We start from the raw sequence: 72,089 nt of genomic DNA on the forward strand, positions 1-72,089 counted from the left end.
GTTTTCTCTGTAAAACTTCACTTTGATGGCTCTTTGGACCGATACAAAGCTCGCCTTATAGCTCTGGGTAACAAGCAGGAATATGGGGTTGATTATGAGGAAACATTTGCTCTTGTTGCCAAAATGACCACGGTTCGAACCATCTTAGCTATTGCCGCTTCACAATCGTGGCAACTGCATCAAATGGATGTGAAGAACGCCTTTCTTCATGGTGATCTCCAAGAGGAGATTTACATGAAGCTCCCCTCTAGTATGACTACTTCTTCTTCTCATGATATTTGTAAGCTACGACGTTCTCTGTATGGGCTCAAGCAGGCGCCCCGGGCTTGGTTTGAGAAGTTTCGCAGTACAATTCTGTCGTTCAGTTTTACACAAAGTTAGTATGATTCTTCTCTCTTCTTCCACACATCTGCGTCGGGTATAGTCATTCTCTTGGTTTATGTGGATGATATTATCATTACTGGCACTGACTGTGGTTTGATTACTAAGCTTCAGCAACTGTTACATGCAACTTTCCATATGAAAGATCTTAGCCAGCTCACATACTTCTTAGGATTGGAAGTTCATCATCAGGCCAGTGGTATTTTCGTGAACCAGCATAAGTACATTCAAGATATTATCACTTTGGCGGGTTTGGAGGACACTTCTTCTGTTGATACTCCTATGGAGGTCAATGTCAAATACAGGAAAGATGAAGGGGACCTTTTGAATGATCCTACTCTCTATCGGCGCCTGGTTGGGAGTCTTATCTACTTAACCACTACTCGACCTGATATCTCCTATGCTGTTCATCAGGTTAGTCAGTTTATGTCTTCTCCTTGGCATCTTCATCTTGTTGCCGTTCGATGCATCATCCGCTATCTTCGAGGTTCACCTACTCATGGGTTATTCTTTCCTACCGGCTCCTCACTTCAACTTGTTGCCTATAGTGATGCTGATTGGGTTGGGTGTCCAGATACACATCGATCTACTACGGGTTGGTGTATGTTTTTAGGTGATGCCTTAATTTCTTGGAGATGCAAGAAACAAGATCATGTGTCTAAATCCTCTACTGAGGCAGAGTATCGTGCTATGTCTACTGGTTGTTCTGAAATTGTATGGCTACGCGGTCTTCTTAAGGAGCTTGGGTTTCCTCAGACTACTTCTACCCCTCTTCATGCTGATAACACTAGTGCTATTTAGATTGCCACCAATCCCGTTTTCCATGAACGCCCAAGCACATTGAGGTTGATTGTCATTCTATTCAAGACACCTTGAAAAGTCGGGTGATATCTCTTCCTCACATCTCTTCTGATTTCCAAGTGGCTGATGTCTTCACCAAAGCTATGACTCGACAACGGCATCAATTTCTTGTTGGCAAATTGTTGCTAGTTGACTTATCAGCATCAATTTGAGGGGGAATGTTACCGTATACAATTTTAGATGCTGTATAGATTAATATTAGCTATTAGCTATATAGATTATGTTACCATATATAGATGCTTATTTTTAGGAATCAATTAGACTCCGTGTATAGCACGTACCTTTGTGTATAGATGGAATGAACGACAATGAAGGGAGGATTCTGAGAGAATCATTTTTCAGAAAAGGGCTCTTGGTTTCTCTTGGTTTTCTGAGTATTTTGACACCCACATGCCGACCGTGACACGTTCTCAAGCAAACCATGAACTAGAAAAGTTACGTACCATCATGGAAGCACAACTAGCTGCAACTAAGGAAAAGTTGAAGATGGTGTTAAGCGCCATGGAGAATCTGAAGAAGGAAAACAAAGATTTGAAGTGACAGAACTTAGAGCTCAACGATGCAACCATGCCCAGCCATAGCGAGCAAGGTGAAAGAGAAGCGCATAGTAAAGAAGAACCAAACATGGAGGATACAGAGAAGAAGAAGATGCATGACGAATTGCAAAACCTTACTAGAAAGTATGAAGAAATGGTAAAGAAGATGGGAGGATCTTCCTCAGTGGAACAGTTGTTGAGCCAAACCGACTTGCCATATAGTATAGAGATCATGATCACACCACTTCCACTGAAGTTCAAAGTGCCACAGATAGAGGCATACAACGGGTCCAAGGACCCAATAGATCACTTGGTGAACTTCAAAGCACATATCACACTCCCCAACTTCCCTTTACCCTAAAGGGAATGGCAAGAGGATGGTTCTCTAACTCTCTGACCGAGATCAATTGACAATTTTGAGGAACTAGCCAAGCAGTTTTTAACACAATTCATGCCTAGTAAAAGATGTCGGCGCCAACGATGTACCTTTTAACAATTAAACAGAGAGAGGAGGAGGACCTAAAAACATACCTCACCCACTTTAATAAAGAGAGGTTAACGATTGATGATCAAGACGAGAAGATCACTCTAGCCACTCTTTTGGACAGAATCTGGCTGCGTTGCCCCTTCATGGCTGAGTTGGCCAGAAAGATTCCATCTACTCTAAGGAAGTTCATGGATGGGGCAAACGACTTCGTTAATGCTGAAGATCCAAAGCAAGCCCTCACAGATTCGAGAAAAGGGGAGCATAAGGCAGAACGCGAAAAGCCAACGTAGGTGAGAAGAGATCTACACTGAATCAGCAGGACAAAAGATGAGAAAGGCGACCAAAGTACAACAACATATTGGTATATATCAATATGAATGTACAAGAAAATGAGAAGCTAGACAGAGAGCATCACTGGTCTAAAACTAGCAATCATTATTGTAAATATCAACAGATGAATTCTCATTGGACAGAAGATTGCACGATCATGAAGAATAGAGTCACTGAACTGGCGAACACATGAGAATTAGAGCGAATGGTCTCAGAATGCTTGAAGCCTAAGTAGAGATACTAGCCAAGGAACAATTCACGAAGGAGTAACAGCCCCAACATGCGGCGACTGCATTAAGAAAATACTCACTGTAATGATAGAGGTTGGGCGCCCCCAAATAATGATAGAGATAGGGACAGGGCGCCATAGGGGAAATTAGGACCATAACAGGTGGATTCACTGGAGGTGGTGTCTCCTCGTCCAGCCAAAAGGCACACGCACAAAGAGCAAGGTATGAAAAAGTTTATGTGGCAGACAAGTCCCCTAAATACCAAAAGCTTAGCACCCCAACAACCATATCTTTCAGGGAAGAGCGAAGTTCAAACAGGAATCAAAATGAAGTCAAAGCCTTCATTGAGAACTTACCTGGACTTTTACAACTCTTATGAGTGTCGAACCCTTGCTTAGGATGCTTAAGTAAAATAAAAATAACAAATAACCTTGTATGTGTCTTCTAAATGCATAAAGATCCTTGTTGACGAGGCCGCTCCAGTTAGGGACATGCTCTAAACAAATATTATACGTGCCTAAGGACCCTTGTTGAGGAGGCTTTTGTAGAGGTCAAATCAGTAGCCTAAAATTTAGACTCGAGATAAAACTAAAAACCAGTCTAAGAGATAAGGCTAAGAAAAGATAAGGAAAAACACTCAGACTCATAAAAGGAAATATGCCCAGACTCCTAAAAGGAAAAGGTTTCAGAAGGCAAGTTGGACTCAATCACTCTAAAGAAATAGATCTCTATCTAAGGAGGAAATGCCTACAAATCTGACAAACACTCCATAGACTCTCCACAGAAGCTCCTTACGCCAAACTTCACCACACATAATAACTCCAAAGGATCTTCCTTAAATTTGTCCATTATATTGAGAGGTATGTGAGACCATGAGAGATTGTAAAATCACCCATTATAGTAGATTTTGCTCCCAACAACCTATGGACGTAGGCTTTTATGCCGATCCACATAAATCTCTGTGTCTCTCTTTATTTATTCTTGTTTGTTTATTTTCTATAATTTTATGGATAAACTTGTAAAGCACAATATTGATGCCCAAACCATCATCCTGGGCCTGGGATAATTCTTTCTCCCTTTCGACCTGTTCTACAAATTAATGTATTAACAATTGGCACCGTCTGTGGGATAGATTTCTTATTCTTTGCGTCGGAAAGGGAAAGAGGATGATTACTCGACTCACAAGATCGTCTCCAACAAGCCAGACAAGATTCCTCTCAAATTAACTTTTTGCTTGTTATTTTTATTTCAATAATACCATCACTGCAAATACAAGGAAAAGAAAAAAGCATGTGCAAATATACAGAGTGTGCCACGCATGTGGGACTTGCACTATAAAAGGGAAACAATTACCATGCACATAAAGCACATTACACAAGTGCACAGTGGGCACGTGAATGATGGGTGCACATCACCGTGAGCTCAATGACCCTTGCGACGGGCAGTGTAGCAAGGCTAGTTGCCCAATCATAGAACCAGACGGAACCAATGGGAACTTTCCTAACTATTTCTCATTGATGTAAGCTCAGAAACAACCTGGAAACTTCCCACCAGCAACCCATGGGCGAAGTGAAGTTGCCAAGAGCCACCACATGGCTGCCGGCACTTTCTGTTTCCAACGAAGTGCTTCCTGCCCAATAGTATGCCTAGATTCGACGAACAAGGACAAGCAAACGACTCATGCGTAATACATTCTACGAGCAGCTCTACTCATGACAACTCGCTAGCCAGCGAGGCCTTTAGTGATCACCATACGACTGGCCAACTGCCTCTGTCACCAGTGCAGTGGTCCACTACCCCGATAGCTCCGCCCACCGTGGCACTCCCCACTCACGACATGCCCAGGTCAGCCAACTGTGAACGGAATAGAGGTAAGTAGCCAACCCACGTGGGATTGGCATTGACGAAGGCAACACAGGCACCAACAATCTTGCCATCAGAGGGGAAGGAAATTTTCGGTAGACATTCTTCCACTGGTGGGCTTGTACATAAGTTGGGAAGCTCCTCACCACAGCTCAACAACCCACCAGCATCTCGCCACACTCATGGCGGGCAATATCCCACCTTTGCTCGACCAACAAGCAGCTCACACGACGGGCAACAACTCACCAACATCTTACTGCCCTCCTGGCAGTCAAACTCCTGCCAGCCTCACCCAATGCAACATCTTGCCACACCATAAAAGGTTGTGCCCACCACTCAACACTCCTACAACACCATGACTAGTACGTATCAAATAAGGCTACATGTCACTCGTCGCTCCCCTAGCCTTGTGATGGGCAACAAGTTCCTTGCCCCACCACATGCCTAAGAAATTAGCTCGCCACCTTTTGACAACCAACACATCTAGGCAGACATGAGCACACACAGAATGCCTGCTCGTTGCCTTTGTGGCAAGCAACGAATTCCTTGTAATAGGTAGACAGTGAGTTCCTCACTTGGTCACAAAACAAAGCAAGCTCACCCTCGAGAAGCAATGAGTCCAACAAGTTCACCTCAGATGGGTAACCATGGGCGAGCATGGGACTTACCCACAGTTGCCTTTCTCTTTCCATGCATGGCCATGGTCAGGAGTACATTCCAGGTTTGCTAACAATTGTGAACACTTGGACAAAAAGCACATGCAAAGTAAGGAGGACATGCGAATAGGAAAATCTAAAAAAAAAATAAAAAAATCAAATATGAACAACTTTCACCACACAAAAATCGATCGGCATCAAACAATTTCAATCAAGGAAGACTTGAAAGAAACAGCTAAATCACTCTAGTTTGTCTCTCCCAAATTTGCTATTTTAATTTTATTTTTACTAAAAAATTTGGTTTTTGTAGATTTTTTTCCACCGAAACTCCTCAAGGTTCCACAAGAATCAGAGTGACTACTCGAACAAAATGGAATACTGCGTATGAAGCCCCTCTCGGGCATCTTAATTTGTTTTCATTATAATAGATTGCTTAGTATCACAAGCACCCTAAGCCTTCATGATGCTTTAGCAAAATAGCTTAGGTTCACAAATCTCAAACTTGTAATTGGTATTACACAAACCTATTTAGTTTTTTTGTAAAAACCTCTCAGAATTGGCAAACTCTATCTCCCGCCATAATAGTGCGGTTGAACTCAACCTCCTGCCACAACAGTGCGGGTGAGCCTCCCTCAAACACCAAAAGCGAGCCCAAAAACTCACGGTGAAATGAGCATGGAGATCAAAACACCCCATGACCCTCCTTAAACCACCAAAATCGAGTCCAAAAACTCATGGTGGAATGGGCATGGAGGTCAAAAGACCCCATGAGCCTCTTTAAACCAATATAGTCGAGTCTACAAACTCGTGTTGGAATGGGTGGGGAGGTCAAAAGACCCCAAGACCCCCCTTAAATCACCAAATTCGAGTAGGTCAAGAAACTCCATGACCCCCCTTAAACCACTAAAGTCGAGCACAAAAACTCGCAGTAGAATGGGTGTGGAGGTCAAAAGACCCCACGACTCCCCTTAATCCACCAAAATAAAGTCTAAAGACTCACGGTGACGAAATGGGTGCACAAGTCAAAAGACCTTGCAAACCCCTAAACACCAAAGTCTAGTCCAATGACTCATGGTGAAAAGGGCACAAAGGTCACAATTGCGACCCTTGCCATCAAAATAGGCAGGAAAGGTTAGGGACCACCCGACCTTTCTCTGACAAGCCAACATTCGGGAAAAGTTAAGGACCGCTTGACTTCCCAGGTGCCTAACAAGTGGGCAACTCTCTAGCCTGCTCGACCACTCTTACCTGGACAGCAATACAAGCACAGCATCTTCTCCAGCAAATGCTGAGTGTGTACGCTCGTGCCACAACCACCGCCAGTGGGTTACTTTCAGGAATTAGCCACTAAGCTCCACAACTGCCTTGCGTGGATTTCCTTTAGGAATGATTCGACTTGCTCAGCAATCACCTGATGTGGATTCAAGGAGTCGACAAGCTTCATGACCACTTAAGCACGGGTTACTATAAACAAACTCCAACGTCAACCCCAAAATGGGAACATCAAACAACGATTTACACCAAAAGGCAAAAAATTCACTACTACCAACAATAGTAAAAAAATGATCACAAAAATACAGCCAAAAATCAATCTTGGAATGCACTGTTCGCCGACAATAAACAATCTCTCAAATAAATATCCACATAAATAAACAAAGCTCCATGCTCTCCCTTGATGCAGTCGAGTACATCTCCCACCAAAGCAGAGCTCCGCACTCACTACAACCCGTGGACATAGGCTTTTATGCCAAACCACTTAAATCCTTGTAACTTTTTTTTTTTATCTATTCTTATTTGCTTATTTGCTATTACTTTATGGATAAATGCAAAGAGCACTGTATTGTGGACGAACAGGAACTAAGGTGGGCATGGGGGACCAAACCTGGAAGCCGCATGACGAACCCACGACGCACTTGGAGAGATTTGAGTGCCAGACCCGTCCCAGCTAGAAGACCCATCGTAGACGATGGACATCAAGGGCCTCAGTGGTAGACCGAGCCCTGCAAGAGCATATGAAGAGTGCCATCTATGGGATCTTCTCCATAGAATCGTGTACTTCGCATGCCGTGGTCCCAAACTACACTGAAAGAGGAGAGTAAGAACGAGGCAATGGAGGTGAGACTTGCAGAAATGGAAAAGATGATAAAGAAGCTCACAAAAGAAACTGGAACGCTCAGGTAGGAGAATGCAGCGCTAAGAATGACCAACAAAGAGCTGGTTAGAGGAGGAGAACCTAGCGGTAATGAGCACGGTGAGTCAAGGCGTAACCCAATAAGCACCGCAGCAGACAAAGAGAGGTGCAAGATCTCGAGCTCCAAGAGCTGGGGGATAAATATGTAGAGATAGCCAAGCAAATGGGAACGACGTCCATCGTGGACCAACTGCTCGTCAGCACCGATCTGCCATATAGAGCAAGAGTCATGGTGGTGCCCTTCCCACCCAAGTTCAAAGTCCCTCAGATAGAGGTATATGATGGATCCAAGGATCCGTTGGAACACCTAGAAACATTCAAAGCCCATATGACCTTGCACGAATTCCCAGGGGAGATTTTCTTTCGAGCCTTCCCTTTGATCTTAGAGGGAGCCGAGCGGACCTGGTTCGAATCCCTACCGCCCGAGACCATAGGGAGCTTCGATAAGCTGGCCTAATTGTTCATAACGCAGTTCATGGTGAGCTTGAAGAGGTGGCACCCGGTTGCTTACCTCCTCACGATTAAACAGCGAGACGACGAGAGCCTGAAGTCATACCTCTCCTAGTTTAATCAAGAATGTATGACCACTGATGACCAAGACTAGAAGATAACCTCAGTAGCCCTCCTAGGGGGAATCTGGCCTAGGAACCCATTCACGATTGAGATAGGGTGAGGGACCCCCACCATACTAAGGGAATTTATGGACTGGGCGAATGTATTCATTAACGATGAAGATACCCTCGAGGCCCTGACAGCCCCACGACAATCCAAGAAGAAGAAAGCTGATCAAAAGGCGGCTGGGCAAAGAGGAGGCCACAGCCGTGAAGGGGGGAAAAGAGGGGCCCCAGACGTGAAGAGAAAAGGAGACGCCTCAGCCTGACCACATGGGGGACCCTGTGCTCACTTGAGTTTAGCAGTGAAGAGGGAACAAAAATCGAGCCCATGGAAAGAGCTGGTCCGCAGCAAGGTGGGTCGCCAGTACTATAAGTACCGTATGAACGATCGACACAACGTTGAGGATAGCTATGCCCCGCAAAGGAGAAAGGAGGAGGACCTATGGGGCCAGAGGCAATAGTCAGAGGATCGGCAAGACAATCAAGGGGATGGGTGTCTAAACCCCTGATGAGGGACAAGCCCAAGCAGTCGTGGAACGAGGAGGAAAGCTCAAAGGAGCCCGCACCACAGGAGCCCCCTGAGAGCAGATGGACCAATCGGGGAGATCCACACGATTGTTGGAGGATATGCAAATGGAGGCACCACCTCGTTGACCTAGAGGGCACACGCTCGAAAAGCACGTTACGAGGAGGTGTTCACCATCGAGAGAGCTCCAGCTAGGTCCCAGCGACACTCTGAGGGCACCACCATAACCTTCAGCAAGAAGGATGAAGAAGGCATACATCACCTGCATCACGATGCACTAGTGGTAACGATGCAGGTTGTGAACTTTACGACTAAGAGGATCCTAGCTGATAATGGGAGTTTGGCAAACATCCTGTTCTAGGAAGCCTTCATTAGAAGGAGGATCAGCCCTAACTAACTATGTACAACCAATAGGGGTCATCACTCTATCTGTCTTAGCTGGGAAGGCCCCCAAAACCCCTGCAACCATGACCGCTTTCTTGATGGCCAAGGCACCCTCCTCGTACAATGCAATATTGGGGCATCCCACCTTGAATAGCTTGAGAATGATGACCTCCACCTATCACCCCAAAATGATGTTCCCCACCAACTTGGGAGTGATAAAGGTTCGTGGCGAGCAAGTCCTAGCTCGATAGTGCTACGCTCGGGAGTTGAGACACGAGATCAAGATGGTTGCGACTGTGGGAGAAGCCAGAGAAATGGTTTGGAAGCCTTTACCTCCTGACTTGGCCGAATGGGTAGAAGAGGTTCACGACAAGAAGGCCCTTTGGTAGGCCGAGCCAAACGAGCCCTTGGAGTTGGTTTTTGTTGACCGATAGAGACCTGAGTGGACTATCCAAGTCAAGACCAAGCTAGACTCAGAGTTGAGACAGGCCTTGAAACGTCTTCTACTTGAGCACCAAGACGTATTCTCTTCGAGCCACAAGTAGATGCCCGAGACAGATAACTCAATCAATGAGCACCAGCTTGGTGTCAACCCAGCGGCCCGAAAAGTCAAACAAACATGCCTGAGCTTCTGCACCGAGAAGTATGTGGTGATAGCGGAGAAGGAAGACCGTCTCCTAGCAGTAGGATTCATTCACAAGGTTCACTACCCAAAATGGCTCTCCAATGTGGTCTTGGTGAAGAAGGCCAAAAGAAAGTGGAGGATGTGTGTCAACTTCACCGACCTTAATAAAGCTTGACCGAAGGATAGTTTTCCATTGCCACGCATTGACCTGATTGTGGATTCCACGGTGGGACACCCCCTCCTCAGCGTATAGACACCTATTTCATATACAACCAAATTAGGATGAGCCTTGATGACAAAGAGAAAAAGGCGTTGGTCGCGGATCGAGGATACTGCTACAAAGCCATGTCGTTGAGCCTCAAGAATGCAAGTGCCACATACGAGCCGTTGGTTAACCAAATGTTCAAGCAACAAATTGGCAGAAACATGGAAGTATACGTGAATGACCTATTGATGAAGAGCAAGAAGCATGAGCAGCATCTGGCAGACCTTCATGAAGCCTTCTCAGTCCTCTGACAATACCAGATGAAGGTCAGCCCAGTAAAGTGCGCGTTCGGGGTGGACTCCAGAAAGTTCTTGGGATTCATGGTCTCCGAGAAAGGGATTGAGGTGAACTCTAAAAAGGTTGAAGCAATAGTGGGGATGCTCTCCCCCCGCAACCTCCACGAAGTCTAAAGGCTGGCCGGCCGAGTAGCAACCCTAAACTGCTTCATTGCCTGCTCAACTGACCAATGCCTTCTCTTCTTCAAGGTTCTAAGAAAGGCCTAAGAATTGGATGCGATCTATGAAGAGGCTTTCGCCAACCTAAAGAAGTACCTGGGCCATCCCTCACTCCTCAGCCAAACAAAGCCAGGTGAAGACTTAACCGTGTACCTAGTTGTGTCCCCACATGCTGTATCTGTCGTACTAGTTTGAAACTTAGAAGAAGGACAGAGGCCCGTCTACTACAAGAGTCAGGCCTTCTATGGAGCTAAAACTAGGTACCTGTGGACGAAAATGTTGGTTTTCGTGCTGGTCATCATAGTGAGAAGGCTGAGGCCTTACAATCCCACCCCCAAGTACTCACTAACCTACCCCTTAAAAAATCATGCAAAATCTCGATACCTAGGGTTGACTTGCTAAGTGGGCAATTGAGCTCAACGAGTTTGACATTGATTATCGGCCCGTGTCATAATCAAAGGACAAGTACTAGCGGACTTCATTGCAGAATTCATTGGCTTCCCAAAAGAAGTCTCGATCACACCCCTAGGAAAGCCCTGGCAAGTCTATGTAGATGGCTCGTCTTGCCGGGCTAGCAGGGGTTTGGGGGTGCACATAGTAACCGAACACAAAGAGAAGCACAATTACGTGGTCAAGTTAGCCTTCAAAGCAACCAAAAACAAGGCTGAGTATGAAGCACTCCTAGCCAAGATGTCAGTTGCTCGGCTACTGGGAGCCAAGGAAATAAAAAGTAAGGGCAGACTCCCAAGTTGTCGTCAGCCAGGTACTGGAACAGTTTACCACGAAAGGAGAAAGGCTCAAAAAGTATCTCCAACTCGTCTACAATGAGCACAACTGCTCCCGCTACTTCTGCATCCAACAAATCCCGAGATGGGAGAATTAGAAGGTGGATTGGCTAGCAAAGGCCGCCTCTGGGCAAAGGAACTCCCCCTTCCGAACACACCATGATTAGAACAGTCGATACTCCATCCGTCGGGGTTGGGGTATCTATCACCACCCCAGTGCCCCTCGAGTGAGTTGCGAACATCAAAGAATTCTTGCAGGAGGGCAGACTACAAAGCAACCCAGAAGAAGTAAGCAAGGTCAGGAACAGGGTAGCTCAGTTCACCTTGCAAGAAGGGATTATGTACAAGAAAACCCCTTCTCAGGTGCCTCTCGCTAGACGAAGTGCAGTACATGCTAGCAAAAATCCAAGAAGGAATCTGTAGGAGCCACTCAAGGGTCACCTGAGTTGGATACTACTAGCCCAATTCCCTTAGGAATGCCGAAGACTTCACGAGGAAATGCCCAAAGTGTCACGAACACAAGCCAGTGCCGTACTACCCCCCAAAAGAGATAACATCAGTCACTACCAGTGGCCTCTCATCTAGTGGGGTCTGGATCTGATTGACCCGTTCACAGCAGCCAGAGGAGGGGCCAAGTTCATGGTCGTGGAGGTCGACTACTTCACAAAGTGGGTTGAAGCAGAGGTAGTCGTAGGCATCACCTCCAGGGTCGTCATGAAGTTCCTGTGGAAATCGATAGTCTGCAGATTCGACATCTCCCAAGGCTTTATATCGAACAACGGCAAATAGTTTGATTGTTCACACTACCAGGAATGGTGCACAAAGCTTGGGATCAAAGTAAAATACTCCTCCTTAGGACACCCATAGGCCAACGGCCAAGCTGAGGCGACCAACAAAACTCTCCTCTCCACCCTCAAGAAGAAGCGCAAGGCACACAAAGCGGCATGGGCCGAGGAGCTCCCGGGCGTGCTATGGGCATACGGGATGACTGTCTGGACCCCCACCAGAGAAATGCTCTTCGCCCTCACTTATGGGAGCAAAGTAATAATTCCCATGGAAGTCGAAATGCCTACATTTCGTGTTCAGCACTTCAACCTAAGTGCCAACAATGAAAGGCTAGCATAAGGATTGGGTCTCCTAGAAGAGAGGAGGGAAAAGGTGGCAATAGGGATGGTAAGCAATAAGCAAAAGGTAGAAGAGTACTTCAACAAGTGGGTCAAGCCGCGCTCCTTCAGAGTGGGTGACTTGGTGTTGAAACAAATCGGAGTGACTACCCAGGAAGAAGGGAAGTTGGAACAGCGATGGGTAAGTCCATATGTGGTAACCACGGTGAACCGACCCAGCTCCTACAGTCTCAAGGACAGTCAAGGAGTCAAGCTCCCCTACCCATGGAAGGCCGAGCACATGAAGAAATACTTTGTGTAAGGGTGAAGAGCAACAACTTGCATGTAAGTTGTAAACTTATGAATAAGAGTGTCCAAATGTTTGCCTCGAACTCTCTGTCGTCCAAATTTGGAACCAACAAAACCGAGCCCCTATACTTGCAATGAAGTCGAATCCCTAGACTCACTACGAGGTAAGGCCAAGTCTCTGGACTCGCTGACCCCTCGTTCAACGAAGCCAATTCCCTAGACTCATAAAGAAGTCGAGTCCTTAGACTCGTTGTAGGGTAAGGCCAAGTCTCTGGACTCTTCAACCTCCTATTCAATGAAGCCAAGTCCCCAGACTCACAACGAAGTCGAGTTCCTAGACTCTTTGCTGGGTAAGGCCAAGTCTTTGAACTCGTCGACCCCCTATTCAATAAAGCCGAGTCCCTAAACTCGCTGTAGGGTAAGGCCAAGTCTCTGGACTCACCGACCCCCCGTTCAACGAAGCCCAGTCCCTAAACTTACTGTGAGGTAAGGTCAAGTCTCTGGACTCGCCAACCCCTAGTTCAACAAAACTAACTCCTTAGACTCACCGCTTAGTTGGGCCCGGGTGCTAACCCCTAGCTCTTGTCAAAACTTTGTGACCAAGGCCCCAACCCAAAGCAAAAAATGGGGGAAGAAAGAGCAAAGAGTAAGGTATAAGTAGCTAGAATAAAGGAACTTTCATTATATTTGTGCACAATGTGTGTTCTTTACAAAGTACAAAGACAAAAGAAATTTGTATAGGAAATTCTACAAAAGTAAGGGAGGGTCAGAGCTCGTCACTGAGAAGGCAAAGGAGGAGGATCGCCTAGGGGGAATGGGGGATATCCCAACTTCCTAAAGTTCTTGACATAGGCCTACACTTGGAAGTCTGGGGGAAGGGAAGTCAAGTCAAATCTCTGTAGATCCAGCCCGAGGTGCACCAGTAGATGTTCATGTAGTAGTTCGAGGCCTTTTCGGTAGCCATAAACCCAAGCAGCGTCCCGAATGGCATTGGAGTTCACAATCCAAGACCTAATCTCCTTAGAATGCTGGGCAATGTCATCCAAGCTTGACCTCAGACTCGTAGTTTTGAGATCCTGGGCCATGATGTCGAGGTTCTTCTCATTCACCTTTTGCAACAGATCACCAACCCACTATTTGGTTTGCCACAGTTGCTCCCTTAGGTGCTGGGCCTTCTGGGTAACTTTGAAGTGCTTGGACAGCAGCCTCGTTTACTACCCAGCAATCAAAGCCTGATCTCGTCGGAGCTTCTACAGCTCCGTCTAGGTTGACTCCAGCTCCGCCTCCCAGGTGACCAAGTCTCACTCGACCTCAACTCGAGCCTCCCCGAGACGTTTGCAGTGTGACACCCACCAACGGTTGTTTTTGTCAGCCTCGAGCAGCACCTTCTTCTTCTACTTGCGCCATTTAGCATCTGCCTCCAGGCGCCGGTTCCACTTCCGCATGTTCTCCACCTTGTCAATTAATCCCTGGCACTCGGTGGAGAGAGCCTCATTCTGCTGGATCACTTGCTTCAACTTGTAGTGCCTGTAGCGGACTAACGTCGCAAGCTCTCGGTTGGCGTCCCCCAACTCCTCGCCGCCAACTGGTCAGCGGCCTACAAAAAAAAAACAGAGAGAGAACACTTAGGCAAAGGAGGAAAAGGACATAGTAGGATGAGTAGGGTGTGGAAAAGCATACTAGAGCAAAGATGGGTCACAACCTCTAGGTCGTCTGCTTAGTGGCTACGACTAGGGCCTTGCCAAGATCTAAAGTAGGGGCTTTGCTCCCCCTAGCCCCAAAGAAAGAGGAAAGGGCCACGACTCCCAGCTGCAATGAGGGGTTTACCCCCCCTTCCCCCACTTTGGCTTCCCTCTCCTTAGAAGCATGCCTGTCTTGCCCATGGGAGGCACCAAAAGATCCTGCCTCAGAGTCTCAAGAGTGGTCATCATCGCTCAACTCAATGATGGAATCGGAGTTCTAGGGATCTTCGGCTCGGCCTCCATCACTCTACACGGTGAAAGAAGATGGGGGAGGGACTACCTTAGCACTAGGGAAGGTGAACTCAACAACTTCCTCCTAATCCCCGACCCTAGTAACGAGCGGGGAAGTGTCAAGAAGGGTCTTTTGCCCTTCCCCGTGGCCTTCAACCATAGCGGTTGGAGAGGCACCTGGGGAGGTTTCTTCTTCTTCTTCTTTTGCTTAGCTTCTGGCCTTGGAGATGGTTGGGGAAGCCTCAAGGGAGGCAACCTGCTCTTCTTCTAGGCCCCCGGTCTCTGAGGTAGTCCTAATAGCCTTGCGAGCAGACTCCTCTCTTAGAGTGTCTTCAAAAGACACAAACAACTCGACATCGCCAGCCCTGGGAGGAGCAGGGTGTGCGAAGGAACTAAAGAAGGCAGCCTGGAAGTTACCTTCATCTTCTTCTTCCAAGAAAGTGAACAATGGCTCAACAAAGGTGGTGCAGGGGCTTGCCGAAAAGGAGGGCCCTGCGATGGAGCACAACCAGCTTGGGAACGATGTCGTTCTTCCCCAAGTTGAAGGAATTGGGATCTTCTATTGTCCTTGTCCCCAACTCCCGCTATCCTTGTTCGCAAACTGCCTGGTCCCTGGAGACACCCCTCTACTGCTGGTTGTGACGCACCTTCAGTTGCTTTCCCTTGCTATCAGAGGAACTTGAAGCTCACTTCCGACCCTAGGGTGACGGGATCTTGCCCAAGAAGTCCCAGCCAATCACATACAAGTGATTGGGCACGGACAAGTAATCCCAAATATTCTTGTCAGAGAGGGCCAGGTCAGTTTGTGACTCTACAAAATAGGCCCTCGCCCAAGCTATCACAGTTTCTAGCATCGTCTTTTCGGTTCACTCAAAGGTCCAAGCTTTGCAAGGAAGTGAGAAACCCCCAGACTGCCTGAACAAGGTATTCCTGGTGGACCACCTCCCTCTCGGGGTATTCCCAATTCAAGCCCGGCACAAAAAGAATTTACGAGAGTAATCCTTAACAGTCGAATGGCATTACTCAAGCGCGGAGATCTTTCGACTGGCGGTTCAAGCATGGAAACTGCATATGCTCCCTGACAACTGGATGCCAGGAGTCGCCATGCATTAGGGTGGAGTTAAGCCGGGGCCAACCCCAGATAGTTGAGAACTTCAAAAATAGGATGGCAGAATGGGAGGCATAGGCCGTTCGTGAACATCAAGGGATATAAGGCCACTTGGGACACCATTCTGTCAGAGGCTACCACATGTTCCAGAACTTCTAGATTAACGAAGTGTGGGATGTTGTATTTGGTGCAGAAAACTCAAAGGTCTGCACCAGTGACCAGTGAATTCCAGCACTTTCCTGTGAAGCAGGGAGGAAGGGATTCTAAAGAAGCTTTTGGGGCCATGGGATCACGAGAAGGAGAGGGGCATTGACTATAGGAAGGGCGAAGAAGGAAGAGAGGGAAAGGGCACGACGGCAGGAGAAAGGGTTGAGGAGGGTTGATGGCGAGACAAAGCTTCAGCAGTTGAGTAAAGTGCATAAAGAGAGTGAGAACAAGAAATGGGGAATGGGAAGGCCTTAGATAGTCAAGAGAATGCCGAAAACTAAGCAACACTAACAGGGATGATGCCAACGAAAAGGCTCGGGAATCCCAACTGGTGCGATCGGCATGGATGGCAGCCGTCGTGTCAGGCGTGTGGGAAACATGGACTAATGAGCTTCCCAGTACGTGAGAGGGAGCACAATCGGCTTGTCCAATCAGTCATTGAGAAATGGGAGAGCCGTAGGAGCCGAGAAGACAAACACTTATTGGGTGGAGACAGGTGGCCTTGGGAACTCAACCAATGAGAGACAATGCAGAAGTAGGAATAAAGGCTCGGGGGGCGACCCCAACCGTTGGAAGTCCAAAGGCTCCCCTGCCCCACCCCAAAAAGCAATGATTGGTCGTGGGGCATGTACTTGAAGAAGTAGGGTGAGGCACATTGAATCCCCACCATATAGCTATGGTAGGAATTCATGGGGAGGCCCTCCCAAGAGGGGCCTAGGCCCAACAAGATGAGACTACGGGAGGCGAGAAGGCCCCAAGCCCATCCGGCAGGAACTAAGGTGGGCCAGGGGGCTCGAACCTGGAAGTTGTGTGACTAACCCACGACACACCTGGAGAGATTAGAGTGCCAAGCCTGTCCCCGCTGGAAGGCCCATTGCTGACAATGAACATCAAGGACCTCGATGGCAGATCGAGCCTTGCAAGAGCGTACGGAGACCATTGTCTTCCTAGAGCACCAACAGCAAGGCGTGTTCAGAAGCAGGCGTGCTTGGCCAGCAACATGCCGCATTAAATGCATGTCAGAGGCCAGAACATGCAATGGTGCACTGCCTCGGCCTAACACCCTACCATAATAGGAGATTGGTGATAGGTCTGACTTGAATATGACCTGACACCCTAAGATCCCCCTCAATAACCATTTCCAAGCCAAGTATAAATACTCCGATCTCACCCAGGGGGATCTCTCTGATTTTCTTCTCCTACTTGACTCTCTTAACTTTTCTCCATCACACGATACCTTCAACTGACTTTAACATCAGAGGGTCCCTAGACTACACTAGGGCCCACTTTCTTCCTCCTTTGCAGATCTGTCAAGTTGGGCTTCTGTGGAATTGTCTAGGCCGTGAAACACGACATCAAGAGGCGCCTGAATCATAATCATGGATTGGGAATAATTCTTTCTTCCCTTCCTATCATAATCAAGGGCTTACCCTTATAGGGGTCTATTAGGAAAGGAAGTCGGATGCTCACGATTTTTTAACAACAAATATATAGGTCACACGAGAATTAAATTGAGGTGGTCTATTTTCACCAAAACCCATTATTTATTATTAAGTCTAATTTTATATGGATCTAAATATGAAAATCCCATGAGCGGCCACGATGTGGTCTATTTGACTTTAGATATTATAATGTTCTTACTTTTCCTGAACAGTATAGGATATCCTCCGTCCAGGATCTCACAAGTTTGCTTCTCGTGCCTTTTGACTACAATTAGTTTTAGGCCGATAAGGATATCAGTTTGGACCAGAAAGTTTCGGTTAGTTTTTTCTGTTCAGTTCGATGGAAAGACCGGTTGATTTCGGTCTTCTCTTTACAAAAATTTTTTATTCTCGGTCACGGGAAAGAGTTTTTTCACCTCGAATCAAACTGGACCAAACAAATATAATACATATATTTTAAAAAAAATTTATATATTATTTTATATAATAATTATGTAATTTTATGTAATCTATAACTATTGACAATATAAAATGTTAAATATGCAATTACTAATATGATATCAATTAACTAATGTATGATGTCAATTAACTAATTTATCAATATTAACTAATTACTAATATCTACATCTAATTAAAGTTATTTGATAATTTTTTTGTAAAATATCTAAATTATTAGATAAATCATCATTTGGTATTGGGTTGGACCAAACCAACCGGTTCTGGTACGATCCAGTCCAAATGGGAGTTCAACTGATTCAAGATGGGAAAATTCTAGATCAAAGGGGTTTGGTCTAGTCCAAAAACCCTCTATAAATAGATTGGACAGGACCGAATTCACCCATAGCCACCCCTAGCCACTTTGTCTTGGTTCCTTGCGTTTGTGAGTCTCTATTTTAAGTTGCAACTAGTTTAGGGAGGATGCTATTGCTACGGTATAGTTTTGCTTCCTACGTGTAGGTTAGTAGGCCACGATGTCATACATTTATGGTAACGAAAAGCTATCGCCTATAATGTCGAGATTATAATGATCATGTCATTCATAGGAAGCCATGGACCATTTCTTTGGGCCAAGGCGCCTAAGATGAATCAAGTTATTGGTCTCAGAGCCTCAAAACTTGTCCTCCACCAGCCTCCCTCTGCGGAACATGCTGTCTAACTGGAGGAGATCGTGGCCTAAAAGGATTTCTGGCCCAAAACTTGTCATGATGTCACTAAAACCGTCAATGATATCAGGATTTCGAAACAAAGGGCATATTGCATTTATTCCGTTTACAGGCATATATAAAATTGAGTAATGGGCTCACCACGTCATTGTCATTAGCTTGCTCCCTTGGGTGGGTTGGTGAAGTGCCGCACCTTGTTGACACGTACGATTCTACTTTTTGAGTTTTTTATTATTATTATTATTATTATTTATTTTTAGAGCTTGAAAAAGGGTTCTATATCCTGTAAAGATAATAAATCCACTTCTTAACATTATGTTTATTATGTTCATAGAGATTCGAAGTCATGAACTCTTAAAGATCAAATCACTTGTAATTCTTACAATTAAACCAACATCCCGAAGGGTTATTTGTTACATTCCTCAATTTCTACGCATTTTCATCGCATATCTTAAAATTTAGGATGCTTCAATTGTATATTATTTTTAGCTACTTTGTCTCACCAAGTGTAAGAGATTTTATTCGAGCATTTAGAGCCTTACGAGTAGAGTAATACTACATATAATCGTGAAGTGTATAAGCATTATACAGTCATTTTAAAAAATAGTTGGTTTACTATAAAAAATTTAATTTTCTTTTTATGTAAATCTCGTATTTATTCATTTTTTTTAACAAAGTAATTGTGTAATACTTACATACTCACGACTGTAAATATCATTAATTTCTCTTTTAATAATCCTTAATTTATTAGATAATTTTTTTTTTCTTGACTAAATTTTCTTACCTGCCTTTCGGCCTCCAATCACAGCATGCCATAATTTGTTTGTTTAGCCAATTAAAACATATTCTTCAAGTTCAAGGTGCAATGTAATCAATAAACACACATACAAACGATATATAAATATATATATATATATATATATATATATATATATATATATATATATATAATTGGTGTCCCTAATAATAAAGTGGAAAGAGACTAGGGAGCAGTGGATACCAATCATCACACTACCACTAAGATTCAAAGAGCCAAAGCATAAATTGAGTTGGGAGCCTCGTTTTCTATCCATGTGTATGATCTCTAATCTAACTATGGCAAGAATGGGCTTGCACCACGCCACTGCGAGACTACCATTCATCTTAGTGCTATTATCAGTCATGCTTAGCCATATGGTGGCAGATCCAGCCAAAGACAGAGAGGAGTGTCAACAGCAGCTTGTGGGGATGGCAACATGTCTGCCTTACGTTGATGGTGAAGCGACAGCACCTACACCGGACTGTTGTAATGGTCTCAAACAAGTCCTAAAGAACAACAAGAAATGCTTGTGTGTTATCATCAGAGATCGTAATGATCCAGACCTGGGACTACAGATCAATGTAACACTCGCTTTGGGCTTGCCTTCTATTTGCCATGCGCCTGCTAACGTCTCCAACTGTCCCGGTAAGCAATTTCAAATATAGCTTCAACTTGCTCATTTTATTCTCAACTGAGAAATTAAATAAAATCTAATAAATTACGGGCCTCGAATCTTCAATCCTTTCTTGGACCCTCCACCTTTGGGCAAACGTATTAATTATCCACAGTCGAGACTGAAAAAGAAACAAGTGCCAAATGTTTGGTACACCTATTTGATATGGCGACCGTGATGCAGTGATTCTACACATGGATCCTAATTCACCGGAAGCTCAAGTTTTCTATCAACTGGGAAGGTCTTCGAATCGAAGCACGAGCAGTCCTGCTCCTACTCCTACGGGTAATGTTATATGATATATACACTCCTCGTCTTTTCCTTTAAATTTTACCATCCATTTGATAGTTGGTTAGTCGTAGAACTGAATATTTCTTTGAAAAAAAACAGTTATGGGCTAATTTTTTTTAGATATAATAGTAAAGTATACAAGCGTCGTGTAATTTTTTAAAAATGAGTGGAGTCTATTATTAAAAAATTAGTTTTTTTTTATTTTTTTATTTATGTGAATCTCATATTAATCACTTTTTTAAAAAAATTGCATAACACTTGCATGCTACGTAACTATAAATATCATTTTTCATTTTTTCTGCTACAGTTGGTGGGGAGACTAGTGGCCAAGATAAGAATGATGGTTGCTGCAGCAGAAAAAAGAAATGGTTTGGACAGGATATTTTTGCTGGACGCTTCTTAATCTGGTGTTTCATCAGTTCACACTTGTTCATATAGGCACTTGAATTGTCGCTCTTCAATTACTACGGCCTTTGATTCTGCTGTTATGTAGTTGGTTGTATTTGTCAATATCCCAGCCAACATTTATATGAGTTTTTCCTAGCTAGATGGTGTCATTTTATCTATATTTTCTTACTATTCATCGAGGAAAAGAGCTAGGAATCCAACGGGCAGGCGTATATGATCATATAACTGATATAAGAGTAACATATTTGTGTATGCGTGTCTATATATATATACACACACACAAAAAGAAGAAGCAAGATACACAATAATTTTTTTTTTCTAAGAAATTTATTTTTTTATGTAGTATTTCATTAGACAAAAACAGTGGGATCCCCTATAATCACCATATTACATCTAATACAACGCTTTAAAAAAATGGCCATGGTATCAAAAGATTGTTCCTTACCCATCCCACGTTTCCTAGAAAGTTCAAGAGTGAGTCGCCTTAAGTAGCGATGTTTTACAATCTGACTAACGGGTTGTGACAACTAACAAGTTGTATAACATTGTGTTTAGTTGCTTTGAATTGTTAGATGGAGAGTCTCACATTTTGTTAGATGGGCAAGCATTAACATACCTGGATCGGTAGGTATTAGAGCATTCACATTTGATACTCCAAAGCACCGGATTCCCTATAATTTAAGGTTTATTATACGGTTTTGATCAAAATACCTCATAGATCTTATCCATATTTTACGAAAAATGTTTAGGAAATAAACAGCGATTCCCTATATCTGGGGAACCACTATTTATTTCTTAAAGTATTTTTTATCAATATTTTATTCTAATACATAAAATAAATTATTCTTTCAATCATCTACACTTTCTATCATACTCATATTTGTTATAGTTTTAAATAATAATTTTAAAAATAATTTAAATAATTAAGAAAATATAAAAAAATAATTTTAAAAATATTATCATAAAAAAATAATTTAAATTTTTGTTTAAAATATTTACTAGAGTAATAGTTCAAAACATAAAAAAAAAATATTGAATAGTTAAGTTTGTAAATAAAAGTGAGAAAAAAGTAATAAAGAAATAATAGAGAAATATTATTTTAATAGAATAAGGAAAAGTATAAGGAATAAGATGTGGGAGATTTTTTAAAGATGAGTAAAATTTAGGAAAAACTTTTAAGGAGTGTCATTTTTAGTTAAATTATAGGAAATTTTATGGGGAACCCAATGTGAATGCTCTTAGTAGCCCAAATTTGGAATCCACACGTGGGTAAGGTAGGTCAAATCTTAAATTTGAAGATGCCAAATATGTTAGTACCACAATTATCATTCGCCGAGGCACGACGACGCATAATACGTACACGCAAGTTGTTTTGCGGTGATTCTTCTATCTTCTAGCATATTGGCAGCTAAGGAAAATCATGGGGGATGGCACATGCTTTACTTTGGTCACTGTAAGATAGGCCAAAGACAAGTAAAATAAAAGAAAAGTCAAACTGTAAGAGAAAGGACCTGTCCTTTCGCTTGCCTCTGTATCGAGCTATCCTTTGGGTTCGAGGCTTGCTTCAATGGTCTCCTGACGTTGAAAATATTGTTGTACCTCACCCTCTTGGTGTAGGCATTCCTACTTGATACATAGGCGCCTCCACTAGCGGGTCCCCTGATGATGGTGTGGATTTCTCCCAACGGGACGTTGTTACAATCCCGTTCTGTGGGGCCCACCTCCCTCCTCCTCATGATCCTTTTTCACGAGCTCTAATTCCATCGGACTTCCCGCCTCAGCTCCCGCCTGGGGGGTGACGGGCGACAGGTGTCTGGACTTTTGAGGATCTCCTCCTAGACCTCTGCTTTACGGTCATCAAGGATTTCTTCCATGACCTTCCACCTTAAGAAGTGGTAGTCCTCGGTTTGATGTCCTTCCTCCTCGTGATAGGCGCAGTACTTGTTTGCTCTCCGACTGCGATCGCCGCTTTCCCTCACCCACCCATCTTCCCGTGCTTGTATACTCAAGCTCGCTTACACCCTTCTTGTGGAGGTCCAACCATCGCTCCTTTTTTTGCCCTACCCTTTCCTTATCACAGATTCCTATTCGGGGGCCTTTGCCCCCAAAGTTCGCACTTGGGAGTGCTCGTGGCTCAATCAGAACTAGTGTGCTTGGACACGCTTAAGGCTCGCAGGGTATCTTCGATGTTGTAAAAATCATCCGCCTAGTCTATGAAGTTCAGTAGGGTCACCGGGGTTCTCCTACCAATCTCAGCCATCAACGAGCTGAGGGGCCAGATGCCGCCTAAGAGGGCTGCTAAGGTGATTTTCTCTTCTTAGTCGTCGGTGGCTAGTCACTCCTTGTTGAAACAGTATAGGTATGCATTTAAGCTCTCCTCCTCCCTCTACTTCAAGGTAAGGAGGTAGGCAGCCAACCACCTTTTTTTTGTACTGGCCATGAACTGAATTAGTAACTGTCAACCTAGTTCCTCGAAGCTGTGGATTGTGCCCAGTCGGAAAGTTCCAAACCATGACCAGACGAAGCCCTTTAGAGTCAACGGGAATGCTTGGCACCCTATCTCCCCTAGAAAGCCATGCAGCGTCATGTGGATCTTGAAAATTTCCAAATGCTTAGTCGAGTCCTTGAACCCGTCATACATTTCCATTTGGGAAGCTTTGAACTTGGAGGGGAGCGGGACGACCATCACTTCCGCACTATAGGGCAGGTTCGTGCTACTTAGCATTTAGTCCACAAAAGACAACCCTCTTATTCTCTTTACCATTTCTTCATATTTTTCCATGAGACCTTTCACATTCGCTTATGCTCCTCGTCCTCGGGCCACACCCTGCTGGCTGTTTGTGAATCCCCTTTCGTTTATTCGGCCTAGCGCTCTCTTTGAATTCGGCATTCTTTCACCTCAATGTCTCATTCTCTTGCCAAAGGGCTTCGGTGTCAGAGGTCAACTGCTTCACCAGATCTTCCATTTCCCTCTCTCCCTTTCATGCTCATCGACAAGGACTCTTGTTCCAGCGTTGTGCGAGAGCACATAGTGGCCAGCATACAAAAGGCACGATATCATCATTAGGCCAAAACAATTTGGGATCCCCCAAATTACATCAATTGTTAATGCATATTTTGTAGTCGCCACCCGTAGTCGTAGCCTAGCACTTGCAAGAGGGGAAAAGATGCATGGCTGGAGCTGAGAGGTCTCCAATGCCAAAGTTAGTGTCGCAGAGAAGTTAAAGTAAGGGGTGAGTAGATAAAGTTTGAGAGTTGGTATCGAGTGTCTTTAGAGCATTGGCAATGGATTCTTTATCTTCATATGTAAAATTATATGTTTTGAAGATTGATTTTGAATATGAAGAAAAATTTCTATATTGGATTATGTATTTTTTGATCAAATAATAATAAAATAATAAAGAGAAAGAAGAGAAAAAAGAAAAGAGAGAAAAAGAGAGAGTTGGGAGGAAAGAGAAAAAATAATAAAATAATATTTGAAGAAGGAAAAGGACATCTTCAAAGATGAATAATCACTGTTCATATTTTTTAAAATTATAAAAATAGATAAGCCAATGTAGGTGATTTTAAGGCAACTTTATTCAAATTTGAGAATAAAAATGAAGATGAATAAACCATTGCTAGTGCTCTAACCCCCTCCTGTCGTTGACCTTCTCTATTTTATAGCCGCTTCCTTGTGGGTTTTCTTGGTGGTTGATTGCCTCTTATTTGGCTATCATGACGTTGCATTTAATGTGGTTGTTCTTGTCGGCTACATAGGCTTGGCCCTAGGGCCAACCACTTCCAATCCCATTTAATGCGATCGATCTTGCAAGAGATAAGATCCCAACCTATCCACCCCACATTAATGCTTGATGACTAGCTAGCCCATCGGTTCCTTCTCTCTTCCTTGGGTCTTTGGGCTCGTCTAGGCATTTTCCCATTGTGGATTGTGGGCCCTAGACGTAGTAGGCTTGGTGGCGGCCTAACTAAGTGCAAAGCCCATTTCCAGCATGTGATTTATTTTTAATACAAACTAATCTATATATTCTAATTTTGGACCTTTTTACTCCATGTGCTCCAATCTTGATCAAAAAATTGAAAAATAATAATCAGGAACCCCTCCACTACTAGATTTGCATGGGGAGGGATGAGCCATTCACCCTCCCGATTTTTATTTTTATTAATTTAATCTAATTTGTTTTAAATTTTATGTTACCTTCTTTTAGTCGCTTTCTTAGATTATTTGGTTTCATATATCTTTACTTTTCATGATGCATAGCATGCCATGCTAATAGTTAATTAGAGCATCTTCATTGGATTAGTAATTTGAAAAGTCAAATTTTGTCTAATATCACATATTTTGTCTATTCCATTCAAAACTTATTCTCATGTATTAAAATAGTGCATGGCTCCCACGTGTCAACACAATCGCATATAAGGGTCCTAGTCAATGTGGCCTTCGGTTGGCAAATGTTGCCTACCCAACTATGTTACTGAGAAAGTAGGTCTTTCTATGAAACGATTTAGAGCAATGAACTACACTGCAACACAACCAGCCACTGTATCTATTGACAGTTGCTATATTTTTCAGATTCTCTATCTTTAGAAAATCAGTCACCTTAATTCTAGGAATTTGTCTAATTTGTATAAATTAGTCTACTTACCTTTTATACATGTTTTCATACTTAGTCTCATGTACATCTATATATTTGTAAAGTAATATACAAATGAATACACATTTTTGTATAAAATAATTCTCCCTCTTAGTTCTTAACATAGTATTAGCCTAATCGATCCGTACCCCCTACCAATATAGCCAACTCCTTGCTTGCCTTGCTCGCGTCGTCATCCTCCACCACCTCCTCAAATCCTTTAGCCCACTTCGTTGTTAACACACTTTCTCCTTCCTTCTCTAGTTTTTCCTTCAATCAGCACCATCACTAGGTGGTGGATAGTGGCACAAACCACCATATGTGTCACCGGCATGCTACCTTTACCAATCTATGGCTCCCATCTTCCAAGCACACTGTACAACTCCCAAATGACCAAGCCGTTCCCATCGAAGGCCTCATCACATGCATTCTCTCCCCCTCCCTTACTTTTTCGATGTTTACTTTGTTCTCCAATTTTCATTTAATCTTTTATTAGTTTCCCAAATTGCCCTTCATACTTCCTGTGTCATTTTATTCTCTTCTCACACTTGTTTATTTCAGGACCAACGATTAATGAGGCCGATTGGAGCGGATGATCTTTGCAATAGGCTCTACGTGTACCGACCTGAATCTTCTCTCGCTTTAGCTACCCAATCTACTGTCAATAAGATCTTATGACATCAATGTCTAGGTCATCCTTCCCGATCTATTATTCCCAGTCTTTTTAATTCTCCATGTATTCTCTCTGATTGTGATGTTTGTGCTCGATCTAAGCACACCTGATTACCTTTTTCTATTAGTAATAAAAGTGTTTCTCCTTTTAATCGTATTTTTTGTGATATTTGGAGTGTCTGTCATACTTCTTCTCTAAGTAGGCTCACTATTTCCTCACCATTGTTGATGATTTTTCATGTATTGCTTGGATCTACCTAATGCATTTTAAATCTAAAGCTTTTATTCATTTAACGTATTTTTTTGCTCTTGTCCAAAATCAATTTAATACTATTGTAACATTGTTAAAATTATTCGCACTGATAATGGACAAGAATTTCTTTCTAATCAATTTCATACTTATCTTCAAAATCATTGCATCATTCATGAATATACTTGTGTTGAAACTCCAAAACAAAATGGCATTGCGGAGCATAAACATAGGCACCTTCTAAATGTTGCCTATAGTCTCCATTTCCATACACATCTCTCTTTAAAATTTTGGGTAGATTGTGTCATCACCGTTGCATATCTCCTTAATCATACCCTAGTCGCATTCTTCAGAATAAATCACATTTTGAAATTCTTTTCAATAAAACACCCAGCTATGATCATCTTCGCGTATTCCATTATTCAAGTGTTTTTGCTATGCACAAACCCTTAGTGCTTACTATGACAAATTTTACTCCCACGCCACTAAATGTATTTTTCTTGGCTATCCCAGTAATCAGAAAGCTTACAAACTCTAAAATCTCGACACACATTCCATATTTTATTCTCTTGATGTCACCTTCCATGAACACCACTTCCCTTTCCAACATATTCCTGCTTCCTCTCCTTCTAGTCTTGTCCTTCCGCTACCTGTCCTAGAACCTCCTATACCATCTCCTCCATCTCCAGAGACTCCTTCTCCTGACTCACCCTCACCTCCTCTCTCCTCACCTCCGTCTCCTCATGCCTCTCATCCCCACTGCACTATCGCTCAACCCACCTATCTTCATGACTACGTTTGTCCTACACTCCACGCAAAGCCGACGGCATCTTCACCTACTACACAGGCCTCAGGTATTGCTCACCCTCTGTCTGCTTTTCTTTCATATTCTCACTTTTCTCCATCTCATCACACTTTTTTAACTACTCTAACCACTTGTGTTGATCTCTCCTATTATTCTGATGCTATCCACCACTCTCATTGGCATGAAGCAATGTCTACTGAAATTCATGCTTTGGAGGATAACTCCACTTGGACTCTTGCAACACTTGTAAATGGGTTTTCAAAACTAAGCTCAAGGCCAATGGCTTCATTGAAAGGTACAAAGCTAGGCAAGTTGCCAAGGGTTACACTCAAGTTGAAGGCCTTGACTATTATGAGACATTTGCACTGGTTGCCAAAATGACAACTGTTCGTTGCTTATTATCGTCGCTGCCGCCAAACATTGGGTCATTCAACAACTCGACGTCAACAATGCCTTCTTACACGGCAATCTTGATAAAAAGTCTACATGACACCACCTCCTAGATATTGGATAAAGAGAGAGACTCGTGTCTGTCGGCTTCGAAAATCTCTCTATGGCATCAAACAAGCCTCCTGCAACTGATTTTTTATATCAGTTTCAGGCCGATCATTCTTTATATATTCTTGTTCTTATTTATGTTGCTGGTAATGATATCTCTCAGATCGAGGTTTTCAAAAGACTCATCTCCACCCATTTCAAAACCAAAGATCTTGGTTCTTTGAAATATTTTCTCGGACTTTAAGTTTATCGCTCTCACAAATGTATCTTTCTCAATCAGTACAAATATGCTCTTGATGTTCTTTTTTATAGTGGACAACTTGGTGCCCGAACTACCCTTTTTCCTATGGAATAGCACTTGAAACTCAGCACTGAAGACGACAATCTCCTCCCTGATCTTTGCACTTACAGATGCCTAGTTGGACAACTCATCTATTTGACCATCAGTCGATCTGACATTGTCTATGCAATTAATATTCTCAATCAGTTCATGCATGCTCCTCGGGTTCCTCACATGACAGCCACTACTCATGTTTTTCTTTACATCAAAGGCAGTCCAGGCCAGGGCATTTTCTTCTCTTCCTCTAGCAATATGCATGTCACATCATACACTGAATCTGATTGGGCCAGTTATCCCACCACCCATTATTCCACTCAGTGTTTTTGGTACCGTACCGTACCAGTTACTAGGCTGGTACAGATATGGTACCTATTTCACCGGCTGGAATTTCGGCCTGTACCGGCCGGTATTTCGGCCCTTTATCTTTTTTTTTTTCATTTTTTTAAGCTATAATCTCATTTTTTAACCCACAATTCATACTAGACTATTTATAATTTATATATACATATGTATTTATGTATAATTTATTCATATATAGACTATTATTTTGAAATATAATTTATATATTTATTTATATATCGACTATCCCGAAAAGGTACACGAAACGGTACCGGTACCGAAATATTTCGTTCCAGTACCTTGACCGGTACGACATCCGGTACGGTATTCAAAACACTGGTTCCACTATCAGATATTTCATTCAGTTAAGGACCAGTCCAATCTCATGGTGTACAAAGAAACAGACTATAGTAGCAAGGTCTTCCGCTAAAGCTAAATATCAAGCTATGGCCATCACCACTTGTGTGAACTCACCTGGTTGAAGCAACTTCTCATTGATTTTGGAATTTCTCATCCTGAGTCCTTCACCTTACATTGTGACAACCAATCCGCTGTCTATATTGTGCACAACCCCATGTTCCATGAGCGTATCAAATACATTAAGATTGATTGTCACATTGTTCATGATAAAATTCGCTTGGGTCTCCTTATAGTCGCTCACACTTCTTCCACTAAACAAGTTGTCGATATCTTCACTAAAGCATTAGGACGGGAACTTTTTCATCATTTTGCACACAAGTTGGGCATTATGGATCTCCATGTGCCAACTTGAGGGAGAGTATTGACAGTTGCCATATTTTCCACATTCTCCATCTCCAGACAATCAGTCACCTTAATTCTAAGAATCTGTCTAATTTATATAAATTAGTCTACTTACCTTTTATACATGTTTCCATATTTAGTCTCATGTACATCTATATATTTGTAAATTGTACATAAATGAATAAACAATTTTGCATAAAATAAATCCCCCTCTTAGTTTTTAACAGTATCCAATGGTGGCACCACAATTCATCATGTGGATCGTGAAAAACTGTCATTTAAAATGATTTTACCTTTAGATCATTAAAAATTTTTGGGATGAGTGGAGACTAATTTATTGATATTATAACTTAATGCTTTTCTTTTTCTAGTGCTGTTTTAGTTGCAATGCGATGTTTGTATTAAACTAGACCACTTTGTTGTACATACTCCAGGGACATTTTAGTATTTTCTGTATTACACCAGATCATTTCTCTTGTAACAAACATTATTCCCTTACAGTTGTGTATAAAAAGAGACCTCTGCGCAATACATTAATGAGATGAGAATTCAGGAATTTCGTTTGCTTAACATGGTATCAGAGCTACTCAACTATTAGTCTCTTTGATCCATGGCCACGCACACAGTCTCCTCTTCCTCTCCTCAACCTAATTCCTCCATCATTTCTTCTTTCTCTCATGTTGTTACCATCAAACTCACAGATGATAATTTTCTTCTTTGGAAAGTTCTAATCACAGAATACCTTAGAGGACAAGATCTCTACTGTTATGTTGATGGTTCTCTTCCATGTCCTCCCCAATTTCTCACCTCGGAGTCTAATGCACCTCCCAAACCAAATCCTGAATTCCTTACTTGGACCAGAACTGACCAACTAGTTCTTAGTGTTCTCTTTTCTTCTCTATCGAATTCAGTCATTAGCCATGTATTATCCTCTTCTACTTCTAGGGAACTATGACTCAGCTTGTCCTCCATGTTTCTTCTCATTCCCAAGCCAAAAAGTTCCAGGTCAAATTCTAGCTTACCAATCTCTCATGAGGAGATCAATCCATTATAGATTATTTTGGCAAAGTACATTCACTAGCAGACACCTTGTCAGCCATTGGAAACTCACTTCCTGATAAGGAGTTTGTCTCCTACCTTCTTAATGGTCTTGGTCCCACTTATGAGTCCTTTTTCACCTTAATCACCACTTGGTGATTATCACCTCATCACACCCACATGCCATTGATGTTGTTATTCGTGATTTGAGCATGACTTTTCCTATTAAAGATCTTGGTTCCTTATCTTATTTTTTGGGACTTGAAGTTGATTATTGTGACTCTGGAATTATATTATCTCAACGTAAGTACATCAAGGACTTGCTTGCATGAAGTAATATGCTTCAATCAAAGCCAATTTCCTCTCCCATGGCAGCATCCCTCAAACTCTCTCAATTTGATGCTCCTACCTTTGATGATTGTGCACTATTCAGGAGTATTGTTGGAGGCCTCCAATACTTGACATATCTTTTGCTGCAAACAAAGTATGTCAGTTTATGCACTACCCTAAACTCACACATTGGTCTGCTGTTAAAAAGATACTACGGTATCTCAAGGGTACTATTAATTATGAGTTTCTCTTCAAGTACTCATCATCTTTCACTCTTCAAGCATATTGTGATGCTGACTAGGCTGGCTGCCTAGATGATAGACGTTCTACTGGTAGTTTCTGTCTATATCTTGGTAGTCACCTTATCTCATGGAGCTCCAAAAAGCATAAAAAAGTTGCAAGATCTAGCACTGAAGCTTAATACAAGGCTCTCTCTCACATGGCAGCTGAACTTATTTGGCTTCAAACCATGCTTCGAGAGTTGGACATTAATCTTTTCAAGCCTCCAATCTTATGGTGCAACAACATTAGTGTTACTTACCTCTCTGCCAATCCAGTCTTTCACTTTCGCACCAAACACATGGATATTGACTACCACTTCGAATGGGACAGGGTTGCTGTCAAGACATTGCAAGTATCATTTTGTAGCTCAAATGATCAGATTGTTGATATCTTTACAAAACCTTTAGTTTTATAAAATTTCTCCATTTTTCGATCGAGTCTCAATGTTGGTGAAACCCCTAGGACTCGCGGGGGTGTATTAAACAAGATCACTCTGCTGTACATATTCCAAGGACACTTTAGTATTTTTTGTATTACACTAGATCATTTCTCTTGTAACAAATATTATTCCCTTACAATTATGTATAAAAAAGGACCTCTGCGCAATACATTAATGAGATGAGAATTCAAGAATTTTGTTTGCTTAACAGTTTGGTCGGGAATGTCCACCTCTCTTATATACGTGATCATTGTCCTTGAATGGAATCCTTGCTTTAAAAAAAAAAAAAAAAAACCAAAACTTTGGACTGGGGAGTGTTTGACGTATTCTTACAGTAACCAGCTTCAGAGAAAGCTAATAGCCCTTGGACCAAGGCCGAATGATACCACCATTTATCCTTAAATCTTAAAATCATGACATCTATTGTTATAGCACTCCCAATGGATTTTTCATCCTATCCTTTAAAATACATCACCAAATCTCACTTTTTCTATTTTATATACTGATTTTTACAATACATCATACATCAGTTTATTTATTTTTTCTTCATATCATTTTAATATTATATTTTTTAATATTTTATAAGAGAAAAAGTACAAAAAAAGAAATTAATTTTAGAAAAAAAGTACAAGAAAAGATAGAAAACAATTAAAATATGTTTATATTTGTGTACAGTTGCTTCTACATCTAGAGGCAACATTGTACACAAATGTAAAATAGAAAAAAAATAAAGTATCCGTTGGATGCATGTTTTAGACTATTTTTCTTTAAATTTTACATAACAATGGGTTTTACAAAATCCATTGTGAGTGCTCTTAGAGTTCAATTACCATCCCTTTAAAAAAAAAAAAAAATTCATCATTTATTCATTTTTATAATATACATTTTTTATTATTTTTTATTTTAACAAGTGTGTGGGAATAAGAATGGTAAGTAGAAAGTGGGGAAAAAAAAATCGCTAATAAAAAAAACGAGCTTCAAAGAATTAGTTACGAAAAATAGGCTTCAGCGTGGCCCACGTAATCTTCCGGTCAAAAAATTTGGGTCGGGACGCAGGACTGTTAGAGTAGAATCTTGGGTTGGGAGCCTTTTTTTTTTTTAATAACTGCGATTGGAGCAGTTGTCGTGGAAGTAGGGGCGACCTGTCAGACTCGGATAAGGGTTGCGCGATGGCGTGAAGTGATCGAGGCCCCGGACCTCGCCTTCACATTTACATTTACAATTTTGTCGCCCTCTCTCCCCAATTTGGGCAAACAGCATTCCTCCGCAAAGTCGGTGTTGGCGCACACCCCCGAGTTACAAATGATAATTATGGAGAAGACAACAAACCGATAGCTTTGACATAAATTATAATATATGTATACAGACTTATGCATATGCACATCCAATTTCTGTTTTGTTATTCAAGAAAGGTTCCTCTGCTAACTTTGGGGAGGCTCTTGTTGATGAGTTCTGTTTAGCTCTGCCCCTCCTGTATCGGTATGTCCCGTCTCATTCCTTTTCCATTTGGTTGATAACAATTTGTGTGGTTTTTGGATATACAGTTTTTCTGCTACTGAGACTTTTACCGAATAGTTTTATGTTCTTCTTTTGGTGCTACCTGCTCCGTATGAGGGGGATGCTTAGGTAATAGTGATTGGTTTTACGAGCAGTTAAAAATTCCTAACATGAAAGCTTCGCACTTTTGGGATATAAGTATGGAGCCAGTTTCTCGAAATGATAACACACTAGTAAAATTGAAAAAGGTGTGGGCTGAGTGGAGGCGGTGTTATCAAATATAGTGGAGACATGGTTGAAATTGAGGTTCACCTATTATGATACCATGATAAATTTCCCGTTGTTCCTAAAATTTGATCCGCCAGGAAACAGTGGATTCGATCCTTTAATTCTATCGGATGAAATGTAATGAGATTTAGTAATTCTGAAGACCTTCTTGTCACGAAGTTCAATTTTTTAGTTCCTTTATGGTTTTTAATTTTGCTAAACTTATATTTTAGATTTTGTTTGACCAGAGCTAATTTGTGTGTAGTGAGTGTCTTTGTTGAGTCAATTGGGGTTCATATGTGTTGAGCTAATTCTTTCCATTTATTTTGTAATCAACATTTATGTGTAGTTACGCCATTATACAATCTGTAAATGAATATATATGAAAAGCTCTCACCACTTAAACAACACTCTCAATAAGCTACGTATGGAATTGATCATGATGCTGTATGCAGCTCAAAATGGCTGTATCCAGCTTTTACATTATCACATATGATATGAAAAACTTATGCCTTTGAGCACGTGAGCATTCTGAGTGTATGAGAGTATTGAAGCACCCCTAGCCTATAGATAAACCATGCAAAAATGAAATTATATTATTCACTTGTTAGGCCAGAAAACTAGGGACATTTTTATGTGGCAAAAGAATTGGTCAATTTGAGAACATAGCTTCAAGATAGTTAGATATTTTAAATTTTTTACTTTTGAACTAGGAACTCTGGAACAGAGAGGAAAAGGATTCCGTCTCTCCATTAAAAGGATTTCAAATATGATTTATTCTCTTGGTAGAGGCTTGTATCTGATGGGCCGGGAGACCTGTTGGAATTTGCATGTAAGTGTTGAACAGATATACATAATTGGAGTAGGACAAAATAGTTTAAGCTTTTGAATTAAAGTGATATCCAAAAGTATTTCAAGGCATCATTGAAGGCTTTTCAAGTGTCAATCTCCCTAATGATAAAACCTTATAGATGGAAGATGCTATGATTGATAAGAAATTAGGACCATATTGCTGGAATTCCTAGTACTTCATGTTGGACTGTATGGCATTGACATGCACTAATGTTCTAGATTCATGCTACTTTTGCATCATGCTTGGGATCTTGTATGTCAATGCCATACATGGACACGCAAAGTTAGACCCCCTATCCCCTTGGGTGTGATGGGCAGGGCTGTATTGAGCTGAGTTCGGGTGAGTTGAGGCTGTCCAAGCTAGGCTCGAATATTAAATAGTCCTAGCTCGAGGTCAGCTTGTATAAGAGTTGAGCTCTAAAATTCAGCTCAAGCTCATGCTCAAATAGTAATCTAGTTGAGTGCTTAATCAAATTCAAATCAGCTTGACTCTTTTGGAGAATTTTTTAAAGTTTCTTATTTTCTCAATTTAGAAAAAATAAATAATAAGTAAATTAAATAATTAATGAAATGAATCAAAATTACAAATTTCACGTATTAGTTGAAAAAAGAAAATATACTGATACAATATTACATTTTGCACTTATAATTATGTTTATACTTAATATTGATATGCATTCATGCATATATGTAATTTATATATTTTTGTTATATATTTCTACTTCATATCTAATTCGTTATATACATATAATATGTACATTTATTAACATATTTTTTCTAATATGTCTGTGTGTGTGTGTGTGTGTGTGTGATATATGCCAGCGAGCTTACAAGTCGACTTGAGTTCTATACGAGCTTGGTTGCGAACATTAATCGAGTCGAGTTGAGTCTTAAACTAGTTGTATCGTTCAATAATCGATCATGTTCATGAATGGGCTAATTTTAATAAACGAATTGAGTGCAAGTTGAATTTAATCAAATCGGATTCAAGCTACTGATCGAGTAGCCTGTTCTGATTACATCCCTAGTGATGGGAAGGTTTCCAATGTAATTCTCCCTCCTACCCTACTCTTCCACAAGCTTTGTTCCTAACTGGTTCCTGTTTATAGTTACAATGACATCTTTACCTTGACTAGCAAAATCTTTGTTTGGAATTGTTAGGGTGAACAATGCTCATTATGGTAACCTGATTATGTTAATGACAAACAACAGTCATCATGGTAGTTCTGATTATTTGGACTAACTACTATATATGCTGGTTGTCTCAAGAATCAGTATTTGCTTCGCAGGCTCTCACTAGTTAAAAGACATTATTATGAGTAATGTTATAGAGGATGATGATTCATTCACAAAGCCCCTTGGAAGACAGTCTGTGCTTTACTATGGCGTGGGGCACATGCTCAATGACATCACTGCTGCCTGTTGGTTTACTTATCTCTTATTGTTCCTGACAGAAATTGGACTTTCTCCTAGGTATATATATACTATCACCTGTTCAGCAGTTTGATAATCACATTACAGTTGTAATATGTTTTCCCTTTAATTCTAGCTTGGCATGCCGCGAGTATGTGTATTCTTGTTATGTTGTAGAATTTATCCTAGGTAATGCTGTATTTGGTAATTTGGGATTATGAGGTAAAGGCTGCACATGTTATTTGTAAAAATAAATATAGTATGTGCCACCAAACTTGAACTCTTTGTGTGTGCAGCATTGAGAATTGTAGGTTGTTGATAAGAATTAGCAGTTTTCTAAAGAAAGTTATGGTTGAAGTGTTTTCTTCCTTTATTTTGGTTCTCACTTTGTGAATTCGTATTTTCTGTGCTGTATTTTTCTAATATATGTGGAAGACATATTAAATGTCATATCCAGCCTTTACAGTGAGTTGGAAAATAATACTGCAAAATATTCTGTATTGAAACGGATCACAAAGCAGATTATACTTACATGCACACACATGGAGGAATTGTTTTAGGACTAAGATTTTCATGCAATAGGATAAACAGTTTCGAATGATTTAAGATTATACTTTTGCTTGATGCAGTCTCATTATAATGTCCAAAACTTACCACGTAAATGTATTTTTTTTAATTATTTATTTATTTATTTTTGCTGTTGTTCAACCCCTGTTATGAGGTGGTAACATGCAAAAGGGCACAATATCCATGGTAGTAGAACTGTTAGAAACCATCAGTCCCCTTTGCTCAAGCCATCAAAGAGTGGCCACAGTATATATTCAGCATATAGAATTCTGTGGTGCCTATGGAAGGAGAGAAATGACCGGACATTTGAAGACAAGTAGCATTCATTAGAAGAACTTAGATTATTTTTTGTCAGCATTTTTCTATGGGCCCCAGCATAGATTTTCATGGCCTTGATTTTCATAAATTTCTTATTTCTATTTCCTCTTCCTAAATAGGTGTTACCTTTTGTATACCATCTTGTGCACTTGGGCGATGCCTATTCATATCAATATAATCGTTTACTTAAAATATATATATATATATATATTCAGCATATAGTAAGAAACAACAACAACAACCCCCTCCCAAGTGCTGCCCTAAACTTCACCTAGAAAGGATACAAAAACAGAAACAAGCACCAAAACATAAATTAGAAACTAATGGGGGCCCAAGGATTCTAACATAAGAGGTTTCTATACAATCCAGGCTCTAGTACAATGTTAGAGACTGTCTGGGAGTCCAAGAACAATTTATGTCAAGCACACATTTATAACACGAACAAATAACTTTTTGATTCCTTACATTTTGGTCAGAACTGTACCTGAATTGGGTTATTAGCTATTTCTGAGTTTCCTGCATTGACTTTTGTTTACCTAGTGTATATTATTTTTTAGGCCCAGTAACATTTCCTTTTTCCTTTTTTTGACATCATCATGCTATTTCACAGGGATGCTGCTACAGTTATGCTTTCTGGTCAAATAGCTGATGGATTCACAACCATATTTGCTGGTGAACTGGTACTTTGAAACTAAATATTTTTTCTTTTCTGGACTCGAAACTTTCTATGCTAATAATTACTTGAAAACTTATTGTACAATTAAAAGTACTTGAATATTATGTCTATTTTATGCATTTCTGGTCCATTCTTTGTCTGGACTATATGGAAGATTTGTGGTCAATGTTCTGGTATTAATTTTCTTAAATAACTCTAGGAAGTTGAGATTTTTTAAGTTGATATTCTGCCAGCGCTTGTAGTCGATAAACAAGAGAGAGAGAGAGAATACTGTGTTCTGATTTTATTGATGAATATCCAACTATACATATACATAGAGTAGTGACCATTATACCCTCATACTATACATTTAATTACAATTATGTATTCGAACACTCCCCCTCAAGTTGGGGCATATATATCATATAAACCTAGTTTGGAACAAATAAACTTTAGCCGACTATGACAAAGTGGTTTGGTAAACACATCAGCAAGTTGATCAACAGACTTCACAAAGAGTGTAGAAATGTCACCACTGAATATCTTATCTCGAATGAAATGATAATCAATCTCAATGTGTTTAGTCCTCTCATGGAATGCAGGATTAGACGCAATATGTACTGCAGCTTGATTATCACAAAATAACTGAAGGGGGGACAAGAGCTGGAAACCCAATCTCATGAAGAAAGTGTTGCAACCATGACAGCTCACTAGCAGTGTGAGCCATTGCACTGTATTCGGCCTCTGCACTAGATCGAGCTACTATTGTTTGCTTCTTACTCTTCCATGTAACCAAATTACCTCCTACAAAGGTACAATATCTAGTAGTCGATCTTCTATTTGAAGGAGATCTTGCCCAATCAGCATCTGAAAAAGCTTCAATTCTAAGATGCCCATTTAGTCTACACAACAACCCAAGGCCAGGAGCTCGCTTAACATACCGAAGAATATGGATTACAGCATCCCAATGTGAGACCCTAGGCGTTTGTAGAAATTGGCTCAATACACTTACTACATAAGAGATATCAGGTCTAGTGATAGTCAGATAATTTAATTTTCCAACAAGTCTTTGATACCGACCTGGATCTCCAAACAACTCACCTTCCTCTTTCAAGAGTTTACGATTTGGATCCATAGGAGTGTCAATAGGCCGTGCACCCAACATGCCAGTTTCTTCCAAAAGATCAAGCACATATTTTTCTCTAAGATAGGTTGATACCCTTTTTAGATCTACTAATTTCGATTATAAGAAAGTATCTAAGTTTACCTAAATCTTTTGTCTGAAACTGATCATGTAAAAATTGTTTCAGCTTGGCGATTCTAGCTGAATCATTCCCAGTAATTACAATGTCATCTACATATGCAAATGAAATACCGAGTGGTCTGTTTGGTATCTATGAAGACCGAATGCTAATACACTATCAGAGAACCTCCCAAACCATGCTCGAGGAGATTGTTTCAAACCATATAATGCCTTTTTTAACTTGCAAACTATACCTTGACATTCCCCCTGAGCAACAAAACCAGGTGGTTGCTCCATATACACTTCCTCATTTAAGTCACCATGTAGGAATGTATTTTTAAGATCCAATTGAAATAAGGGCCAATCCAAATTAGCAACAAGAGAGATCAATGCCCAAACAGATGAAATTTTAGCAACGGGGGAAAAGGTCTCGTCGTAATCAATGCCATAAATTTGAGTGTAGCCCTTAGCTACCAAGCGAGTTTTCAGACGTTCCACAAAGCCAGTAGGATGGAATATGACTGTGTATACCCATCTACAGCCAACAGATTATTTTCTCGGCGGCAGAGGAATAAGATCCCATGTCCCATTATGGTGAAGAGCATCTATTTCATTTTCCATGGCTGTCCTCCATCCCGGATCAGATAAAGCATCCTGAACTGTTTTAGGAACAGAAATTTTTGACAGTTGAGAAGTAAAAGATGAAAAAGATGGAGACAAGGCATGAAAGGAGATATATTGGCTAATCGGATGTTGAGTAACACAAGAACGAGTACCTTTTTGGAGAGCAATAGGTGGAGATTCTGAAGCATTGAGTAACTCAGGGTCTGAAGATGGAGACAAAGTTGGTGGAGGCAGGGGAGCCGGGGTCCGTGAGCAACGCGAGTACACCTGTAGAGGGACGAGAAGGCACTGAAGGGGGTTGGGTAACAGTGGGTGACTATGGAGGAGAAAGGGTTAGAGTAAGTAATGGTAAATGATCACACTCAACAACCGAAGACGTGTCTGAGAAATAGGGTATGGACTCAAAAAATGTGACATCAACACTTGTGAAGTAGCGTCGAAGAGCAGGAATATAGCGGCGATATCCTTTTTGAGTTCGGGAATAACCAACAAAGAAACATTTGGTAGCACGTGGATCAAGCTTATCAAAGCCTGAGCCAAGATTATGAACATAGCAAACACACCCAAAGATTTTGGGTGGAAGAGAAAAGGATGGCAATGAGGGAAACAAGATGGAGAAGGGAGAGGAGTCATCGAGAACAGATGAAGGCATACGATTAATAAGGTGACACGCAATAAGAATACCATCACTCCAAAAACGTTTAGGAACGTGCATGTGCAGTAAAAGTGCTCGGGTTACATCTAACAAATGATGATTTTTGCGTTCAGCCACCCCATTTTATTGGGGTGTGTAAGAACATGAAGTTTGATAAACAATTTCCTTATTGCTTAAGTAAGCAGCAAAGGCATTAGATTGATATTCTTTAGTGTTGTCAGAATGCAAAACTTGAACTTTTTGTCTAAATTGAGTTTTAATTTCTTTTCGAAAAACTTTGAATATGGAAAGGAGTTCAGATCGTGCTTTCATCAGAAATAACCATGTCATACGAGAATAGTCATCAACAAATGTAACAAAATATTGAAACTTGTTTGATACAATGTTGAATGGTCCCCATATATCAGAGTGAACCAATGCAAAAGAACAAGATGCTCGATTATCAACTCGAGGTACAAAAGACACACGGTGGTGTTTATTAGGTTGACATGCTTCACAAGGAAAGGGAGACACATTTCCAAGATCTCTAACTTGACGTTTCAGAAGAGAAAGTGATGGGTGTCCAAGGCGGCAATGCCATTCAAAAGCGGAGGAGGAAGTGAGGGCTCGAGTGGGTGACTGCTCGATGTCGAGGTAATATAGACCACTAGTTTCATGCCCCGTACCAATCTTCTTCCCTGTCTTGAGATCCTGAAAGATACATACAGAAGGAAAAAAGCTCACAGAACATTGAAGATTTTGATTAATTTTACTAATGGACAGAAAGCTAAGGGGAAAACTAGGAACATATAGAACAGATGACAGGGATATTATCAGTGAGCTTGGTGGATCCAATGCCTGTAACTTTAGCAAGAGGACCATTAGTAAGAGTAACACTCTTGGGAAATGACATAGTACCTAACTCAGATAAGGAATGAGACAAACCGGTCAGATATTCATTAGCTCCTGAATCGATGATCCATGGATTTTGGGTAGATAAGACAAGACATGTGGATGCTGTACCTGGTTGGGTAAGAGTAGCTCTGGAAGATGAAGCCGCTCGTGTGACTAAAAACTGATCATACTCATCTTTCGATATGCTGATCATCTCTGGAAGCAAGTTGGAACTCGTTGCCTGTGATGTAGAGTCTTGGCAAATGGCCTGATTAGCGGACCCAAATGGTCTACTATGTAGATCCAACAATAGTCCACCGAGTAGTTAGTACGACCACAATAGGTGCACTTACGAGATTCATGACTCTGGCATCACGTCCCCCACGTGCACCTCTACCACCCCAGCCTCCACACCCACCAGGAGCAACATAGGAGGCAACTAAAGCGGATCTCTCATTACTTTGGTCAGAAAACAACTGAGATCCAAGTCCAAATAATGTGACTAGCTGGAGTCAGGAGAACACATCAGGAAATGAGGGGAGCTGTGGGCTTGCCAGAATTTGAGAGCACACTGACTCATACTCAGGTTTTAGGCCAACTAGAAATTGAACAACATTGAACTCTTCACGTTGTTTTAGCATAATTGAAACATTAGAAGTGATAGGTTGATAAATTTTGAGTTCTTCACATATACCCATCACTTTAGAATAATACTCTTCCAGGCCCAAAGCACCCTGTTCCAACCCAAAAAATTGTTGACACAACTCATAAATACTAGTTGTGTTTCCAACACCCAAGTACATCTGTTTGAGATGCCTCCATATCTCTTGAGCAGTGTCAAAGTGTACTAAACTAGCACAAATATTAGGCTTAATACTAGTCAACATCAAGGAGCAGATTTGAGCATCTTCTTGCTCTCATTGAGCAAAGGTAGAACTAGTTGAATCAGGCATTGAATCAACCAAGTGGGTACGACGAAGACCCTTACCTTTCAAAAACATTTCAACAGATTTTGATCACAATATGTAGTTTTTTCCATTCAATTTCACCATAGTCATAGGCATATTAATGTTTGGTGCAATACATAATGACTCAAACTTAGCTTCCATGGAGAAAAATATGAGAATATGGATCAAAAACGAACAAATACACGCTGGAAAAATAGAAACCAGCTTAACAAACCAAATCTCGGATCTGGATGGATCAAAAACAGTCTATACCGGTCAGAACAGCCAATTTTAGGGCCTGCATCGGGTCTGAACTGGCCTGTATCAGCCCTGTTTCGGTTTGAACTGGCTGTATCGGCCTTGTTTCAGTTTGAACTGGCCTGTATCGGGTTGAACCGGCCTGTATCGGCCCTGTTTCGTCCTGTATCAGCCGGTACCCGATTCGGGCGTATCGGATTCAAGAATAAATCAAAAAATGCGAATAAGTTATTCCTAACCAGGAATAAGGAAAGCAGGATTACCATATACCTGTTGCCAACAGGTGCTATTCCAGATAGGGATAGGTTATTATTCCAGATTGGGGGCATGCACAACCACAGATAGGATAGCCGAAACTTGCAACCAAACACCCCAGGACTCCTCCTCCGGCCGGTGATACACCGTCCTTCCAGCAGCTGATGGAGACGAAAACTCACCGGAGTGGACAGACCACGCCGATGACCTCGATTCCGGTGTCCATTACCGGAGATAACCCTTTATGTCACCGGAAAAGCACTTGGGAAGGAGCTGCCGACCGAACTTCAGCCAAAACTTCACAGCACGACCGACGACAACCACCAGCACCCACTAGAAAACACCACTAACTCCGTCGCACAACCACAACCGACTACTCACTGCTCTGATACCATGTAGTCGATAAACAAGAGAGAGAGAGAGAGAGAATATTGTGTTCTAATTTTATTGATGAATATCCACCTATACATAAACATAGAGTAGTGACCATTATATCCTCATACTATACATTTAATTACAACTATGTATTCCAACAGCGCTCTTTATTTGTGAATGTTATTATGACTTGGAATTTGAAAGAACTTGTGCTTTTACTTCTAGCACAAGATTATAAAATAAATAAAGGACATAGCAAGCACCTTATCTAACCAGTGGTTGGATCTGCAAGGGAATTTGCACGTATGCATCAACTGAAGCTCCTCTGGGTTTAATTTCACCCAGACAAGAAGCTCCTTTGGTTAACACAAAACCAAATGGTATCTTTAACAAGCTATTGTAAAGGCATGTAATTTCAGCATTTCCATGTATGTCTGTTCCCTCCTAATGTTGACAGAAACGAATGGAACATTATACATTTTTCTAATTATTTATCTTGTACCTCAAGAGTAGTCTTCATATATGCAAACATTTCTAGAAGAAAGTACAGCAGATATCTTGTCTGGGTGCTACATTTTCATGTCCTACACTTTGCTTTATGCAAATATTGTAATTGCCTGGGTTTGAACCCAGTCATTTTTGTCTCCTAGATAATTGAAATTAGAATTCTCGAATTTTTTTTCATTAAACCTTTTTTAGGTGTTATGTCTTGTATACCCCCTGTGTATTTGGGCTATGCCTATTTGTATTAATATAATTTAGCTGTCTACTTATTAAAAAAAAAAAAAAACCTTTTGCACCTTTTTATGTTGGAAGGGAATTGATACTTTGCTTACTGGAAATCATTTTTCTTGATAGATAGACAGGTTTGGACATTTCAACATATGGCATGGTGCAGGATCTTTTTTGGTTGCTATTTCATTTTCTTCTGTCTTTGGTGGTTGCATTCCTTGTAAGATCTTTGCTACCTCTTCATCGACATTACGAACTGTTGGCTACAGCGTGTTTGCAGCGATCTTCAATGTAGGTTGGGCTGCAAGTCAGGTTTCACACATGTAATCACCTTCTCAATTTACAATAATCCAGTTGAAATATGTGAGTCGTCATTTTAGCTACGCTTCTTAGATAAGCAAAAGCGAAGAAGCACTACTGCCACTCCTTGTAGTGGTTTTTATGCTGTGAACCTCATAATTTTTAGGGTATTTAATTGCAACCTAACATATGATAAGCTAATCAGTAGAATCTATTTACCTGTACTCTTTTTGGCTTTCTTGTACATACGATGGGACGAACCTGAAAATTTGAGTATTTTATGAAAGGATGATTACATAAATTTCAAAAGAGGGAATTTATGGAAATTCTTTGTAGAATGGAGGCACCATTGAAAAAATTTTCCTGCCCTTACATTGGGTAAATTAAAAAGGAAGAAACATGATTCCTTGAACTTGAGCATTTTTTCGCTTATGCTATGAACCTTAATTGTGTATCGAAGGTCTATGGTGAATTGCATCACACTAAGTTCAACAGGTAGAGTGGTGCTGACAAGCTGTCGCAATGCTTTTACAATGGTCAGCTCCTAACTGAGTTTTATTGTATTTGTACTTGTCTTATGTTGTTACATAGTGCCAAGAAAAGGCGTTCATTTCTTCTTCTGTTTTTTTTTTTTCAATTTTCTTTTTGAAGGTTGCCAACCTCACCTTATACGCAATTGCTCTAATTGTCTTTGCGGTCACTAAAGCAGAAACAAATGCTGATGTTGAAAATCAGGTACATTTACTGAATGAAGCTTCAATCAATTATCACGAACTTTCTTCTGGATTTTAATCATGGTACTTTCCCAAATGAGCAGTACCGCTGGATTGCATACGTTTCAATTTTCTTTGGATGCTGCTTCGTGGTCATATTTCTTCTTGGGACGAAAGAGCCAAGGTCAGATTAATATTCTTAACCAATGAAGTCTATAGGGAGTGTTTTGATGGTGCTTTCTTAACATATCAGGAAAAAGAAAAGGATTTCTCACCTTCGTTTTGTAGATGAGCTCCTCATTGTGATCCTATTGTCCCGTGATATTTAATATAATATCATTCTCTACTTTGTTTGGTTAAGAAGTGGAAACTGAATACAAGTGTAATTTCCTGTTTTATTTTTTGCCCATGGACCTAGATTAATGAGGCCCTTATGTTTTAAGACTACATATGTAATTAAAAGTGTAGGTATTTTAGGATGCATATGGTAAGAAACTAGCTGTGAGAAATCACAACCACCACCACCATAAATTTTCATGATGTTTCAATTAAGAATTAGACAAGATTCAATGTGTGGGTTGAACCCCGTGGTCCCCTCTGAAGACAATCATGCCTGTACACGACTTGATTACAACAGTAAATTGTTTTCTTTTGCAGATCAAAGGTAGGAGTACAAGGAAATAGCCATGTGAGGATTGCTTGGGCATACTGGTTCAAGAGGGCTCTATATTATGAAGTTGCCCTTGTTTACGTGCTCACCAGATTAGTAACGAATATTTCACAGGTTAGCATGTTCTTGCTTAGATTTTCTCATTTTAAAAAATGGGAAAGCATGTGTGAAACTTAAGTTTACTTTTTGTAACAACATATGAGATGTTATTTTTGGGAATATCTCCAGCCTCCAAGAAGAGAGGTCTTCTTGGAAAATCATTCCCAGATGTGATTTGCCAAAATTGTTGAGCTACCTTTGTAGTTCTGATATAAAGATGGCTTCTTGTGTTCAGGCATACCTTGCATTCTATGTTATTAATGATCTACGAATGGCCCAATCAGCTAAAGCTCTGGTATGTACACAAACCTTGTCAAAATCTTACTTCTTTCAATCTCATACCATTTTGGAAAATAATACAAAGCTGATTTTTTTGTCGAACTAATGGGAGCAGGTTCCTGCCATAATCTATATTTGCAGCTTCATCATATCTATGATTCTACAGGTTCCCTTATGAAACTCAGTTCTTTGGTTGAATCTGATTCATGCATATTCTTTTTCTTCTTCTTCTTCTTTTTTTTTTTTTTCCATACATATTCTTTGCTTTATTTACATCTAATCTTCACATTGCAGGAAATTGTGTGGACAGGCCAACGCCTGAAGGCCTATTATTCTGCTGGAGGCATTCTTTGGATATTTTGTGGTGCAGCGATCCTTCTCTTACCTAGAAGCATGAGTGCTTTCATGTACTTTATATCAATATTTATTGGAATTGCAAATGCTTTGATGACGGTATGATCGAATATTCTGTTCCATCAATGTTTTACTTTTTTCTTTTTTTATAAGTAATAAGAAAATTTATTGACAAGAAAATAGGCATATCCTATTTAAGAAGGTGAAATAAGTGAGATTTAAAAAAATAAAATTAAAAACAAGTACATAAACAAATAAATAAAAACGTTGTCCTGCTAGTTTATAGAAACCCTCAACTATACTTGTTGATTTGAAATTGGTCATAATAAGTCAATAAGTTGGTACGGGAAGTTATTTCTGTTACGGTTAGTAATTTTATCTTCTTCCTAGCTTGTTGGCGGTCATGACAAAAGATTGGAGTCAATTCTATCTCCAGATATGATTGTTTTGATCACTATATGCATATAGACAATGGATAATATTTCAACCACTCCTATAAAGTTTAATAGAATGATCTGGTATTTCATGGACTTCGTTACCTCTTAGAACCTAAGAGCATTTTATGAATTAAGATGGAATCTTACGCAAATCCTCACATTTTCTCAAAGTACTTGGGAAATTTGGAATTGTCTTAATTGTTTTTTATCAGTCATCAATGGCAAACTCTAGATCAAGAAGCTTGGGTCAGATCGATTTCTTTAGTCAATGCTATAAAACTTTACAGCTGACAAATTGGTATAAGAAGACGTAGGGAACTGGTTGTTATTGTGTCATAATTATGATTCTCAAGTCTGGCATATATTTGGTGTATATGCGTGGAGAATGGCAGCCAGGCGCTTGCTGTAGAATATCCTAATTTCTTAGTTGCAGCTGATCTAACTGGTAGTTACTTTCATTTTGTTATTTTTCAATTTGACTTTGTCTCAACTAGAACAGGTGACTGGGGTAAGTATGCAGAGTGTTCTAATTGGTGAGAATCTTGGCGGCTGTGCATTTGTTTGTGGATCATTGAGTTTCTTGGACAAGATCTCATGTGGGCTTGCCTTGTATGTTCTTCAGTCTCTCCAAAGTAAGTTGTTTGAACCTACATTTTTACAAAACCTTAAACATAGAAGATTCTCTTATAAACTAGCTGCCTGTTGTTGACTGTGTTTGCACACCATGATTATGCATATTTTAAATATGCTTTGTAACTACCCAAGGAAAGCCCAAGCTACATTTTGGCTTATCAGGGCTTATACTTAAGAAGGACCTGTCAAAGTTGTAATCAGAGCCCTTTGGAATTATAAAAAAAAAAAAAGGAACAACTTCTCCCTCATAGGCAACACAGGATCCCATTCATCATCCTCTTTATATTCAATTCAAAGTGTTACACCCTATATCGTGGGGTGGGAGGAGAGGTTAGGGATCTCGCTCATAGCTCCCTCATGCTATGGGAGCCACAAGGTACTCCTCACCCCCAAGTACTCTGCGAGGGGTTAGCTTCAGAGGCCACCCTTGCAAGGGTTCCCTCTGACCGTCACGGCACTTTCACACTGTGGAAACCACTAATTGAGAACACTAGCACAAAATTTCAATCCACCTGCAGCGTCTCCCCCATTTAGTGGCAGCTGCAGGTGAGGCACAAAGGGTGGCCTCCAAAGTCTAGAGCCCAAGGGCCACCCCTCACATCCCACTAGCGAGTGAGTTGCAATAGGGGGAAGTGAGGTTATCCCCTCTTTGTGGTGGGCTTGAGGGGAAACCCCTTCCCTTCCATTCTGTGCAATGGAGGTAGGGGCTTGTGGGGGAAACCCTCCCTCCTAATTTTTGTCTCATTTTGATTTTTTTTTTTTAGTTTTGAATATTTTGTATTCATGGATTTCTTTTTTCTTTTTTTTATAGGTAATAAAAGATTTTATTCGAAGTAAATATGCATAGCCCAAGTACACAGGAAGTATACAAGAGAATACACTTAAGTACAAGCTAAAGCAAAAACAGTACTAAGTGAAAGCATTACAAATGTTGATATCCCTCGCAAGATTGTTCACCCAAAAATTTGAAGTGCTAAAGAAAAAGTCCCTAAATTCCGTTATTGTGCGTTCACGATCCTTGAAACACCTCCCATTTCTCTCAAGCCATAAACACCAAAATAAACATAAGGGAATCATTCTCCACTCAGCTGAGCTGCCCCCACTTCCCGCTGCACCTTGCCGGCAAGCCAAAAACTACACCACATGAAAAGGCATCACCCAATCAATGCCTACCTTTGCAAATAACTCATTCCACAAAGTCGTCGCTGTGATACCCCTATATGTTAAGATTGAAGGTAGGTAGTGTATGGGATCCCACATTGCTTGGGAAGGAGAAGTTCTTGCTCTTTATAAGGTTCCAATGGGGCTCCAATTGTATCATTGATTAGTCCTTTTGGAGTATAGGCCATGTGGTTTGGGCCTTCCATTGGGGCGTTACGGTTGCCATTTTGCAGTGAAGAAATAGATGGTTAACGGATTCACCATCGTTTTTACACATGAAGCACCAGTCCATCACATATAAACCCATTTTCCTCAAATTATCAATAGTTAAAACTTTCTCAAGTGACACCAACCAACAAAAAAATGCAACTTCACTGGGCACTCTAGTTTTCCAAATACATTTCCAAGGGTATGTTATATTACGATGACTATTTAACACCTTGTAATAGGATTTCACAGAAAATCTGAACTTATTATCATAAATCAACTGCATCATGTCTCCCCTGGTCTGATCAATCTTAGAATCATAAAGTTTTACATAGAAATCAACAGCTTCACTCACTTCCCAGTCCTGTAAATCTCTAGTAAATTCCACATTCCAATTCAGCATGTTTTTAGAAAACAAGTATGAATCCGCCTCGGCAGCCCCTTTGTATTTAGCAATCCTGAAAAGGCTAGAAAATGCTAATTTAAGAGCTAAATCACCACAACAAACATCATGCCAGAAAAAAAATATTGGACCCAGTCCCCACTTTGAAATTAGTGTTTTTGACAAAATCCCCCCTTCCCAATCGAATGGACTTCCATAAACCCACCCCAAACACCCCTTTTATTACATTAGTGCACCAATTCCCCCGCATCCTTCCATATTTAGCATCAACAATCTGTTTCCACAATGCATTATTCTCTTTGTTATACCTCCAAAACCACTTCCCAAGAAGAGCTTTATTAAAAAGATTCAAATTTCGCACACCCAAACCTCCACAAGACACCGGAGTGCAAACCTTATTCCAACTCACCAAGTGATATTTTTGTTCCTCCCCAATACCATCCCATAAGAAATTTCTGAAAATTATGGGTGTAACCGGTCCGGTTCGATCCGGTTTTAGACAAAATCTAGGACCGAACCGGTAGGCACCGGTTTTACATTTTTCAAAACCGATTACGCACCGATTATCCTCCTAAACCGGTATTCCGGTTCTACCGGTATTCCGGTTCTACCGGTTTCCGGTCCGGTTCGGTCCGGTTTTCCGGTTTTAATAAAATATATATTTATTATAAAAAAAATCTGTTTATAAAAAAAAAAAAAAAACTGCTCTGTCAAAAAATTCTACTTAAAAAAAAAAACTACTATATAAAAAGACTGCTATGCAAAAAAAAAAAAAGTGCTATGTAAAAAATTTATGCTATTAGTATAGCTTTGGTATGGCTTTATATAAATTATATGCTAATATATATAATTTATATTTATCTACTAATGTCTTATGTACTTATCAAAAAAAATATAAAGAGTTTTAAGTGTATTAGGCCATTAAAATTTAGTAATAATATTTGAGTGATTTTCTTTCTTTTTAGGTTCTTACTTCTTATGAATCTATGATAAAATGTTATTAATAAATAATATATATTTATAATATTATATATTTAAAGCATATGATCAATTAAATTTTCATGTTTGAGATTAAACTTTTATTTTATAAATTAAAATAACACTATCTTATATATAATTATAATTTATATTATTATATATTATATATAAAAAATTATATATAATATAAAATATATAACATATAACATTAAATAAATAAAAAAATATACACATATTAAATAGTACCGGTCCGGTCTAAAAATGGCCGGAACTGAAACCGGACTGGTTCTGACCGGTTTTTCATTTTATGAAACCGATTCCGGACCAGACCGGTTCAAAACCGGCACAACCGAACCGGTCCGGTCCGGTCCGGTCCGGTTTTCCAGTTTACCAGTTAAAATTTACACCCCTACTGAAAATCCTGTCAATTTTTTTTACCAGCCCCGCTGGAATAGGGAAAAGAGAAAGGAAATAAGTAGGTAAATTATACAAGGTGCTTTTAATTAATGTAACTCTACCCCCTTTGGACAAATAGATCTTTTTCCAACCAGCTAGTCTCCTCTCGATCTTCATGGATTTCTTGGAAATTTTATTTTTAAGGTTTGGTTTTATAATAGAATATGTATTCATTTTTTTAATTATGTTTTAATGTTTTGTTTATATTTCTCTTTGTTTATATATATATATATATATATAGAGAGAGAGAGAGAGAGAGAGAGAGAGAGTTTTGCTATTTACAATCATTGTGGGACCCACTTTAATGGTGTGTTAGGTTTATAAAAAAAAAAGGCTTGCAAATAGATTTTTTCTGTGTTTTAATTAAATATTTTTGTTTGCATTTTTTTTTTTTTTTTGGGTTTTGAAAAAAAATATCTGTATATTATTTTCATTACATTATTTTTTTTCGTAGCATGTTTGACGTATGGTCAGCAGTTTGCTGGCAATTTGTTATTAGATTTTTTACATATAGTTGATAGGACTATTTTTGTTTTTAAAACTCAACCCAAGGAAAAAACAGGTTTTGCCATTTTGAAAACGCAGTGGCTGTTTTTAAAGGTTGTAAACCCTGGCTATTTATTCATTTTCCCTTTATTAATGAATACTATGTTGTTTTATCACTTTTTCTTTTTAACAGAAAACATGTACCTATGTCATTTCGCAACTCACTTAGGTAAGTGAGTCGTTAAACCTCAGTGCGGAAAACCATTAACCAAACTCTAACCTGCTCCAAAAACCCGATTGCATATTCAATTCAGAAGCAAACCATACAAAACTTTTGTACAAAATTCATTTACACCATTAAACAAACTCTCCTTGCCAAGCCTTGCACCCCCAAGATTAGTCGGAACGCTATTTCCGGACACCTGGTGCCAATAAAAAAAATAAAATCAGAAAAATATCTCCAAACATTAGAGGCAGAAACCTAATACATGATCCAAAGATTTCCATTTCAGTAGAAACGCAGTAATCACATCTTGACACCATCAGAATAAAAAATCTGGATATTCACATCAAAAGGTAAACCATTATAAAAACATTTACATATGAATACACTTGTTTGGAATCAATTATGCCAAACCATTTTATAACAAGAGACAGTCTGTCCATGATATCTTACTAACCCCCAAGCTGATAACTCCAGCTGAAACAGATATTTGAGAAGCCAAGTCAGGGCCTACCAGTTAAATCATCCTTTCCATATCCCATCCAGCAGTAGACAAATTTCTGAGACACGTAGACTGTCCTCTCACCGTCTCTACATTATCAGCCAATAAACCCATCCCTTACCAATTCTCAAACCAAAAATTAGCCTTTCCTTCTTTGACAACCACTGAGTCCCTTTAATAACCTTCTTCAAAATGGATAAAATGGACGCACACAGCCTCGAACTGTTGCAAGAATGAGAAACCAAATAAGGATGAGCAAATTTAACATGCTTTGCCATGAAAGTTTAGACCATAAAGTAGATCCATGCAACAAATTCCAAGCCAACTTCATGTTCAAAGCTTTCTTCACTTCACCAAGATCCCTTCTCCCCAAACCAGCTTCCTCAGTAGGTTTACAAACCTTTTCCCAAGCCACCCTTTTTTTCTTCACCTTACCCGCTCTATCACCTGAAAAGAAATCTTAAAAAAGCTTCCTGATTAAAACCAGAACTTCGGAAGGGATATTCAAGATTTATAGCATATGAAGAGGCATGCTTAACAAGACATGTTTAATTAAAACAAGTCTTCCTCCCATTTGACAGCAATCTGGACTTCCATGTTGCAAGTTTCTTCTTAATATTGTTAACCAAAGGTTCCAAAACATCAGCAGTGAACCTTCCATTATGAATCGGTGCTGCCAAGTAAGTACAAAGAAAATGAACTTCTTGTAATCCCAAGTAAGTACAAGGAAAATGAACTTCTTATAATCCAGTGGCAGTTAGGACAATATTCTTCCTTACTGCTGATGCTTGAGAGGGGAAAAATAGCAACTTGCATTGTATTTACAAGCTGACCTGATAAAGCTTCATAACTATTTAACAATTCTTAAAGAGCTCGAAAAGAACTTTTAGCCCCAATTACAAAGACAACAATGTCGTCAGCATATCTCAAATTCAATACAACCTGACAGACTATAGGACTAGAAAAGCCTTTAATTCTACCCTCAGCAAAAGCTTGATGCAACATTTTAGAAAGCACCTCTTAAGCCACCATGAACAAATAAGGAGATAGTGTATCTCCTTGTCTCACTCCTCTTGAAGATTGAAAGAAACATTTATGAGCTCCATGTCAATTGGTCTGAATACCTATTCCATCAGGTTTCTTTCATTATTTATAGAAGAGAGTTACATAGTTGCTAGATATTTCAGCGCCTAATTTTTGCCAGATTTTCTCTACATGTTATGTATTTCCCACGTTATCTACAACCCAGATTTTCTGTACACATTAAGTATTTCCCACGTTATCTACAGCCTAATTATCTGCTATATACAATCTAAATAGACCTAAATTATCCTCATAACACTCCATGCATCATAATCAAAAAATAAGGACTTGTCACACAATTCATCACAAGCTTAGTTCACTGAGCAGAGAAGCCAAAAGCCAATAACACCTATTCCGGAAAAACCCATCCTGACCTATCACATGCTTTAGCCATATCAATTTTAACCAAAATATTACAGCCCCTGATCTTTTTATTCAAACGGGTCACCATTTTCTTGGTTAAAGAAATATTCTCCAGTGTTGTTTTCGTCCATAGACCTGCTTTATATTAGTCCGGCGGGATTGGGTTACTCATAGTTTCCAGATTAACTCATCTGTTAGTTGTTATCATCTTACTGTTATTATCTCGTTAATTTTCTGGTCATCAGTCACAAACATTTTTTTTCTGTTCTCTGTTTTTTTCCCTTTCTGTGTGTAAAATTCATGGGTACTAAAAAAATTGCCCATTATAGTCGGTCCAAATTTTCTGTTTGATACCGTATGCACTCAAATGCAGGTTCCTCCCCAGAACTACAGTTGACAAAGTCAGCGCATGTCTATATTTCAGTTACAAGGTTTGGTTTGGGTCTCATACCACCATTTTGCGCACTAGTCGGGGTGGCAGTTACATACACCATGAAACTCCATACCCCCTTTTCAAAACCTATAATGGAGCCCCTGTTGGAATAGTCTGTGACAATACAATTTCCTTCAAATTATATCGTAAGATGTTGGGGACTGCCAGTTCGATTATTAAACTGAAAGAAAGCTCTATGGTGTAGCCATTCTATAGGAGAAGACAAAATGTTTAGCTACTGATATGGTTAAGAATGCCATGGGAAGTTTCTTTTGTAGTTCTTTCATTTAAGTCACTGTTATCATGTCTTCAGGACATTGTTCTGTGTATATTTGTACTGTGTTATATTTCATTAACGAAAACATTCCTTCATTGAAGTTTTACAAAGCTAAATGTATTCTCCTCACAATTATGATGAAGGAATTCTATTCTGGTCTTTAAGAGAGGACTCATGTACATTTATGTTATTTGATTACGTGATCAATGAATGAACACCATCACAAAAAAGACAGCATTTTGCGATTCACTTGGAATTCCATCATAGCTTAGCTCAGTGCAATAGCTTGATTGCTGTCTAAACTCTATCGATCCGACTAGTGAAGTTTTTATGTGTCTTGCAGGAAAGTCGTGTCATGTTCCATTTTTGCAGCTTGCAAGTGGGTTTCTCACGAGGTGATCCGGTAACGATTAACCATCTTTTATTGATGTCACATACTACTATGGCATCGACACGGCAAAATTAATGCTAAAATTGATGGTGCTAACCGCTATCTGCCTATCGCCCTGCCCATTCTGCTTTCGATCCTTGGGTAACTACTCACTCAAAGAAAAGCGTTAATTATTCTCATGCATTGTGGCAAGAAAATGTCATGTTCCTTTTACCCTTTTTCTACTCTGCACAGGCGTGTGTATGAAAGTAGACATTCCAGACGGATCTCTCTACGTAATTTCTTGATTAAAACTAAGATTTGGTAATGCGGAGGAGCCAGGGTAAACAAGTGAAGCTCAATAGTTACGAGTGTACAAAAGTGGAAAGGAGAAACTCATGAATTACTTGGTACTTGATCGCTAATGAAGTATGTGAACATAACCAAACTGTAGAAGTAGAACATGCTTATGGTATAAATGATCAAGGCCTTGCAGTAAAATCAATCCGGGTCGATTAATTGGCTCATACTCACTGCGTAGGTAATCAAAAGACGATCAGCCACTTAAAAAAACGCAAGCTGATAAATGAGTCCTTCATCTTTTTAATAGGATAAGAGGTTTTTTCCGGGATTCTCCCTCGGGTAAATCGCGCTTAACCTTGATCAAGTGGCTCAAAACTTTCGCATAGCGACTTACCATTCTCTTGAGCTTCAATCCCTGAAAGCCCTCTTCTTGCTGCTTTGTGACTAGTTGAAGTTGCTTTTCTTGGGTGAAGTGTTGGCCAAGTGAATTCCTGCTTTTGATCAGCTGCTTCAAGCTCTTTTTACGATCATCCTCTCCTGCTTCATCTGATCTCGAGGGAGAACTCTCGTCTCCTTCATTCACAACAGCTTTCCAAGGAGTACTAGTGTCATTTCTTGGGGAATCTATAGTACTGCAATCTTGATTGGCATCTTGGAGTTTAGACGGCCTTCTGGTTCTCTTTGACATGGTAATATCATAATGGTGTTTGCTTGGATTGGAATCTCTTCCCATTGCTTCGCAAACCTGTATGAACAGGGCAATGGTTTTTTCAGCTGATATAGAAGAACAAGAACCATTAAAGCTTGGAAGAAAATGTGGTTAGGGGGAGTTTACTTGGTTAACAATTAAGGGATTAGTTTAAAGGCCTCTCAAAAAGGTAGAATGTCCGCTTTCAGACTGCCTATTTTTCACGACTAAACCACCTAACTCCCTCCTGCTAGCTAGAAGTAGCTGATCAGAGAGAATTTGATCGAGGATGAGTAACAATTACCAAACTACTGTATCTCCTCGTATTCAGCGTAATCAGAGCCGCCCGATTGAATATGAGAGGTTCCCCATACGGCATCAAATGATCCAGGAAGAAAACATCAACTAGGATCCACCCTTTCATACTGTTAGTCACTTACTAGTTACTACAAGTTTTTCTTTTATTTTTCCTTTTGTTTTTCTGCCACCACTCTTAAGTAGGTGCTTTCAAGCTTTCAACCACAGTAGCCAGTAAATTTCAAGCAATTTATTCACCATCATTTTAGCGTTCAATCAATGCTTTTAACAAGAAGGTCCGACACAACCCTTTTTGGCATTCTATGAAGGTAAAAGGAACATGAAATCGAAGACATATGTAGATGTTGATAGTCAGATACATACACAGAACGCAGCAACACATGGCTGTGTATTCTGCTATTGGAATACAAGGTTCAGTATTTCTTACTACTTTCTGGATAGGATCACTCAGTAATTTATTATACATCAAGATGTTAGAGACAGTAGAAGAAACTTTTTTTAAAATAAAAATTTTGTGTGGTTGGTCCATATGCAATAAGGTGGATGGGAGGTGTTAAGAATGTGTTTCACACCACCAAAAGTACAGATAACCTACAACGAAATAAGGGGGCGGCATGGGGTGCTCAGTGGAACTCCGATGTCTAAGTTAGAAAGAAGTGACATCAATATAAGTATATGAATGAATGTGTTACCAAGGGTGTGATGAGGATGATAACAACTGATTTCCAAAGTTTATCTTAAAGATTCTTCGTGTAAATTGAAGTAATCACCTTTCTGATAAGTAGGAGACTTTATAAATTCCATTAGCTATAATATATATCAACAAGACCAATATTTGGGCTTGTAGCTCAGCCCCCAGCGTCTCAGACTTGGGCCCTTCCATACATGGGTTTTCTTGTTTGAGGCTCTAAATATCTCTACCAGTTATTCCACTAATTTACTTCGTGCTTGCATGTGGGAAATTCACTAGTCGTGTTTTCCTTTTACCCCGCTAGCTCTAGACATGTGGTGAATCTTACCCCGCTGTGGGTTTATGCTAACTATGGTACGAGCTTGTGTAGATTTAATTTACTTGCACATCCAATGCGTGACACATGTCATCTGTAACTGTTCTAGTGCTTTTACTCCTTTCTTTTATTTTTGTTCAAGAATGATAATCGATGGCAATGTCACCCATTCGCATTCCCAAGAATCCCTCATCATTGCCTTCTTTCCCCTATCTCTTCCATTTCCTTGGGTTATTTCTTCTTCTCGAGTTCTTCCATTTCCTCTCTACATCCTATATTCTAAGGCTTCCAAAGACTCGCAACCTCTCACTCTCTTGACTTTATTTCTTCCAACCTAACCATCAAATGGCTCATCGTGGTTCTTCCTGTGCTTCCCACCAAGCTTCTATGCAAACCCCTTCCGGGGTTTCTTCCCATTCTGTGCTTGAATCTTCTGAGGGTCAGACCCCTCCTTTCTTCAAAGGGTTCACTTGGTGCTCCACATTCGTAGCTCGAGACATGACGAAGCTGAGGGCTTTGTGCCGTATTCCTGATTCTATGGCTCTCAATATATCCTCCAAGAGTGCTGTCGACGAGCAGGGTTTCTCATGAAAAGTTACCCTTATAGATTGTGCTCTGATGCAAGGTTTGCACGTCTCATTCTTTCACCCTATTCATGACGTTCTTGATTTTCTTAAACTGGCTCCCGCCCAACTCCATTCAAGCATGTGCTTTTATGCTCCTGCGTAGTGTTCCGCATGGTTCTAGAACCTTTGGGAGAGAGATATCCAGACCTGAATGCCCGCTAGATCTTTTCTTTCTACTCCGTGAAAAGACTGTCAATAAAAATTTGTGGTTTTCATTTTCATTCCCAACGTTTGGCGGCATTTGAAGGTCGCCATTTGAATGCCAAACAATGACAAAAGAAAATTTTCTTTGTTTCTAGAATTCCCAGCCTCTCAAATGGAAATTAGGGATTTCTCCATTCGGGCTAATTGGGGCAACGTCCCTGACAACAAAAAGATCCTTATAAATCTAATTGACCATGAATGTATCGCATCAACGCAGCCCTTAATTGGGCTAAAGAAAATGATGGTGCCCTATGGATGGAGCAATTGTTAGCTCCCGACAACATTAACTAGTTTCTTGTAGTACCTGATAGCTCCCATGTGAAGGGGCATAAATTGAAGGCTGTGAAGCCCCCTTCCAAGAAGAAGCTAGCTTTGCCACCTTTTTTCGAAACTCCCGAGAAATGTCTTCCAACCGCTTTAACTGAAGATGTCAAGGGCGTGGCTAATGAGGTGGGGCCACATATGGCCATTGATTATAGCATCCACCCCACATTAGAGAGGGAGAAACCTTCTGTTGAGGGGGAGATGGCATATATTTCTCTAACGCATGTGTCGTCGCCCACATCCACCAAGTTAGAAGACCTTGTGATGTGAACCTGCGGAATTGGAATCCCTTGAACCCACAATTAATCTGAAAACTCACCCAAGAAAGCCAAATCAAGTCAATGGATGAAAAATCTAGACCCATTGAGAACTCGTTTCAAAAACCTAGACGATATTAAAATCTAGACTCATTGAAAAATCTATCTCAAGAACCCAGATTATAAAGGATGAATGCCACAAACGTTGTGATTTACCTTTGATAAGTTCAAATGTTCAATCAATAACAAGAGGAGATAAACTCAACTCACAATGAATAAAATTAATCAAATTTCATAAAATTTCATATATTTCAAAATGAAGCAATAAAGAGTATTTAAACTAAAACATTACAAAACTCTAGGTAAAATAAAACCTTATCTTCCAAAAGTACCCTTGGTGAATAGTGCCACAAATACAGTGCACGGCTACAGTACTGCTACAATAACTTTGCCTTTTGAAACCCTAATTTAATAAAGTGAAATATATGTGGGCCAAGCATCCTCAAGCCCAATTATTCTAAACTAATTCCTATAACTAATAAAATAAGCACTTTTAATGAGATAAATAAATCCAAGGCTTTCAATCACATAAACATAATAATAGGCCATAATTTATATTGCACTCTTCTATTGCTTGTATCACATGGATGAGAACTGGATCTCTTTCTCTCAAACCCATCTTGAATATTGGGCTCTTACTAGACTCATCCCAAGTGAATTTCACATATCCTTGCATAGCTTCCTTAATCTTCTTAACTCTTGAGGTTGTAATTGTACCATCTGAAACTTGCAAATGATCTTTAAAACTTGATCCACCTTGGTGCCTATCATTTCCCCTCTCTTAAAAAAGATTCGACCTCAAACCTCCACTTGCATCAAAGAGAAAAAGGTTAGTAATGTTAAAAATAGTATAAACCTGATACTTACCTAGAAGATCCACTTGATATGAATTATCATTAATTTTATCAAGAATTTGAAAAAGTCCATCCAAGCTACTTCTGTCATCAACAAGAAAAAGCATTAAATCAAAAGGAATAAGTGGATTAAAGCCATAAACAACTTCAAAATGTGAATAAGAAATAGTAGTATGCATGGTCTTATTATATGAAAACTCTAGTAATGACAAATGATACTCTCACAAATGTTCATGTAACAATTCAATGAATGAAAAATGATACTCCTACAAATGTTTATGAAACACATCTAAAGTGTTCCTTACACCAAAATAACCACTCCAATTATATGCAACCTCAATGAATGGCAAACCATACTTCCAAAAGTCTTCATGCAATAAGCCTAAACTCTTCTTTACACTAAAGTGACCACTCTAACTATATGTAAACTCAATAAATGGGAAACAATACTCTCCCAATGGTCATGCAACACTTCTAAGGTCCTCTTTACACCAAAATGTCCCATCAAAGTACCTTTATGTGCACCATGCACAAACAACTCACGCATAGCACTATTAGGTAAAAAAAAATCTATTTTCTCTATACAAATACCAATCTAGTCTATAGAACTTACCAAACGATACTTTCTCACATACTCCATACACACTATCAAAGTCATCATCATTAATATGTAATTTTTTATCATATTCAAATCTCAATAACTTTGCATCCAAAATGAAGATAAGGTCATACCTTCTTACTAATGCATCAACCACAAGATTTTTCTTACCATGTATGTACTTGATTACATGAGGAAAAGTCTCAATACATTCCTTCCACTTGGCATGTATCCAAGTCAACTTACCTTGTCCCTTCAAGTGTGTCAATGACTCATCTTCTTCAAAGAAATGTTGGGTAGGGATTGTTGCACCTAACACAAAGTCAATATAATGTTCTATCTCTCTAATAGGTGGCAATCCACTAAACACTCCGCTAGGAATCATGACCTTATATCTCTGCAACAAAGAAACAATAACACTTGGTAAAGAGTCATTAAATTTGTTAGTATAAAGGCTTGTCTTAACATAAAAACTCACTTCTCTCTTTGTTTTTCTCTCACTTTCTTTACTCTCGATTTTCTTTTCACTCTCCTTTTTTCTTTTCACTCTATTTTTTTCTTAAGGTTTCAGCCTCACCTTCATTTCTTTTCTCTCATTTTTCTCTTTCTCTCCTTTTCGGTTTCACTATTTCTTTCTTCCTCAATTTTACTCTCACTCTTTCTTTTTCGCTCAACCTCACTTTTAATCTCTCTTTTTCGATCAATCTCATTTTCTCTCTTTCTTTTTTGATTAATCTCACTTTCACTCTTTCTTTTTTGATCAACCTTACTTTTCAGTTTCAGTTAGTCCTCATAAACCTGTTTTGTGGTTAGATGAGCAAGTTTGATTGTTTTCATGGATCACCCTCTTATCATACTGCCACGACCTCCCCAATCAAATATGGCCAGCATGCGTAGGCACAATATCACAGAGCACCTCATCCTAATACTTTCCAATTTAGAAAGATACTAGCACTTGCTTATTTACCTTAACCTTCCCACAATCATTCAATCACTACAACTTGTATGGTCTAGGATGTTTCAAGGTAGACAAATTCAATTTCTCAACTAAAGTAGTGCAAGCCACATTAGTACAACTCCCTCCATCAATGATCATACTACATACTTTGTTGTTGACATGGCATCTAGTATGAAAAATATTCTCTCTCTGCTGCTCTGTATCATCCATTTTAATTTGTGTATTAAGAGCACGCCTTTTAACAAGAGACTCACCATACTCCTAATTCTTATACTCATGTTCAACACTAAGCTCGCGTCTCCTCCTATGTCTCCCACGTTGCATATTTCTAATCAATGCAACTCGTTGATCCATCCTATCCCTCACTTCTCCCAACGCCAAATTTAACATTTCAAACTTTTATTGCATAGACTGCAACACAAAAAATGAATTTTCTGTTACCTCATTCGGTGTTGAGTCACTATTATGAGATATTGTAATGCACTGCATAAAAAGAATGTTAGTGGTAAAACTCTCACACACTCCCTTACATGTTTACACTAGAATAATGGCACTCCAATTATGTTTCACTCTAATTGGCTTTTTTCCGATCATGATATCACACTCTCTTGTATTTTACCTCAAGAGTTTGCCCACTCAAGTTCTTTAATAACTAATTGAACCCAATTAAAATAATACAATATTGTTTTATTCCAACTACTAATTAAGTCCAAGAAGCAAGAACAAGAGAAAACACGGAAGGAATAAAAATGACATGAGAATCAAGGAAATTCTACGAGGAAAAGAGTAAATACAAAACAGAATACCATATATGGTATTTGTATTCAGCCACTTTGATGATAAAGCTCAAGCAATTTTATTTTATTTTTTTCAAATTTTCTTTTCTTTTCTCACTAATTCAATCACAAACAGTAATCAATATTCAATTGTGACAATTAAACAATTGAATTCAAACACATAAAAATTAACCAAAAAAATATAAGGGAATCAATAAAACCCTAGATGATGAAATTTTTGCCAGCCTTAACAAGATGAAATTTCGACCGACACAAAAAATCCTAAGATTAGGAGTAATTTAGCCAGCCGCAGAAAGAAAAATATGGAATTTTGGCAACCACACAAAAACCCTAAGAATTTTGACAGCCAATCTTTTTTTTTTTTTTTTGATAAGTAATGCAAAAATTAAAAGATAGAATCAAACCTGATTGAAAATCTTTTAAACCTGATTGAAAATCTTACTCTGAATACCAAATAATGTGAACCTGTGGAATTGGAATCTCTTGAACCTACAATCAATTTGAAACTTTATCTAAGAAAGACAAAATCAAGTCAATAGATGGAGAATCTAGACCCGTTAAGAACTCGTTTCAAAAATCTAGATTATATTAAAATCTAGACCCGTTGAAGAACCTATCTCAAGAACCCAGATTAAGGAGAAATTGTGATTTACCTTTGATAAGTTCAAACGTTCAATCAAAAACAAGAGAAGATAAACTCAACTCACATGAATAAAATTCATCAAATTTCATAAAATTTGATATATTTAAAAATGAGGCAGTAAAGAGTATTTAAACTAAAACATTACAAAATCCTAGATAAAATAAAGCCCAATCTTCCAAAAATACCCTTGGTGAATAGTGCCGTAGCTATAGTGCACGGCTACAGTTTTGCTATAGTAACTTTGCCTTTTGAAACCCTAATTCAACAAAGTAAAACATGTGTGGGCTAAGTATCCTCAAGCCCAATTATTCTAGACTAATTCCTATAACTAATAAAATAAACCCTTTTAATGAGATAAACAAATCCAAGGCCTTCAATCGCATAAATATAATAATAGACCATAATTTATGTTACACTCTTCCATTGCTTGTATCACATGGATGAGAATTGGATCTCCTTCTCTCAAGTCCATCTTGAATATTGGGCTCTTGCTAGACTCATCCTAAATGGATTTCGCTCATCCTTGCATAGCTTTCTTGATCTTCCTAACTCTTGATCTTGTAATTGTCCATTGCTTGTAATTCCCCGCAACTATTTCTTGGGGTGTAACTCCATCCACATACAATGAAATGGTCTACATTCATTCTCCTCCCCCTTCCTTTGGTGGTGATGTGGATCCCTCGACCCCTAGGAATAGGGGTGGGTCATCGAGGGAGGATCAAGCGTAAGGAAGGGGTGAGGAAGATGGGAATAGAGGAAGATGAAGCCCTGACGGCCCTTTTGTATTTACCACCCCCTGGTCCAAGCACTTATGTGCAAGAGATAGGAGTCGCTCCCACCTCTTCTGCGCCATTAACACATTTCCTAGGAAAGGCCCAGGTGGAGGATCAACGAGACATGGCAAGAGGGGCCGAGGGACCCTCTTGCTTGGGTTCCTTTCCTTAAGATGGGGCCATGTTGGAGATGTCACGCCATTTGAATATCTCTTGTCCTAGTATGACATTACTGGTTGCATTATCAGTATTTTCCTTCTTTGCTCGTATGGTGCATTCTTTAGCTTGTTATTGTGCCTTGTAGGGCGTGGAGGACTTGATGACTTAGATTGTGAATGGCTACACCAACTTGGAGTTGGAGATGCACCAGAGGCAAATGTTTGGATTCTTCGCCAAGAGGGAAATGGCTTGGCTACTAGTTGAGAAGACTGAGATAGAATCCTACCTCAAGCAAGCTGATGGGCACATCCACTTCTTGGAAGGTGACCTCGAACTCCTTCACGATGAGGTGTCTGAGCTATGTGATGAGTTGCTTCAGGCCAAGTTCCTTAATGCCAGAAACAATTTTTCCCTGCAATTGGCAAAGTCTGAGCACCATTCAGCTAGCACATAAGTGTCTTGCGCTAGGGGAGAGTTGGAATCCTCTAAACCAATACTGGCTTCAACCTAGCAATGTTGTGCTGGATATGTCCGGGCATTGGCTACCTCTAAAGAGAATCACAGGCAACTTTCCCTTAAGCTTTCAGAGGTGAAGGCGTCACATGAGAAAGCTTGAAGACAGTTTGATATTCAACTGTCGGAGAATGATGGGTCCTATGAGATCTGTGTAGCAGGTTTGCCACCAACAAGAAGGATCAGAAGGAAACAGATGCCAAGCAAGACAAGATGAGCGAAGCCATGTTGCATTTGGATGGGAAGGTGAGGAGCATAAGAAATAGTTGTTGGAGCTGTAAGAAGATTTGACTGCTTCAAGGGGCGTGGTGGTTCATCTACATCCACAGCTGGCTTCTACCATGAGTGTTAGGGATCGAGCCTTTGGGTATAGGTATGGGGCTGGTATGGCCCGCCTACGAGCTCACCTACTGGATCATCCTTGAACTAACTTTAAGTGCTTGGACCTTGAGGCCTGATGACGCTACAATCCAATTTGTGGACTCCTTGGAGCACAAAACTATGCCCGACGCCTTCTTAGACTCCACGTCTCCCTCGATGCCCTCCAATCCTTTGTCCGCTCCACCTTCCTAAAGATTTTTCTTACCTTTAATGTATGATGTTTCTTGGACTGTTGTAATAATTTGAACTTTTGTAATATTTTTTTGGAAATGCTTTGGAAAATTTCACACTAATACGTTGTAGTATTTTGCTGCTAATGTGTTGCTCTATTTGAGTTTACTTTGTGATCTTCACACTTAGTTTAATTCATGCCACTAACTCGTATTCTCACCACCCTTTGTTGGCTAAGTGAGGGAATCGTTGAATCTTTTGACCTTCGCACCCTTTGGCTGCACCGCGAGTCTTTGGACTTGACTTTGGTAACTAAGTGAGGGAGTCTTGGGGTTTTTTGACCTCCGCACCCTTTGGCTGCACCACAAGTCTTTGAACTCGACTTTGGTGGCTAAGTGAGGGAGTCGTGGGGTCTTTTGACCTCTGCACCCTTTTACTGCACCACAAGTCTTTGAACTCGACTTTGGTGGTTAAGTGAGAGGATCGTGGGGTCTTTTGACCTCCACACCCTTTAACTACACCGCAAGTTTTTAAGTTTGATTTTGGTGGCTAAGTATGAGAGTCGTGGGCACGCAAATTGAACAACCATCCGCCTTTATTAATCTTGCTTTATTGAATACATAGGAAAAAAAAGAATCAATGGTAGAACTTCTTTAGATGCTTAGCATTCCAAGGGTGTTGCCACTCCTTTTCTTGGATGTCCGGTGGTATAACCCCTGTCGGTTGTTAGCTACTACTATGTATAGTCCTTTCCAACGTGGTCCAAGCTTTCCTTAATCTTGTATTGTCACTCCTATTTCTTTGAGAACCAAGTCATCTATTTTAAAGGATATGGGCTTGACTCGCTTTTAAGCAGCACTCTGTATTTCTCTTATGGATGACATTTTGGATCTCGGCTTCTTCTCTTTCCTCTTCTAGAAGGTCAAGGTGCTCTTCTAGTGCTTCATTTGTTCTTAATTTGGCTAAAGTGGTGGGTCCAGTGTGCAGGCAAATCGATTTCCATTGGGGTGACTGCTTCTCTTCCAAACGCTAATGTGAATAGTGTTTCACCTATTGGGGTCTTCATGGTTGTTTTGTATGCCCACAGGACTCATGGTAGCTCTTCCAACCACTCTCTCATCCTGTTTGTTAGCTTTTTTTTTAAATCTCAAGTAAAGACTTGTTTGTCACCTCCACTTGACCGTTAGAGTGTGGGTGCCCACATGATAAATACTTGGCTTGGATTCCCAACTCTTTGCACTATTCTTTGTAATGTTTTGAGTCGCACTACTTCCCATTGTCAAATATTATACTGTGAAGGAGTTCGAATCAACAGTGTCAAATGGTTTTTAGATAGTGGATGTTCAAAACACATGACAGGAGACAAGACTAAGTTCTTTGATCTTAGATCTAAAGAAGAAGCACACTTTTCTAGATTCAGTTTCATTTTATACTTGCGAACCACAGCGAAAGGCTCTCGTAGGTTGGCCAGATGTTGGGCGGGTTCCTTACTTTTCACCAATAAGTCATTGACGTACACCTCCATAGTCTTCCCAATTTTTTGTTTAAACAGTCGGTTGACTAACCTCTGATAAGTTGCTTTGGCATTTTTCAACCCGAACCCAATAGCAATAAAGACCCCTATTGGTAATGAACGCCATCTTTTCTTTATTTGATTTGTTCATGTAGATCTAATTGTATCCTAAATAAGTATCTTTAAAACTCAGCACCCGATGTCCCTCCATGGTGTCTACAATGATGTCCATCCATGGCAATGGGAAGCTGTCCTTAGGGCAAGCTTTATTCAGGTATGTGAAATTGACACACATTCTCCACTTCCCGTTAGCTTTCTTTACCAACACCACATTGAAGAGCCACTTTAGGTAATATGTTTCTCTTATAAATCCCACAAATAGAAGGCGATTAATCTCCTTAGCTATGGCTGTGCGCTTCTTTGTGCTAAAAATTCTCCTTTTTGTCGTATTTTCTTTGTCGCTGGATCAACATATAGACTGTGTTCCATGATGGCTGATTGTCAAGATATTTTGATTAAAATATTTGCATGTAAGAGCGTAAAATTAAGACTGAACTGCAAGTTTAGATGATAAATTTAATATTTACCAAACTATGCATGGGCTAATAGTTTTGTTTTATCTACAGGTAGTAAGGCCCAACCCCATATTAAAGCCCAAAACTCATCAGGCAATCTGTTGCCCAGATGACTAACACAAGAGGGGGGGTGAATTGAGTTGTATTAAAAAAATAATAATTATAAATCAAATATATAATATAAAATATAAACAAAATATGAAATAACAATAAATATAAAGAGTAAGGGTAAGAGAGAAACAAACTCAGTATGTTAACGAGGTTCGGCCCCACTGTCTACGTCCTCACCTCAAGCTACCCCTTGAGGATTCCCAAATTTACTATTCAACCTCCTTCAGGTGGAGATAGAAACCTATTATACCTTTGAACAACACCGCTACAAAGGATCCGTGTAAAACACCCTCTACACTTGCAATCACCTTACACGTGGTGATTCAACTATTCTCCGTGTAGAACACTTTATCCACACACAAAGGTTATACACACATTTTTTCTGATACAAGAGCTGATAGTGGGTAGGTTATCAGAAAACATTCCTCAATGAGTGAAATAAGAACAATACAGCGCAAACTATATCTCTCAAAATGAACAAGGATTAAGGCTCAATACTTAAAGAAGAGAGAATGAAACTTTTGAATGAATGTTGTATACTCTGGATGTTGTAAATGTGAAGCTCTCAAATGATCTATTTATAGGCATATGAGACTTCATATTCAAATTAAAAAAGATTCACATGTCAAAAACAACATCATTCATTTTTTCAAAAAATTCAAATAAAATGTTCTTCTTTTTCAATTGTTAAATACAACATCATTCATTTTTCAAAAACTTCAAACCTAATCTTTTACTTTTGGCATATGACAAAAGGAGTACACTTTACTTTTCAAAAAATTCAAACCTAATATTTTACTTTTTGCATATGACAAAAGGAGCACACTTTACTTTTCAAATATTTCAAACAAAATGATATACCTTTTGCATAAGTCAAAAAAAGCATCAATCACTTTTGAAAATATTCAAATAAAACATGCACATATGAAAGATGACAATCAATCATTTTTAATATTTTCAAAGTTCAACCGTTTAATCAAGGTATGCACATGTGAAAGATGACAATCAATCATCTTTCAAAATTTTCAAATTTAATTTTCAAAATATTCATGCACATGTGGAAAATGTATTTTAATGCTTTATGATAAAATATTAATTTTGAGCCTTAATCCTAATTTCGAATTTTTAAGAGATTTACAATATTACTCTATGACTTTAATGTGAACTTGTTCCCTTCTTGCTCATGCTTGTTTCCTTTACGTGCTTGACTTCATTGTATAGATAACTTAAGCTTGAGACTCTTTTATTCTTTGAATTCATTTGTTATCATCAAAATCTATGTGTAGATATATAATTACACAAAGCTTGAAACCTTAGGTTCAACAATCTCCCACTTTTTTATGATGACAAATACTTGATAGAACCTGAAACCTGTATTAATACTTAAGCTTCCCCTGAGAATGTGCGTTAGTTTTTCAAGCAAAAGTATAAATATAATTCCAAGCATATATAACAAGTTTAGCAATTCAAACAATGTTAATGTTCTAGTTTAACACTTCTCCCCAGTTTGGCATCATTAAAAAGGATCCGCAACAAGTAAATAGATTGAAGAAAACGGTGCGTTAGTAGACACTGTAGATAGTTGAAAAAAAATTGGATCCGTCCGTAACTCGACAAGTGTGGCTGGAGATTTGAAAAAATCACCTGATGTTGTTGACAAACGAGATTGAAGGCTCTGAGTTTCTAAAAAAAATGTCATTTTCATCGATCGGGAAAAAAAATCACATTGCTCTTTGACTTGGATGATAGCTCGTCTGGTTCTTTATGCTATCTCCATAAAATCATTCTTAAAATTCATCCAATTCTCATCAAGTTTTCTTCTCATCTCTATACTCATCTGAATTTCTTCAACATTCTCGTTTTAAGCCTTCTATTCTTTTCTCAATGGCTCATTCTTCTAACATTTCTCTAGATCCATCCATGAGGCATTCTGCACCTCAACCTCCTGTCCTTTCTGCAGCTGCCATTGGTGCCATATTGCATCAAGAAAATAATAATTTGGCTAATAATTCAGATTCTGATGCTATCTATAACTTGGTGAGTCTTGGGACTCGCTACTCTTCCTCTATGGTTGCTTTTTCCCAACGGCTACAAGGCAGAAATCATAAAGTTGAAAAGCTCAAAGAACAAATTGTTGTACTTCAACGAATTGTTCAAAAGTCTGATACAAGGGAATGAATCATTCAGCAGAAGAATAAACAGTTGAAATATTTATTAGATTTTTCATTTCGCTTGCCGGTTCCCATGGATAAGAATGACATGATATTGTATGAAGAGAATGAGCGTCTCAAACATGAGGCTAAGAATCTCAAGTTTATGTAAAAATATTTAAAAAATCTATCTCTATTTTTATTGACTTTGGCCTATCTTTTAAGAGATATTCATATCATGCATCATACCTATTTCTCTTCTGATTATATATAATCTATCTTCTGGTAAAAGTTTTGTGAAAATATTTGCTAACTAATCGTGTGTGTTTGTGAATTCTAGTACTATATCGCCTTTCTGCACATAATCTCGAAGAAAATGATATCTTATTTCAATATGCTTAGTTCTAGAATGTTGTATTGGGTTTTTTGAAAGATTTATAATACTTGTATTATCACATTTGATTAGAATGTGATTATACATGAGTTTAAAATCTTCAAGTTGTTGCTTCATGTAGAGAACTTGAGCACAACAACTACCCGCAGCAACATATTCTGCCTCAGCAGTAGATAGTGCAACAGAATTTTATTTTTTACTAAACCATGAAACTAGTGCATGACCTAAGAAATGGCATGCTCCACTAGTGCTTTTTCGATCTATTTTACAGCTAGCATAATCTGCATCTGTGTAGCTGATTAGATCTAAAGATGTGTGCTTAGGGTACCATAACCCTAGGTTAATTGTACCACTAAAATATCTAAGAATGCGCTTAATATCAATTAAATGTGATTCTTTTGGAGATGATTGAAAACGTGCACATAGGCACACACTAAACATAATATCTGGTCTACTAGCTGATATAATAAGCTACCAATCATACCTCGATATATTTTCGAGTCAACTGGCTTACCAGATTCATCTTTATCAAGTTTAGTTGATGGGCTCATTGGTGTTCTAATTTCCTTAGCACTTTCCATCCTAAACTTTTTCAGTAATTCCTTAATATATTTTGATTGATTGATGAATGTCCCACTTTTTAGTTGCTTAATTTGCAATCCGAGAAAGAATGTAAGTTCTCCCATCATGCTCATCTCAAATTCTTCCTGTATAGTCTTAACAAAATTTTGACACATATTTTCATTAGTAGCACCGAATATTATATCATCAACATAAATCTGAATCAAAAGAATATCATCATTTTCATATTTAATTAAAAGAGTTGTGTTGATTTTTCCTCTTGAAAAATCTTTTTCAATAAAGAAACCACTGAGTCTCTCGTACCAAGCTCTAGGAGCTTGTTTAAGTCCATATAGTACTTTTGTAAGTTTGAAAATATGATTTGGGGAAATATGATTTTCAAAACCTGGAGGTTGCTTAACATATACCTCTTCATTTATAAAACCATTTAAGAAAGCATTTTTAACATCCATTTAAAAAAGTTTGAAATCTTTATAACAAGCATATGCAAATAGCATTTGAATAGCTTCTAATCTTACGACTAATGCATATGTCTTATCATAATCGATTCCTTCTTCTTGATTAAAACCTTGGGTTACAAGTCGAACCTTATTTCTAGTAATGACTCCGAACTCATCTTTCGTGTTTCTAAAAACTCATTTTTTTCTAATAATAGTATGATTTTTGGGTCTAGAAACAAGTGTCCAAATATCATTTCTTTCAAATTGATTCAACTCTTTTTGCATGGCTAGAATCCAAGATTCATCAAGAAGTGCGTCATCAATATTTTTGGGTTCAATCTGAGATAGAAAAGCAGTATGATTGCAAATATTTCTAAGAGATGATCGAGTACTTACACCTCGTGAAGGTTCTCCCAAAATTTGTTTTACTAGATGATCTTTCACAAATTTTCACTGTTTGGTTGCATCTTGTATTAAATTTTGATGATCTTTCCTGATGGTTCCATGTTGAACTTCTTTTATTGTGTTCTCTTTATTGAGATTGAGACTTTCCATGTTATTTATACCTCATGTTTCTTCATCAATAGATTTCTTGGAGAGTGGAGAATTAGATTCATCAAATACTACATACATAAATTCTTGTATAGTTAAAGTCTTTTTATTGAATACTCTATAAGTTTTACTATTAGTAGAATACCCAAGAAAAATACATTCATCAGATTTTGCATCAAACTTGCCTAAATTATCATTGTCATTCAAAATAAAACATTTGCATCCAAATACATAAAAGTAATCAATGTTGAGCTTTTTCTTATTCTAAAGCTTATTGGGGGTTTTATCTAATTTAGACCTTAGCATTACTCTATTTATAACATAACATGCAGTACTTACCGCTTCGACCCAAAAATAACTAGGCAAGTTGTTCTCATTGAGCATTGTTCTTGCCATCTCTTGAAGAGATCTATTTTTCCTCTCTACTACCCTATTTTGTTGAAGAGCAGAAAAATTATGCACAAAACCATTTTTATCACAAAATGTTTCAATATTTTTATTAACAAACTCTCTTCCCCTATCACTTTGGATACTTGAAATAGTATAACTCTTTTCATTTTGAATTCTCTTGCATAACTTGGTAAAGGCATTATGTGTCTCATCTTTATGAGTAAGAAAGATGACCCAAGTATGATTGGTACGAGAGACTTGCAACTACTATATAAAGTACTACTATGAGTAAAGAAACTTCCTCCTAGACTTGCAACTCTATTTGGTCCAAAAAGATCCATGTGTATCAGTTGCAATGGTCTAGTAGTGGAAATATCTTTCTTGGTTTTAAAAGAATTTTTTGTTTGTTTACCAAATTGGCATGCATCACAAATTTTGTCTTTAAGAAAATATGTTTTTGGTAAACCTCTTACAAGATCATTTTTTGAAAGTTTGGAAATAAGTTCCATGTTGGCATGACCTATTCTATGCCATAACCAACTAGTTTCATTTTGAGATGAAAAATAAATTGCATCTTGTGAGGTAATTTCTTCAAAATCGATTATATAAACATTGTTGCTTCTAAAAGTAATAAAACAAATATTATAATCATGATCATTCAAAATAATGCACTTATCCATTTTGAAAGTAACTGTAAATCCTTTATCACATAATTGACTTATACTCAAAAGATTATGTTTTAGACCTTCAACGAGTAGAACATCTTCAATTATGAGAAAAGATTCATTACCAATTTTACATATTCCCACGATCTTCCCTTTCGAGTTATCTCCAAATGTCATGTGTCCTTCTTCTTTAGATCTAAGATCAAAGAATTTAGTCTTGTCTCCCGACATGTGTCTTGAATATCCACTATCTAAAAACCATTTATTTTTGCTTGTAGATGACTTCATGCATACCTATAAAAACAATTAAAATGATTTTTCTTGGTACCCAAGTTCTTTGGGTCCTTTATTTATTCGTATTAGAAGAAACAAGATTTTTAGGTACCCATATGGCCCTAATAGTCATTGTATGATTTCTTCTAATAGGACAAGTATAATAATTATTTCCATTTCTATTACAGAAATTATAAATAGCATGTGACATATATGAAGAACTTGAATTATTATAATAATATATTTTTTTGACAAAAATATTTTTATAAAAAGAATTTTGAATATTGGTTTTTGATGTAAAATGATTATCAAAGAAATTTTTATAAGGTTTGTATTTTTGTTTTGGCATATATCTCAAGCTTGCCTTGTCAAAAACACATTTTTGACTACCAAGAAGTTTTTCAAAATTTCTTTTTCCATTCGAAAAGTTTTCAACAATATTTTCTAAATCAGTTTTCTTCTTATTCAACTCAAAATTTTCATCTTTCAAAATGATACTTTCTTTTCTTAAAATATCAATTTCGTTTGTTAGATAAGAAATTTTCTTTTTCAAAGCAGTATACTTGATACCCAATTTTTTAAATTCCTTATATACCTCTTCTAAAACATTTTGCAATTTTTCATATGAAGGATATTCAATATTATCAAGATTTGTTACCTCAATGTCATCTTTAGCCATAAGACAAAGATTTGTTGATTTTTCATTGCTTGCTTCACTATCTGAGCTAATTGAATCATCATCTCATATAGCTTTCATTGCTTTCTTGCCTTTGTTTCGATCTTTCTTTAGCAGAGGACAATCTGATTTGATATGACCAGGTTTATTGCATTTATAACAAATTAAAGTGTCATTTTTACTTGAATTTTTCTTGAAAAACTTTTTGAAAGATTTCCTCGGAGGAGTTTTATTTTTGTTTAAGAACCTCTGAATTCTTCTTGTTATCATCGCAATTTCTTCATCTTTGTCTTTATTTTCCTCATCGTCATCACTTTCACTTTCATGAGGAACAGCTTTAAGTGCCAAGCTCTTCTTTGGCTTTCCTTCTTCTTCTCCTCTTTTCAATGTGTACTCATGGGTGATAAGTGACCCGATGAGTTCATTCACTTCGAGTTTCTTAAGGTCTCTAGCTTCAAGAATCACTGTCACTTTTGATTCCCAGAATTTTGGTAAAGAGTTGAGAATTTTTCTTACTATCTCTACCTTGGAATAAACTTTACCAAGAGCTGTCAAACTATTTATGATATTAGTAAAACGAGTATACATACTAGAAATAGATTCATCATCATTCATCTTAAACATTTCATATTCATGAGTAAGAATATAAATTTTTGATTCCTTGACTTGCGAAATTCCTTCATAAGTAACTTTCAAGTTATCCCAAATTTCTTTTGCCGTAGCATAAGTCATTATTCTACTAAACTCATTTCCATTGAGAGCATTAAATAATAAATTCATAGCAGTTAAATTCAAAATATAAAGTCTATCGTCTTCACTATCAAACTCTTCTTCTTTCTTTTTGACCTTTACTCCATCAACCACTTTTGTTGGAATATAAGGTCCATTTACAATGCATTTTCAGATTTCTCGACCTTGACCCTGAATGAATATTCTCATTCTAATTTTTCAGAATGAGTAATTATCTCCACAAAAGAGTGGAGGCCGACTGCTAGATTGACTTTCACCAAATGAAGCTGCACTGTTAGCCATAAGATCTTAACTCAAAAGATAGTTAATCTTATAATAGAGCTCTTAGCTCTGATACCAATTGTTGCCCAGATGACTAACACAAGAGGGGGT

The 72,089-nt window shown here is 39.1% G+C and overlaps 4 protein-coding genes across 8 annotated transcripts in view; 3 read left to right on the plus strand and 1 right to left on the minus strand.

The window, feature by feature from the left end:
- The window catches only part of LOC122292102 (uncharacterized mitochondrial protein AtMg00810-like), a 1,299-nt gene extending 117 nt beyond the window's left edge, over positions 1-1,182 (plus strand). Inside the window, exons 1-2 of the mRNA XM_043100323.1 lie at positions 1-280; positions 425-1,182. The exon at positions 1-280 is cut by the window's left edge and continues 117 nt beyond it. Of these exons, the coding sequence (XP_042956257.1) occupies positions 1-280; positions 425-1,182 (1,038 nt within the window). The remainder of the gene's footprint in view (positions 281-424) is intronic.
- Positions 1,183-19,449: 18,267 nt separating this feature from the next.
- Positions 19,450-20,819, plus strand: LOC122291549 (non-specific lipid transfer protein GPI-anchored 14-like). The gene is made up of 3 exons (XM_043099323.1): positions 19,450-19,938; positions 20,150-20,251; positions 20,565-20,819. The coding sequence occupies exons 1-3, from the start codon at positions 19,566-19,568 to the stop codon at positions 20,693-20,695; spliced, it is 606 nt and encodes a 201-aa protein (XP_042955257.1). The 5' UTR covers positions 19,450-19,565; the 3' UTR covers positions 20,696-20,819.
- An 11,333-nt stretch (positions 20,820-32,152) lies between these two features.
- Positions 32,153-53,307, plus strand: LOC122290776 (major facilitator superfamily domain-containing protein 12-like). 5 transcript variants are annotated; one of them, XM_043098416.1, is made up of 13 exons: positions 32,153-32,533; positions 34,960-35,143; positions 36,579-36,648; positions 42,712-42,908; positions 43,346-43,421; positions 43,537-43,620; positions 43,703-43,782; positions 44,256-44,382; positions 44,603-44,662; positions 44,762-44,812; positions 44,941-45,099; positions 45,937-46,069; positions 52,986-53,307. In XM_043098416.1, exons 2-13 carry the CDS (start codon positions 34,986-34,988, stop codon positions 53,039-53,041), a joined length of 1,251 nt encoding a protein of 416 aa, XP_042954350.1. In that variant the 5' UTR covers positions 32,153-32,533; positions 34,960-34,985; the 3' UTR covers positions 53,042-53,307. The 5 variants fall into 5 exon arrangements, with proteins under 5 accessions (XP_042954350.1, XP_042954349.1, XP_042954347.1 ...); XM_043098415.1 differs by lacking the exon at positions 52,986-53,307 and adding an exon at positions 52,306-52,806 and having other exon boundaries at positions 42,716-42,876; XM_043098413.1 differs by lacking the exon at positions 52,986-53,307 and adding an exon at positions 52,306-52,806 and having other exon boundaries at positions 32,156-32,533; positions 34,940-35,143.
- A 49-nt stretch (positions 53,308-53,356) lies between these two features.
- Positions 53,357-54,154, minus strand: LOC122290777. Its single transcript, XM_043098417.1, has one exon. It carries the CDS (start codon positions 54,046-54,048, stop codon positions 53,608-53,610), a length of 441 nt encoding a protein of 146 aa, XP_042954351.1. The 5' UTR covers positions 54,049-54,154; the 3' UTR covers positions 53,357-53,607.
- Between the last annotated feature and the right edge of the window lie 17,935 nt (positions 54,155-72,089).

The sequence above is a fragment of the Carya illinoinensis genome, chromosome 13 (genome assembly GCF_018687715.1).
Source record: "Carya illinoinensis cultivar Pawnee chromosome 13, C.illinoinensisPawnee_v1, whole genome shotgun sequence".
Classification (NCBI taxonomy): Eukaryota; Viridiplantae; Streptophyta; class Magnoliopsida; order Fagales; family Juglandaceae; genus Carya; species Carya illinoinensis.

What these genes read in the sequence shown, in the direction of transcription:
- LOC122291549 (XM_043099323.1), top strand. Translation starts at nt 19,566, where the DNA reads ATGTGTATGATCTCTAATCTAACTATGGCAAGAATGGGCTTGCACCAC. An exon ending in TAACGTCTCCAACTGTCCCG is followed by an intron (nt 19,939 to 20,149) that starts GTAAGCAATTTC and finishes ACCGTGATGCAG; the next exon opens with TGATTCTACACATGGATCCT. An exon ending in TCCTGCTCCTACTCCTACGG is followed by an intron (nt 20,252 to 20,564) that starts GTAATGTTATAT and finishes TTTCTGCTACAG; the next exon opens with TTGGTGGGGAGACTAGTGGC.
- LOC122290776 (XM_043098413.1), top strand. Translation starts at nt 34,986, where the DNA reads ATGAGTAATGTTATAGAGGATGATGATTCATTCACAAAGCCCCTTGGA. An exon ending in TAGTAACGAATATTTCACAG is followed by an intron (nt 44,383 to 44,602) that starts GTTAGCATGTTC and finishes TCTTGTGTTCAG; the next exon opens with GCATACCTTGCATTCTATGT. An exon ending in CCCAATCAGCTAAAGCTCTG is followed by an intron (nt 44,663 to 44,761) that starts GTATGTACACAA and finishes TAATGGGAGCAG; the next exon opens with GTTCCTGCCATAATCTATAT.
- LOC122290777 (XM_043098417.1), bottom strand. Translation starts at nt 54,048, where the DNA reads ATGGGAAGAGATTCCAATCCAAGCAAACACCATTATGATATTACCATG.